The sequence below is a fragment of the Vicia villosa genome, linkage group LG5 (assembly GCF_029867415.1).
Source record: "Vicia villosa cultivar HV-30 ecotype Madison, WI linkage group LG5, Vvil1.0, whole genome shotgun sequence".
NCBI lineage: Eukaryota > Viridiplantae > Streptophyta > Magnoliopsida > Fabales > Fabaceae > Vicia > Vicia villosa.
In genome coordinates this window covers 104,763,744-104,835,832 of record NC_081184.1, presented here as the reverse complement: position 1 = coordinate 104,835,832, position 72,089 = coordinate 104,763,744, and the positions used below count along the sequence as shown (strand labels likewise).

General features: G+C 35.9%; 1 protein-coding gene and 1 long non-coding RNA gene across 4 annotated transcripts; both read left to right on the top strand.

The window, feature by feature from the left end:
- The first annotated feature begins 1,255 nt into the window (after positions 1 to 1,255).
- On the top strand, positions 1,256 to 4,600 carry LOC131606976 (uncharacterized). 3 transcript variants are annotated; one of them, XM_058879045.1, is made up of 7 exons: positions 1,256 to 1,504; positions 1,620 to 1,702; positions 1,891 to 1,986; positions 2,526 to 2,788; positions 3,073 to 3,190; positions 3,295 to 3,416; positions 3,618 to 4,600. In XM_058879045.1, exons 4-7 carry the CDS (start codon positions 2,544 to 2,546, stop codon positions 3,751 to 3,753), a joined length of 621 nt encoding a protein of 206 aa, XP_058735028.1. In that variant the 5' UTR covers positions 1,256 to 1,504; positions 1,620 to 1,702; positions 1,891 to 1,986; positions 2,526 to 2,543; the 3' UTR covers positions 3,754 to 4,600. The 3 variants fall into 3 exon arrangements, with proteins under 3 accessions (XP_058735028.1, XP_058735031.1, XP_058735029.1); XM_058879048.1 differs by having other exon boundaries at positions 1,256 to 1,702; XM_058879046.1 differs by lacking the exons at positions 1,256 to 1,504; positions 1,620 to 1,702; positions 1,891 to 1,986 and adding an exon at positions 2,021 to 2,206.
- A 23,358-nt stretch (positions 4,601 to 27,958) lies between these two features.
- On the top strand, positions 27,959 to 39,942 carry LOC131601934 (uncharacterized). The gene is made up of 2 exons (XR_009283891.1): positions 27,959 to 29,083; positions 29,799 to 39,942. It is a non-coding gene; the product is annotated as an uncharacterized LOC131601934 (long non-coding RNA).
- The last annotated feature ends 32,147 nt before the right edge of the window (positions 39,943 to 72,089 follow it).

The window sequence follows — 72,089 nt, the reverse complement described above, 5'->3', positions numbered from 1 at the left end:
CTTATATGGTATCTATAAGTGAATGCCCATTTTTCGTCAATGAGTGGAACACCCTTTGTTGGATTAGGCATATGAATTATGGCATTCTCATTGGGCCTTTGGACCTCCCTAATCAGGATGAACGAAGAGCAAGGATAAATCTTGTTGTTTAAGGAAGCAAGAAAACCCATAGTAAATAGTACAGAGTAAAGAGGGGTGATATTTGTTGAAGATATTTATAAGTAGGGTCCAAAGAGGTAGGTAGATTATTTGCTCGGGGAGTTTAGAAGAACTAGGTGTATCAGGTTGTTACCCTTTTACAGGTCGAGACGAGGTTTTGAATGACTCATTTTTTATTTTACGTCACAATGATAACCATTATTCACATGAAATAGTTACTAGTTACGTTGTACCATATCATGTCTCAAGGTTAGTCAATAATACAATAAATAAATACATTTACTTACACCTACAAATAATTAAAGTGTTAGCTAAAATAAGCAGACATGCGATTATAGTGTTAACATATTGTTCCTCAACCGATATTAAGTCAGACGAGTGTAGACACTGACGAACATGAGTCAACCAAATCTTTCTCAAGTCTATTAGAATATATCATGGTTGCCAAGACTCTAGACTCGGTCAAAACACATTAGGATTGGACAATTGTGCATTATTGATCATGCTTTGTGTTAATAACGTCATTAATCGAAAATTGCAAAGGTTGTAGATCCAACAAATTGATAAAACAGTGCACACTAGGATATAGTCAATGAAACACGGCAAAAAAATTAAAGACAATAAATAGATCATCAAGCATCACATATCTCGAAGTACATATAGCACTCACGAATTACTTGTGTAATAGTCGAGTGAAACAATATTCTCTTTATGTCACAATTCTATATCGAATAGAATAGTTTTCTTTACACGCATCACAACTTATAATCAATCAATTAAACTATTTTGTGTATTTTATCTTCTTTAATTTTCTTTATATTTATACTTTTTATACTAATAGTTTAACATTTTCATCTATCTATCTACTATCAAGCCTTTACTATTCAATTGGCCAAACATCCCAAAATGCCCTTTTCTCAACATTTTATTACACACACAAAAGGGCAAATTCGTAATTAACAAAATAGCATACCACTTTCAAAATACATACTCCAAGTGTTTCATTTTCATTGGTCCATATTAAAATACATTTTTTTCTCTAACCCAACCTTACACTACCTTCTTTTTTCTCATAACTTTCCTCTCTCTCCCGTAGACTCTCTTCTCCCTCATTTTCCCTTAAACCCTAAAATTCCACCACGATAACAACAAGCTTTCGCCATCGTTCATCCTTGAAACAACAAAAACTAAACTTCATCTTCACTCCCACACAACCATTAAACCGACCCCCTCGAATAAACACAACATAAGTTTTGTTCCTCCATCAACAAAGTTTCGTTCTCTCTCCGTCGTAGTTTTCATTTCCAAGTTCTCATCTCACAACTAACTCAGGGATTTATCAAAGGTATGACTTTTTCCCGGCTATTGCTTTATGTTTATGTCTTCATATTTTTTTCAGATTCCCTTCTCACAACAAATTCTAAGACTTTCTCAAGGTATGTTTCGATACCATTTTGCAGCTACATCGCTCTCAAAGTTCCCATTGTTTCAGAAAAAAATGAAGTTGACCGACATTCTCACGGAATGCTTCAGATCTGACCGTGTTTGTTTTTCGTTATTGCATCTCTTTCATGGTTTTTACTTTCTTTTAAATAATGATATCAAATTTTAAGAATGAAAAAAAAAATGGGTTTGTTAGCTAAAAGTAAGGAAGTTGAAGTAAATTTTTGATGCTATTTTTCTTTTAATCCAGATCTGTTAATTGTTTGTTTATTGTTGGTGTTTTTGCAGTGGAAGATAAAATGTCTTACGGAAATTTTGAGCATCCGAGACACGATTCTCTCGGCTTTCTCCCAAGGAAGCGAGCTGCTCCTCATCGCGAAAATGGTTTTTTGCACTTGATTCACACTATCTTTTCAATTATTTATTAGATCTGTATTTTCATATTTCAAATTTGTGTTCAAATAAATACATCTCTAACTTTCTTAATAGGAGTTTCAACAAAGCTTGCTTATAATGCATAACTACCTAACGTACATCCTTACAAATTTGTTAAAACCATACTGCTACTATTGGTGAACTCACTAAAGCAATATGGTTACTAGAGGTTAGTTCTTTTATATTGATGGAACACATGTTAGACTATTTTCTATAGATAGGTTTACATTGCATAATCATATGTCTAGCTGATAGTTATTCAAATTGGGGTTTTAATTCTCTGCAATGTGATTCTGATCCTTTCTTATCTTATCTTATGCTAATTATATTTCTCACACATTCAATTTTTTTACCTAATTTGTTTCTTCACATTTTTGGAAGCTCGATGTGTTATTGTTATCTTCTATTTTTGTTACGCGTGTTTTTATTGTTGAATTGTGTTTAATTTTTTTGTGAAATTTGTTAATATTGTGTGTTGATTGTTGTAGGTTTGAGGAGAAGTGTTAATGGCGTCCAAACAAGGAGTGAAATCAAAGCGATTTGGTTCGATTGGTACAGAAGCTACGAATTCGCCTTCTTCGACGACGTCATCTTCTAAACAGTTTCAGAAAACCTCTAATGATGCTCCGAGCTCGCCGGCGTCGTCATCGGTGATAAGTAAGTCGTGTCAGTTTTATCCAGAGACTGTGCCTATGGAGGCTCTGAAGACTAAAGAAAATGTTACTGTGACAGTTTGCTTTCGGCCTTTGAAGTGAGTATTTTGTTTTCTGAATGCTTTAGTAGTACTTTTACATGACAGTACCAGAAAATTAATAAAGTGGCAAATCATATATGATAACATAAACTACAAAGTGGCAATTGCAAATGATTTATTATTTATTTTATAGATACTTGCTTCTAAAGAATTAAAAGTATTCTTTTTCCCAGTTCCAAGATGAATAAGTATGACATATTGCAGTTAGATTTCAAAAATTACTTTCACAATAGTTTTCAAAAGCAAATGTTCTTTGTGCTGGTTGCATGTTCATTGTGCAGTGAAATAATGGGGCATGATATTTTAGATATCCATAAAGGTGAAAATTTCCCTCAAAGGATTGTCACCTGTGAGTTCTGTGAGTTTTCGTTGCCAGCAATTGATCTAGCAGAGCATCAGGTGCAGTGCAGTGGTCATAAAAACATATGAATTAAGAAGTTCACGTTAATCTATGCAGTATATACCGAGATTCTAATTTCATTTTGCTCTTTAATAACTTTCAGGAAGTATGTGGGAATCAAATAGGGATGTGTCACCTTTGTAACAAATATGTTAGACTACGGGAAAGATACATTCATGAAGTTAATTGCAACAGACTTGAAGGCAATGTTGCAGGGTCTTCAAGGTACAACTCAATATAAATATTTTATTTGTTTATTTTAATTTTGGTCCATCTTGTGCAAGTTTTAAATGCATTATTAGACTCTCTTGCTTTATTCCTGTTAGTGACAGAGTTAAACTTGATTAGATGAAATATGCTTCATATAACTCACTCCCTCTAAGAAAAATACCTCTTAAAGTTAGTTATTTTAATTTTTATGTGAAGGGATGAGAGGCCAGCTGAAAGAGATGCCGCTTATGCAATATATAACTTGAAATGCGGATTTTATTTTGCGGAGCGATCAAATGCTATGAGAGCACTAAAGAATAATGAAAGATATGAATTAGAAGTAACATTATAATTTGTGCAATATCTTCTTTTTAAAAGCTACGTAACTTTTGCATATATTGATTAGGGGTATTCTAAGTTTTCCGGCCGAATGTTAGAGTGTTCTCTAGCAAATCCACGAGCTAATCAGAAGGTTGTAGTATCAAATTACAGAATCAACGATTACTTCCAAGTTATCCACCACAGCTTGGTTATGGTCTGCATTTTATACTTATTATTAAACATAGCTAACCATTTTTTCTTTGTAGCCTGATTTTGTAGCACCAGGTGTTAACATTCTTGCTGCATGGACTAGAAATGACAGAAAAACTACCCTAAAGAGAAAAAACCTCTGTTGTATATATAACCTTGAATCAGGGACTTCCATGTCATGTCCACATGTTTCAGGCCTTGCAGGAAGCATTAAATCTAGAAATCCCACTTGGAGCGTCTCTCCAATCAGACCAGCCATCATGACTGGTTAGATTTTTCTTTTTGATATAATATGTAATTCTTGACATGATAATAACTTATCAACTAATATATTTTGAAAGCAGCAACTCAATTTATTAATTTGAAGAAGCAACTCATATATTTTGGTATACTCTTCAATTTTCTCACTCTTTGCAAATGCGTTGCAACCCGTCGGCGTCTCTCCTTGCATCATCAACACGAGATTGAAACATTTTAGTATGGATGTTGCATGGTGATGAATTTCTAGCGGATTGTGCAGTGTCAATCTAAAGTGTTAATTTACTGGCTTTTTGAAATGTTTAAAGTGTTAAGTTACTGACTTTTTGAAATGTACATGTTCGTTTCAGTTTGTGTTTTGGCTTTTGCAATGTAATGTGAATGGAATTGTTAGTATGTTTTCGTAGTTAGAGAAATAGTGAATCAGTTCTGGTAGTTTAGAGAAAATTAGTTGCCTTGAAGCAAGTAGTTAGCTTTTTGAACTTATGCACACAATATTAATCAAAATCGTAAACCAGTATAGTAATGGGTGATTTTAAATTTTTTTTTTGGTGTTAACCGACCGGTATCCGCGGGGGAAAGGGGCCCCACGTGACTAATCCGGACCCGGGCTCGGAGGCAACGGCACCGTGGCCCCAGGGCATTTTTGACTCCAGCCGGGATCGAACCCGGGTACTAGCCGATTCCGTCTCATTTTGGAGAAAGCTCATTTGCCAACTGAGCAACCTTTTGAGGTTAGTGATTTTAAATTTTTAATGATAATATAATCATTGTATATTTATTTCTCCTTTAAATAACTTATTTTATTTATATGGAATAGTGTACAAAGATATCTTTAATAAAGAAATCAATTAATACACCATTAATTATAATGATACATATTAATTATAGTAAATATTTTATCTTTCTTTTTGAATTGAAAATTTTATTTTATTATTGTAATTGTTCTATCATTTAGGTACATATATTAATGGTTATGCATTGTTAGTGTAAAAAATTTAACACTGTCAGTTTATCACAACCATTCATAATAATTAATTTATATATAATTAAAATAAAAGTAAAAATAACTTAAAATCTTACGATTAAGACGGTGTAATATATATATATATATATATATATATATATATATATATATATATATATATATATATATATATATATATATATATATATATGAAAAGAGAATTAAAAGAATCTATGTAAAAAGATTTACATCATAATATTTTATTTTTTAATGCAACTCATGTACATTTTATTACTAAAACTTGACACAACATATACATTCTGGGCATACATTTTTCATATCTTTATCAAAATAAATTTTAATAAAATTAATTATTTCACGGGTCACTTTCAACACTATTTATTTTAATTTAATTAATCATTATTTTTATTTAAGAGACAAATTTTTTATTTTTAAACATTATTTTATTTAATCATTATCTCATGTCTTTCTGGAATATTCACATGTGACTATACCTTTAATAGCATTTCTCAATTTTATTTACTCTTTAACCTATAGTGACCCATATCTTTTCTTTTAACTGTTGTTGGGCCGTCAATTATTTACTTCAATACTTGGCCGTCAATTATTTACTTCAATACTTGGCCCTACTTTGCTACTGTGTTCTTGACCTATTTTAAACATTTTTTGTGGATCATTATTTTAACTTAGAACTTAATTTTCATACTACTAATATCTTATTAGTAAAATGTTTTTTTAGATCGTTAATTTCCATTTTATATATGTAATTTGGTCAAAATTCTTTCCTTTCACATTTTTCGTATCATTTAAAAAATACTACACCATAAATAATGCACCCGGGCGGCAGCACGGGTCTCTGACTAGTATACTTATATAATGTATTTAACATTTTTTGAAACAATTAATAAACCCTTCAACTAAAAAAGTTAGTTCCTGAGTGCAATTACTTAAAAAGACAAAAATAATTATTAACAACTACAAGTCACTAACTTTATAGGTACTTTATTCCAATGATGGTGATATATTATATTATCCTAGTTGCAACTAAATGATTAGGTTTACTAAACAAAATCAAATTATTTAATTTTGCAAAAAAAAATCAAATTATTTAATGAGCCCCGGATATGGAAGATGGCGTGTCTCAACGGGGACATTAACATTACCCATAATGGAATCTTTCAAAGCGGAACGTGTTCACACTCTTGAGTTGACATGTATATTTGTATAAAATTTTATAATTACAAAAAATTGATAAATGTGAATTGGTTTAATAAGGTTCTATGAGATTTTCATTTTTAAAACTTACGTATTTTTAATAAGTTTATTAAAAATTAACTTTTTAAAAAAATATATAAACTTTATATATTAATAAAATAAGTTATAACATAATTGGTATGATCAATTTTAAATGACATTAAACGAAAATTGAATTTGTTAGATTTAACTAAGTAACGCATACGAACAAAAATCAAATAAAAGTGCTGGTTTTACGTCCACAGTAATCAGGAGTAGCATATACTTTGTTTGTATCAAATAGTATAAACAAAGGAAAAATTGTAATTAAAATATATTCAAAAATTGACTTCTTCTATCGTGTTATTATTTAATTATTGTTATTTAATTTATATTTTATTTTTTAAAATAATTTTTTGTTGGCTCAATGATTAACACTATTATTTAATTAAATATGTTAGGAGGGAACCAGATCCACTACAATCACTATTTAGTGCAATCACTACAGTCATCCATACATACACTATTGGATGGGCTCCTCAATGCATCATGGTCATTGATTTTTTTTTTTAAATTAATAAAAATATAAAGTGGAGAGAGATAGAGAGCAATGACTGCAGAGGATTAAATTCTGTTAGGAGGAAAAGTGTTGCGATCAGAGTTCTAACTAACTGTCGAGAGAGATGGTCATAGTTCAAATTCTAACCATCACATAGGTTGCCTCCACAACTAAACCAATAATTTATAACATTGAGTATATTTTTCTATATAATTTAATTTGTTTTAACAATTATGATATGTAAAGAGACTTTTCTTGATTACACGATAGAGATGAAATGTTATTTGAAGGTTAATTCCAATGATATTTTTTAATCCGAGCCGACAAAAAAATGATTGTAAATGTCATGACGTTCAAATTAATGATAACTGTAAATGTGAGGTTTGCAGGGTTAAAATAATGTGTATATGAAATTGACATGTAACCCTTCTTTCATAGTAGTGCTTAGGGGTTTTTAAGAACCTATAACCTTGCTTGTTACAACTTCATGAGAGGACATTTTAAAAGACCTGTGTCTCCTTGATTGTGTGCGTATAAAACTGATTATGCTTATCAGACGGTATATACTCAACACCGCGAAATGCATGTTATATACTAATAAGGTGCGATGGAATAAATGTAATATGCAATTGCTAAAACTTCAGTTTAATTTAACTAAATTAATTATAATAAGGTTATATGATTTTAGAAATAAAAGTTGGGAACAATCCATAAAATGAATTATAATAAGGAGTTATTCACCCAACCGATAATATTTGAGAATTGTATTAGATACAATTAAAATAAGTTCTTACCTAAATGACTAAGTGAAATATGGATCTCGATCCACTAGAAAATCTTCCAACGTAATTTGCCAAATCAAATGGTGAGGGTCATTTGGTTTGAGTAAAATTGTGGCAGCATATTAAATTAAAGGCCTAATTGAATATGTTCTAATGATACTTATGTTTTCCCATTTAATTAAAGATCCAATTGAATATGTTTCAATGAACTTATGTCAATAAACACCTTTAACAATATTTTACGATCAATCCTTAACGAGGAAAATTGCGTAGGACAAATTTTCTAGATTGACATTGAAACTTGAAGATTATCCTCAAACATGAGAAGAAACTGTATATCTTAGAGACACATGTTTTCTGAAGACGAACCTCTTAGTTATGCTTTTAAGACCTAAAAAGATGCTTATAAGAAGCATGTCGATGATGCCAATGAAACTCCTTGGCCTTATGCTGGCTACCATGAAGTCTAAATTGCAAAAGCAACATGAGAACATGACATCGTTCGATATGATCAGATACTTGAAAATGCTTTATCAAAAACAAGGTAGGCATGAGAGGCTTGAACTTTCCAAAACCCCTTTTCAAGACATGTTAGCTGAGGGAGAACCTGTAGGTAGGAGTGGCAAAACAGGCTCAGTCTGTCAGCCATGCCTGTTATTTTCGCATTCTTTAATATGCCCGTCCTGTTTTTTTGCAGGCGCGGACATTAACATGTAAATTTACAATTTTTAAGCTTAAAATGTGCAATGTCTATGAACCTGCTCAGTCCCGCACTCAATTTTTGCGGGACGGGGCAAAGTTTTAGGTCTGTTCCCTCAACAAAGTGTGCTCCGTCCTGCACCATTTTTTGTGGGTTTTTGCAGAGCGGACCTAAACAGGACGAACATGTCTGTTTGCCACCCCTACATATATATCTCCATGTACTCAAGATGATTAAGTATGTGGATAACCTTTATCAAATTGTTCTTTGCTTTAATCATATACTTTACCTGCCACAAATAGTTACCCTTTACCTTTTTAACAAATTAAATTATCATTGTCTCGTAGAAATGATCACAATTCACATGACGATAAATCTTTATAAATTATACTAGTAAAAGACCCGTGCGTTCGCACGGGTCGCGTAAAATCGATATAAATATTAAATAAATATTATATAGTAGTGATTTACGGGTCATATAAAATCGGTATAAATATTAAATAAATATTATATAGTAATGATTAAAAAATATATATTAATTTATACGAATTAATAGAAAAAAATTTCAATGTTGATTGTCGTACAAATATTAATTTAATTTATAAGCTATTGTAGTTGTCGGAAAAAATAGGTTTGGCCCGTCGGGCATGTCTATAATTTTAAAATTCTTTTGTATTATAAATTTATGGATTCTATTGATATTATATAATTTTATCATCTAATACAAAATAAATTTAAACACAGTTAAGTATTATAACAAATTTCGGACAAATCTTAGATAAATAACAATTGTTGAAAAACTTAAAAGAAAAAGTTTTTGAAAAATGGAATGTGCTATATAAATTGTAAAAAATATCATATGAATATAAAATTTATATATTATGAATTTACATATACAAAAATATAGTATAAATTTATCCATCTTTCTTATAAATATTTAATACATAATAAAATAAATTAAACAAAAATAATGACAAATTTGAATATTTTATAAGAAAATTGTGTTTTACATATATCATAGTTGTCTCATGTTTTTTGTTGAAACAAATATTATATCAATTTTTAGTATAAATGTTATTTCCTCTATTCTTTTTTAAGTCTAGTTTTAGAAGAATTTTTTTTGTTTCTATTTAAATGATGTTTTTATAGTTTAATATTATAATTTGTAAATTATATCCTTATATTGTCAATTAGAAATATTAATGCATTATATTTTAAACAGAAATTCAAGTTTTGGAACATAAAAAGACGATAGTAAATTAATAAGATATGATTTTAATAATTAGTACAATAGAATTTTACGCGTGTTAAATTAATTATTTTTTTCTGTTATAATATTTTTTCTTTATAGGTGGAATAAAATCTCATATAATTTTAAAAATTAAATGAATATATTATCATTATATATTAAATAAATGATATGTTTTAAATAATTCATAATGAATGTGAGAATGATTTAATTTAATTTTTTATTTTTTAATTAAAAAATATTTCAAAAGTAGTACACTTCACACATACACATATATAAAATTGATTATCCACCCGTGCGTTACCATATGTCGCGCAATATCGTTATAAATTGTAAATAAATATAGTATAATGATGATTAAGAAATGTATATAACAGATTATAAGATCGATACTTTACCATCATTCATAAATATGAATTTTAAAAAAATTATGGTAAGTGTCAAATATATTTTTAAAACTGAGTGAGGCATAAAAAATTTCTATTATAAAAAATTATCTATCTTTGCGAAAAAAATTAAATACATAATAAAATCTAATGATAGAAATTTACGCAATTCAAATGAATATTATAATTTAAAATAAAATTCGAAAAAAAAATGAATGAAATTTAGGTATTTAAAAGGATTATTATAATTAAAAAAAATTATTTAACATAATATTAAATAATCATTTCTCTTAGTTTTTTTACAAAAAAAATAGTTATTAGAATATCAAAAACTTTGTTTTTTTAGTCAAATTGAATTACATTATTTTCACCTTCTTAAATAAATACATTATTTTCACCATCTCATTTAAGAAATAGAATGTATGATAATAATTTGTGTTTCTCTGTATGGAGTCACTCATGTGATTTGCTGCACGGGAATAACAACTTTACTTTCAAGACAAAGGGATGATGAGAATACACCTGAAAGGGTTGGTAAGAATCATATTTTGCAGCATTTGGTATAATTCCTTTAGATCTGATGTCGTTGTTGTAGGTGTATATTTACTGCAGTCAGTTGTAAAAAACATTCATCTCTACAAACAGGTTTTGTTAGTCATTTGGATCTCAATAAGTGTTTTTATATATTTTAGGAGAATTTACTTTCTTCCGATGCAATTTTGAGATTTATGATTCATAAGGATTTATCTGACTTTCTTGAAGCTGTTTATTGTTATGGAACAATTTGTTAGAACAAGATTTGTTCTGATCAATATTCTTAGTTTTGATGATAACAATGTATATGAATTTTGTATGAGATAATGTGGTACTCTAATTCTATGCAATTTCCATTTCAGGAAATATATAAAGAGTATGCACAAAATCAGCGCAAGAAGCACTGACTCAGAAGGTTCAAGTATGCAACATTAGAACATGCTCTCGCAAGACATCAGAAGATGGTCAAGCAGAATCAGAACATGGTCTATTGAAGCATCAGAAGAACTTGAGATCAGAAGCAGAAGCACTGAAGTTCTCATGGTATCACGCTAGAAGCACTTCGAGGTCATAAGACAAGAAGATGCTCTGCATCAAGCTGTTTGACTCTGATGATATTCAAACGTTGTTTACACAAACATCAGATCAGAAGCAAGTACAAGATGGCAGGCTACGCTGACTGACAAAAGGAACGTTAGAAGCTATTAAAGGCAACGTCAGTAGACACAACAAAAGCAAGGCTTGAGGTAGTTGACAAAAGAGTGAAACATTAAATGCAATGCTGTACGGATCACGCAACGCATTAAATGCTCCCAACGGTCATCTTCTCAAACGCCTATAAATAGAAGTTCTGATGAGAAGCTGAAGATAACACTTTGCGCAAACTTACAGAAACGTTGTCAAATTCTAAAAGCTCTCAAACTTCATCTTCAACCTCACTTCATTACAGTTGTAATATCTTAGTGAGATTAAGCTTAAACTTAAGAGACAAATCACAGTTGTGATAATAGCTTATTAATAAGCATTGTAACTCTTATAAGAATTTGTTTACATTCATTTGTAAGAACTAGAGGAGATCAAGTTGCGATCGGATTCTCTAGAAAGTCTTAGAGGGTATCTAAGCATTGTGTTCCTAGAGTGATCAGGTTGTGATCAGAATACTCTAGAAGACTTAGAGGTTATCTAAGTGGAAGAACATTGTAATCTTGTGTGATTAGTGGATTAAATCCTCAGGTGAGGTAAAACACTCCAAGGGGGTGGACTGGAGTAGTTTAGTTAACAACGAACCAGGATAAAAATCATTGTGCAAATTGTTTTTCTTAAGAGTTTTAAAACTAGACTTATTCAAACCCCCCTTTCTAAGTGTTTTTCTATCCTTCAATTGGCATCAGAGTGCCAGTTCTAAGGTGCAAGCACTTAACCGTGTTTAGAAAAGATTCAAGAAGAGAAAAATGCTTAAGTCAAGATGGCTGGTGAAGATCCAACACCTACATCTACATCTGGCTCTGCTGAGCAATACAATGGAAATGGTAACAATGGTTACACTAGACCACCAGTATTCGATGGTGAAAACTTTGAATATTGGAAAGATAGACTTGAAAAGTTACTTTCTTGGTCTAGATGGTGACTTATGGGATCTTCTGGTGGATGGTTACAAACATCCAGTGAAAACTAGAGGAGTAAAGCTGACAAGACAAGAAATGAGTGATGATCAAAAGAAAGAATTCAAAAATCATCACAAGTGTAGGACTATTCTGCTGAATGCTATTTCTCATGCTGAGTATGAGAAGATATCAAACAGAGAAACTGCCTATGATATATATGAATCATTGAAAATGACTCATGAAGGAAATGCCCAAGTCAAGGAGACCAAAGCTCTTGCCTTGATCCAGAAATACGAAGCCTTCAAGATGGAGGATGATGAAAACATTGAGAAAATGTTCTCAAGATTTCAAATGCTAACTGCTGGATTAAGAGTTCTTGACAAGGGATACACCAAGGCTGATCATGTCAAGAAGATCATCAGAAGCTTGCCAAGAAGATGGGGTCCTATGGTGACTGCTTTCAAGATTGCCAAGAATCTGAATGAAGTCTCTCTTGAAGAATTGATCAGTGCCCTGAGGAGTCATGAAATTGAGCTGGATGCTAATGAACCTCAGAAGAAAGGTAAGTCTATTGCATTAAAATCTAATTATAAAAAATGCACTAACGCTTTTCAGGCTGAAGAAGAAGATTCTGAAGAATCAGAATCAGAAGAAGAAGATGAACTGTCCATGATCTCCAGAAGGGTAAACCAACTCTGGAAGAGCAAGCATAGGAAGTTCAAGAACTTCAAAAGTTCTAAGAAGCCTGAACGTGGAGAATCTTCTGGAAGCAGAAGATCTGGAAAGAAGAAGGTCACATGCTATGAATGCAATGAGTCTGGTCACTACAAGAATGAGTGTCCAAAACTTCAGAAGGAGAATCCCAATAAGAAGTTTCATAAGAAGAAAGGTCTTATGGCAACATGGGATGATTCAGATTCAGAATCAGAATCAGACTCTGAAGGCGAGCAGGTAAACATTGCACTTATGGTCACAGTTGATGATGGATCGGAATCTACATCAGAATCAGATTCTGAAGAGGTATTTCTGAACTATCTAGAGAAGAGTTAGTTTCCAGTTTAACAGAACTTCTGGAACTCAAAGCTCATCTTAGTATCAAATACAAAAAGCTGAAAAAGCTATTTGATTCTGAAACTAAGAAGCTGAAAGTGGAAAATTCTGAACTGAAGGAAAAAGTTTTAAAATTATCCAAAGATATTGGATCTCCTTCTGACTCAGACAAATTCATTCCAAGTCTCAATCATATTCTGAAAGAATATGACTCGAGCTTCAGAAATTTCTTATCTAGAAGTATTGGCAGAAGTCATCTTGCTTCTATGATATATGGTGTTTCTGGAAACAAAAGGATTGGCGTTGGCTATGAGGGTGATACCCCACACAAATTTGAACTTGTAGATGATATGAAAATCACATACAAGCCATTGTATGATCAGTTTAAATATGGCCACTCACATGATATTAGGCTCACTTCACATGCCAAAAGCTTCCATGCTACACACACTAAGAAGCATGTGACACAACCTAGAAAATATCATGCTGCTAAACCTAAAGAATATCATGTTGTACCTCCTGTTATTTATTATGCTAAACCCAAGTTCAATCAGAACTTGAGGAAAACTAACAAGAAAGGACCCAAGAAGTTATGGGTACCTAAGGAGAAGATAATTTCTGTTGCAGATATCCTTGGCAGCAAAGAAGACAAAGCACAACATGTCATGGTACCTGGACTCTGGGTGCTCGCGACACATGACGGGAAGAAGGTCTATGTTCCAAGATCTGGTGCTTAAGTCTGGTAGAGAAGTCAAGTTTGGAGGAGATCAGAAGGGCAAGATAATTGGCTCTGGAACCTGTCGCGGGCGAAAAACCGTTTTGTTCCTCTTTTTTTGTGGGATGAGACACCTGATGCCTTCTTTGGGCTCGAGTGCTCATAAAAAATGATTTTTCTTTTGTACCGACCAAACTTTTTATTGTTTCCAAAAGAGGAAAAGGAAAAAAGCTGCAATAACCTAAAAGTGGGGGGAGAGATCTTGGGTAAGAGGGTTGGTTATACGAAGGGAAGGTATTAGCACCCAACGTATCTATAGTACTCTATAGGTTTCTTTGCTTTGTTTTTCATTCCATGTTGTTGAGAGGTTCTGTTGTGAAATAGGTGGGACCTAAGGTGTTTGTTTGATTATGCTCGCAAAGATCATCGCGATCCTCTGCATACATATCCCTTAGAGGGAATCAGAGCATCTGTAGCTCGGGTCTACGGGTGCTAAGGTTTGAATGGTTTTTTTTGTTTTGTTTTGCTCGCCAAGGATCGACCTTGTGCCTACGTATTCTCAAAGGGATGTTGAGAAAGTCAGAGCAATCGTAGTTCCCACTTATGCTAGTGGAAGCAAAGGAAAATAGACAAATGTCGTCTAAATGCTAGATGTATCTAATCTATATCATCACATACATCTGTTTGTTTTTGTTTGAAAATCTTTTCATTATAAGCCCGGGGCCATGCCACTTAGGGTGCTTAGAATGATAAAGATGTTTTTGTTTAACCAGCCTTGTGGCAAAAGTTTCAATGAAGTCAGCCTTGTGACAAAAACTTTGATTAATCAGCCAGCCTTGTGGCAAAAGTTCCAATGAAGTCAGCCTTGTGACAAAAACTTTGATTAATCATCCAGTACGGTGGTAAAACAGTTTGATTGATTAGCCAGCCTTGTGGCAAAAAGTTTGATTTTTGATTGATTGATTGTTTGTGATGATATAGAAGAGATACTCCTAGCATAGAGATGATAAATGTCTAATCTCCTAGGGTTTTTGATTTGGATATTGGGGATGCTTATAAGAAGCCCGTGGGTCCTTGTACGAAGCCCAAGAGGAGGCTATCCGAGGGTCCTTGCATTGTAAGCCCAAGAGGAGGCTATGGGAGGGACAATCCAGGGTCCTTGCATTGTAAGCCCAAGAGGAGGCTATGGGAGGGTCACTCGTTTGTACAAAGCCCAAGGGGAGGCATGGTATAGTTGGTTTGAGCTCTTAGAGCGATTTCACCGGGAAACCATACTCTATGTCCTAACCTAAACTAGGGAGATTCTTTGCACGAAGCCCAATAGGAGGCTATGGGGAACCTAGTGTTGTACTAAGTTGAACAAGTATAATAACACAATCACACATATGAACAAGTACAAATAAATATGCACAAGTACATGAACAAGTATGAACAGTTATATGAACAGTTATATATGACAAAGTGTGTGTATATAATGGAGTTTATGAAGGAAATATACCTGTAAGCATGATCCATTTGTATACACGGGGGCTCGGGACTTATACTCGGGGAGAGGTCCACTTGGATTTATTCAAAGCTATGTAAACAGGTATTTACAAAGGGGCTTGGGACTTATACCTACATGGAGGCCCATGGTATATTTTTGGGAAGATTTAAAGAAAACCTTCACTTTTTTTGATTTGTTGTTTCAAAGTTAAAAAACAAACTGATCGAGGTATGTACAAAAAAGTGTATGTACAAAAAAGCGTACAATGAAATACCTAATTTCATGTACTGGAATGGGTATGTACAAAAGGGGCTTGGGGCTTATACCTACGTGGAGGCCCATGGTATATTTACAAAACATGGTTGATCGTTTTATTTACAAACGCGTCGTTTGTTGTTTTGAAAACAGTTTGAAAAGTATTGTTTTGAAAGAGTTTTCTGTACAAAGAAAAACTGTATAAAAGGAAAAAGGAGTGGGTCTTATACTCTCTAATATTCGAGAGGCCCCTGTTTTATTTTCATAAAACAGGGTGGATGGTTTTGAAAATGATTTGAATGATTTGAAGATTGTTTTGAAAAGATTTTGTTTTGAAGAATGTTTTGGAAAACTGTATAAAAAGAAAAGAAATGGGACTTACACTCTCTAATATTCGAGAGGCCCCACATCGTTTTGAAAATCAATTGATCAATTAAAAAGATTTAATCAAAAAGAAGTGGTTTATCATTTTGAAAAAGAATCGCGATCGCTCGTCTTAAAACGATTTGAATTTGACAAAAGTCAACTTAATTAAGTTAAAACAAGTTTTAATGCTTAATTAAGACCTAAATGATTAGGGTTTGATCACAAAAAATATTTACAAGTGATTAGGTCAAAAATTAAATGAAAAACAATATTTAAAGTATTTAAAAACACTTAAAAATGTATCATTTTAAACCTAATTAAAAACATATTAAATAAATTTTTTTTGTGATTTTTTTTGATATTTATGAAATATATGTGTTAAATAAAGAGTGTACAAAAAATGAATGAAAAATGAATTAATTTGATGTGTTAATTAATTAATTGAAGTTGTAAAAGAAAATGAAAGAAAATAGTGTTAAAAAAAAAGGTTTGGTCTCACAAGGGTTTGAACCCACGACCTGGAGGTTACCAACCAAAACACTTGCCAACTGAGCTGCGCGCGCAGCTTGTAAGTAACACGCTTCCATTTAATTATAATTTAAAACGAACCATTTGAATTTCTGAACAAAAAATGGCGCCAAGAACACATCCCTAACTTGATTTTGAATTTTCTGAAAACTGAGTTGTTTTGATCAATCAAAGGGTCTATCTCACTCGGTTTTTCACGAGGAACATGATGGTGTCCTCATAATTCATTTATTTTCACTCTAAGGCTATCAATTTTCTGATGAACACGAAGAACCCTAATTCTATGATTCAATCTGAAATCGTGTATGTGCAAGTTATGATGCAATTGATTGAGGGTTAATGATCCTCATGTGTGCAGAAATGAGATGGTATGTTCATATTTCATTTATGATGCGTGGAGAGTAGAGTTTGAAGTTCAAGAGCACTTACCTCAAAAATGACCAAACTGAGAATTGGATTTTGATCTGGAGGTGTTACAGATGCTTTGTATCAATCTGAATAGCTTCTATGATGATTATGGAAGGTGTCTGGATGTCTGGAACAAGTTGAATTCATCTGAGCATGGCCATGGCACCCGATCTGCAGTTGCTTCAAGTATGAATCGAATTTGAAGATGGAGATGTTTCAGATCATATGTGAGTGTTTGGATAGTTCATATGTGATATATATGAGGTGTTGGAAGTGTTAGTTTGGACAGAAATGATCTTGAATGGATTTTGGCATGATAAGGCCATGGTTATGCATATTTGAGAAGTGAGGTAGTGATTTTGAGCTTGAGGTGTTTTTGGGGTGTATGAGTGGTTCAAAAAAGTTTCAGATGATGTTTATGAGTTGTGGGAAGCATCACTTTGTTCAGAACTTGCAAGGTTTGGAGGTTGAGTTTTCTACCTCACTTTGAAACACATGACTTGTAATTCAAGAAAGAAGAGAGAAAACCTATAATTGTGAGGTTTTGGTGTCAATTGAAGAGTGATTTGCACCTCTATTTATAGGCCAAACATTCTGAACTCAGAGCTTTGCAACTTGCTTCTTCTTTGGTGATTTGGCACTTAAAGGATAGAAAGGAATCTTACCATTAAATGCATATGGTTAAAGTTACTAAACCATGGTTAAAATTGGCTATGCTTCTTATCTCTTTCCCATCTGTCTCAAATCAGAAAATATCTTCCAATTATTGCCTCTATGTATCATTACTTGGTCCATTTGGCAATTTGGCTCATAACTTTGGCAAAATGACTTGAAATTTCAAGTGAAAAGTTCACTAATGGCAAAATTCAAAACCATAGCTACACTTCAAATTTTTTCATGCTCTTGGACATTTTGGAAAGCTCATGTTACACACTTCAAAACCCTATTTGAAAGTTTCTTCAAGATCCTTAAGGAAGTGGGTGAAAAAGATCCATGAACTTTGAGAAAAATGAAGTTTTAAGTGAATTTTTCAAAAGATGCCAACTTTGAAGCCCCATATCTCTTAAATGGTTGATCTTATGGAAAAAAATTATATGTGACAAAGTTGTTCATTGGATCAAAACCTACAACTTTCATGTTGGAAGTTTTTTTCAGTTTGTAGGTGAAATTTTGAGAAATTCCCTTTCAAAGTTTGGAAAAAACCATGAAAAACACTTAGAAATTTTTCTAAGTATGGAAAGTCAAACTTTTGACTTTTTGATTCTTGATTAATTTTCTTGATTTTTCTTGATCAAATGACTTCATATATCATATATTGATGATTTAAAACTTCAAAAGTCATGGTTGACCAAATTTCCCCAAAAGTCAATGGTGATCTTGTACAGTTGACTTTTTCAGACGAATCGCGTTTCTGGAGATTTCAAATGAAACAGGCTATCCTCACCAAATGAATGGTATGAATGGATCATATTGAAGCATTAGAGGATATTGAGTCATGGTTTGAGTTGTGGCACCATGTCCTGATTAAAAAGTCAGTTATTCAGTGAATTAGGTCAAAACCCTAATTGTCGATCTGATGAAATTGATGACTGTGGACCTTGAATTGAGATGCAATTTCCATGGGATATTGTCATAGGGATTATTTGAGGATGATTGAAACCTTTGATTGACTTCCTGGGGGTTTTTAGGGTTTCCCAAATGTGATCCCTGATTTCAGTCCCTGATAGTTCAAAACCCTGATCTGAGGATTTGTCTGATCAATCTTTGTGTAGGAGATGTCTTGAGCTAATGGATTAGGTCAAAATGAGGTACTTGGGGTCTTGATATCATGTCCCAAGCCATTAGGTCAAATTCTGAGCAAAAGTCAGGAGTGTGTTGTCTTCAGTCAAAACCCTAATTCAGTCGATTCAGAGCCTTTGAGCTTGCTGAAATGAATCTCTGAGGACCAAATGTTGATTGTTGATGAAGATGATTCATTTGAGATGAAGGGAGAACAAAACCCTAATTGATTGTTACTTGTACTGATGAGTGATTTCTTGATTAAATCCCTGCTGAGTCACAAGTAGCAAACACAAACTATGCAATTTGTTAGAGATGCAAATGATGCATATGCAATGATATGAGGTGGTATCTTAGGTCAAAAATTGGGGTATGACAGATGCCCCTATTTAAGTTTCTTCAACCTGAGACATGAAGATTGAAAATCTTCGTTTTGATAGGGTGGAAGAGACTTAAATATCAGAAGACGCAAATTTTGGACCTAAGATACCAAAATTGCGAATGATGCAAGGATATCTTTACCGAGGGAATATCAAGACTGACTCCACTGGGGAAAAGAGATCGGGAAGGATGTCTCAATCCGTTCTAGGAAGAGAATCCGTTTTATCTTTTCGGGAAAGCAAGTGTATGCTTCACCGGGGAATGATAGCTTTGTAAGAAAAGCTTACCTATCGGCATTATCGACTATCAGCTCGGGGATAGACTTGTTTAATAATGCGAAGGTGAAAGGTGTGAAACTGTATTACCGACTATCAGCATGGTGATAGACTTGACAAGGTAAAAAGAGTTTCAAAGGTTCGGTTAATATTACCGACTATCAGCCTTGTGATAGACATGTTAATAATATAACCAGAACAAAAGGGTTACCGACTACCAGCCTCGTGATAGTGGTTTTGAAGACGTGATCAATTATCAGCCGAGTGATAAAATGATTCTGGAGACTTTGCTAGGGGAATTACTGGTTATTCAGCCTTGTGAACAGTAATAAGGCCCTGATTGTCAAATGGTCTTCATGATTGATTTCTTTGAGAGGAAGAATCTTTTGAAAGAAACATAAACTGCTCAGATGATGAGGCTATTGTTTATGGTTCTATTTTTCACGACTCTGTTTGGGGAATCGGAATTTGAATCTTTGGTAAAGACAGGGTTCTATCCAAGAATTAATTGGAAAGAAATAGTCAAACAAGACTTGGTACCCAATGAGGAATGAACTCGAATGGGTATTTTCTCCTTTGTTTTGAGAGGAGAAACTAAAACAACCTTCTTCCACGAGGAATGATCTCAGTGGGGAACTGGAGAAAGAAAAGATATTCTTTCTGCTTATGGGGGACAACCTACTGGAGAGATGACACGCCCATACTTGTTTCCTTCTTTTTTTGCTTTTCTTTTTTTCTTTTTTTTTTGGGATAGATATATCCTGAACAAATGATTTTAAGCAGACATTGAAAAATGCAATGATGCAAATATGTATGAATGATGAATGTCATGAATGTAACATGCATACTGACAATACTGACAGACAAAGAAGTATGTACTGGAGAAGGACCAATGTCGCAATACAACCAGATACTTGGCAAATGTTCTTCAACATGGTGTAGATAACACAGGTGATGAATGGTGTTGCGTGCTTTAAACTTCTCTGGGGAAGATGAGCATCTTTTCTTATTGAGATGGAAGAACCTCTTCACTGGAGATGGAAAATCTTCGTCACTGGGGATAAAAGAGCTTCTTCAATGGGGATAGAAGAGCTTCTTTACCTCGAGGGATAATTGCTTCAAGAATTCTTTTCTGGGACAAGAATACCGTTGTCTCAACAATTTTTTTTCCAGGGAGAATCCTTTTGTTCATCCTATGGAGACGACTGCTGATGTTCCTTCCGTTGTTCACCACTCAAAGGAAAGTTTCGCTTTTATTTTGAAAAAGAAAAGTGAAGTAAATTCATTTAAAACTTTTTTTTTGTTTCAAAGGTGAATAACACAATTAAAGCGTCATTTTGCAAGCTGAAAAAAAATTAAAGATTGCAAACAAATGTGCACAAGGCTCAAATTTATTTAATAGGATGGTAATCAGCTAAAGGCGTGATTCCATGGAGTATTTACAAAAGTTAGAAATGGTAATTATGCGGAAAAGGCTACATTGAAAGCAATAACCACTATTCCCTTAACAACTTTGAGTTACAACTGTGCTTGTCGCTTCAGATTTGGCGATAATTTGATTGAAGATCCTTTGATGAGAAAGACTCCTCAGGTGACGAAGTATGGACTGATGCAGTTACTTTGTCATAAATCCTTAATTTTTGCCTAGATTGCCCTTTCAGGTTTTCAATCTACCAGGATGCATTTTCTTTCTGTTTATTGTCTCTAATTTTTGCCTGGACCGCCCTTTCGGGTTTTCAGTCCACCGAGACGCTCATTTTTGCCTAAGTCGCCCTTTGCGGGTTTTCAACTTACCGAGCTGTTCTTTTGTAATTTTTTAGACAAAGTATTTCTTGACTGCATCAGCATTCACAGGATATGGGAGTTCATCACCATCCATGGTTGCAAGAGTCATGGCGCCGCCAGAAAATGTTCTTTTGACAACATACGGGCCTTCGTAATTAGGAGACCATTTGCCCCTAGAATCTGGTTGAAAAGACAAGATCTTTTTAAGCACGAGGTCGCCTTCTTGAAATTCACGAGGTCGAACCTTTTTGTTGAAAGCTTGTTTCATCCTTGCTTGGTATAACTGTCCATGGCATAGAGCAGTCATACGTTTTTCTTCGATTAAGTTCAACTGATCGTATCTGCTTTGACACCATTCAGCCTCTGATAACTTAGTTTCCATGAGGACTCTCATTGATGGGATTTCAACTTCTACGGGGAGCACAGCTTCCATGCCGTATACTAGAGAAAAGGGAGTTGCCCCTGTTGAAGTACGCACCGAAGTACGGTACCCATGTAAAGCAAATGGCAGCATTTCATGCCAGTCTTTGTAAGTGACGACCATTTTCTGGACGATCTTCTTAATGTTCTTGTTGGCGGCTTCGACGGCGCCGTTCATTTTTGGCCTGTAAGGAGAAGAGTTATGATGCTCAATCTTGAATTCCTCACATAATTCTTTCATCATCTTGTTGTTCAGGTTTGAACCATTGTCAGTAATGATCTTGCTGGGAATACCATATCGGCAAATGATGTTATTCTTGATAAACCTCACAACCACTTGTCTTGTAACATTGGCATAAGATGCTGCTTCGACCCATTTGGTGAAGTAATCAATTGCCACTAAGATGAAACGATGACCGTTTGAAGCTTTCGGTTCGATCATTCCAATCATGTCGATACCCCACATGGAGAAAGGCCATGGAGACGAGAGAACGTTGAGTAGAGTCGGTGGCACATGGATCTTATCTGCGTAGATCTGGCACTTGTGACATCTCTTCACGTGTTTGTAACAGTCAGATTCCATTGTCAACCAATAGTATCCTGCTCTTAAGATCTTTTTGGACATTGCATGCCCATTTGAATAAGTTCCAAAGGACCCTTCATGCACTTCATGCATTAACATGTCTGCTTCGTGTCTATCCACGCATCTGAGCAAAACCATGTCGAAATTTCTTTTGTATAGCACATCTCCGTTCAGGAAGAAACTGCCAGAAAGCCTCCTTAGAGTTTTCTTATCTTTGTTTAATGCCCCAAGCGGGTACTCTTGAGTTTGAAGGAAGCGTTTGATGTCGTGGAACCACGGTTTATCATCGATGACTGCTTCAGTTGCAAACACATAGGCGGGCCTTTCAAGGCGCGTGATTCTGACTTTAGGCACATCATTCCAGTGACTGACTTTGAACATGGAAGATAGAGTAGCCAAGGCGTCTGCCATTCGATTCTGATCTCGAGGTATATGATGCAATTCAACCTTGTTGAAGAAAGTCAAAAGACGTCTTGCATAATCTCTGTAAGGAATCAAACCAGGGTGGTAAGTTTCCCACTTGTCTTTGATTTGGTTGATCACGAGGGCTGAATCTCCATATATGTCGAGGATCTTGATCCTTAAGTCAATGGCTTCTTCGAGACCCATGATACAAGCTTCATATTCTGCGATGTTGTTGGTACAATCAAATAGCAATCTGGCAGAGAATGAGATATGAGTACCCTTGGGAGTGATGATGATTGCCCCAATTCCATTGCCAAAAGCGTTTACTGCTCCATCAAAAATTAGGCCCCATCTTGATCCAGGCTCAGGACCTTCTTCAGGTAACGGTTCGTCACAATCTTTCATCTTCAAGTATAAGACATCTTCATCAGGAAAGTCAAACTTGAGAGATTGATATTCATTAATTGGTTGATGCGCCAAATGATCGGCGAGAATGCTTCCTTTAACCGCTTTTTGAGCACGGTATTCAATGTCATATTCGGATAACAGCATTTGCCATCGGGCGATCCTTCCTGTTAATGCAGGCTTTTCAAAGACATACTTGATCGGATCCATTTTGGAGATTAACCAAGTAGTAGTGTTGATCATGTATTGGCGGAGACGTTTTGAAGCCCAGGCCAAAGCACAACACGTTTTTTCGAGCATGGAGTAACGAGACTCACAATCTGTGAATTTCTTACTCAAGTAATAGATGGCATGCTCCTTCTTACCGGTTTCATCTTGTTGTCCAAGCATACAACCCATGGATTCTTCCAACACGGTAAGGTACATGATTAATGGTCTCCCTTCAACTGGAGGAATCAATATTGGTGGTTCTAACAGGTACTCTTTGATACTGTCGAACGCTTTCTGGCAATCCTCAGTCCATACAACCCCTTGATCTTTGCGGAGAAGCTTGAAAATTGGCCCACAAGTAGCAGTCATTTGAGAGATAAATCTGGAGATATAGTTCAATCGTCCGAGAAATCCTCTAACTTGCTTTTCAGTCTTTGGTGCAGGCATCTCTTGAATAGCTCTGACTTTGTCGGGATCTACTTCAATACCTCTTTGGCTGACAATGAAACCCAAGAGTTTTCCAGATCTAACCCCAAAAGTACATTTGTTAGGATTCAAGCGAAGCTGATATTTCCTTAGTCGTTGAAACAACTTCAAAAGGTATTCAATATGTTCTTCTTCTGTGCTGGACTTAGCTATCATGTCGTCTACATAAACTTCAATTTCTTTATGCATCATGTCATGAAAGAGAGTAGTCATTGCCCTTTGGTAAGTCGCGCCTGCATTCTTCAATCCAAACGGCATCACTTTGTAGCAAAAAGTACCCCATGGGGTGATGAAAGATGTCTTCTCCATGTCTTCAGGAGCCATCTTGATCTGATTATAACCGGAGAACCCGTCCATGAAGGAAAAGACGTTGAACTTAGCGGTGTTATCAACCATCATGTCAATATGTGGTAATGGAAAGTCATCTTTTGGACTGGCTTTGTTCAAGTCACGGTAGTCAACACACATTCGGACTTTGCCATCTTTTTTCGGAACTGGCACTATGTTGGCCAACCATTGAGGATACTCTGAGGTGACTAGAAAACCTGCGTCGAGCTGCTTTTGAACTTCCACTTTGATCTTGTTAGCCATGTCAGGGTGAGTCCTTCGCAATTTCTGCTTGACTGGCGAACATTCTGGCTTCAATGGCAAGTAATGCTGAACAATATTGGTATCCAACCCAGGCATGTCTTGGTAGGACCAGGCAAACACGTCAACATATTCTTTGAGAAGGTCTGTCAACTTACTCTTGATATCAGCATCAAGCAGCGCTCCAATGGTCACTTCTTTTTTGTCTTCTTCAGAACCCAAGTTAATCTTTTCTAAAGGCTCTTTGTGAGGCAGAATGGCTCTTTCCTCGTGCTTAAGTAATCGAGAGATCTCGTCCGGGATCTCCTCTTCTTCCTCTTCTTCGGCTTCGAACACAGGAAACTCAAAGTTGGGAGAGGGCATAGGGTTATTGCATTCAATGGGTTTATCAATAGTAAATTTGCACATGTGATTTATATCTATTTCAGAAAATTTATGAATGCAAGAGTGTATGCAGATTTTTTTTGAAAAGTTTTTTTTTTTTTTATTTTGGTTTTTTAGGATTACCATTTCCAGAAAAAGCAAAAATAAAACATATAATGTAGGGAATTCAAAATGACGCTTTATTTATGATTCATCTTTGAAACAAAGCCCTAAACACAAACTCATTTGCCTTGGGCAGGACAAAGAGGGAAACTTTTAAAACAAAGCCCTATACACAAAGTTATTTGGGCGGAATATTTAAAAAGCAAAGCCCTATAAAACATCTCTCTGCTTTGGGCAAGGCAGGAGGTCAAAATAACAGCGAGGTGATTACTTTGAGCGGCGAACAACGTTCGGAACGTCGACAGCTTTCCAGTAGCAATGAACTCCTCTGTGCATTATGTATTCAGGAAAATTCTCCCCAGAATTATCTTCAGTATTGACATTGACCGCTGGTCGGGCAGGATTTGAAGGTCCTGGTTTGTCAACCTTGTTCTTTGTAGAGTTGAAATGGTCTTCTTCTACTTCTTGAAGAGCATAAGATGAGTCACAATCCTCAGAATTTTCAGGATGTATTTCCCAGTCTTCAGGATGAAGAGATTCATTGTCAGCGACACTTTCTGAGTCAGCTGCGGGATCATCTTCCCCTTCATCTTCAAAAATGGCATTTATGTGATAATAACCATCTTCAGGATTATGAACCTTGGCAGATGCATTGAATCCGAAATCTCCAGTAATTTCAGGCTGCTGAGAAAATTGACAGGGCTGATAAACCTCTTCTGGTTGACTATCATATTCAAAGGAATCTCCCCATCCAGTTGGTTGGATATCTTCAATCGCAATCTTGTAACTTTCAGGTGCAGTGTATTTCACCATATAATCAAATTTTCCACTTGGTTGTCCTAAGGTATCCCAAATTTCTGCAGGAATAGGCTCAGTTTCTTTGCCTTTGGATTTCTGTGACGGAGGATATGGTTCTTCCTGAGATATGTATCCCGAGTCATTGAGATAACATTTCCATTCTTCTTCAGGATCAGGTAGACCTTCTTCGATGCATTCTTCGATAAGGACATTAACCTCTTGAGGAATTGGGTTAAGGAATCCTCCACTAATAAATGTTTCTTTGATCGGTCGAAGGGTTTCGTCCTTCTTGGTGCAGTTTGAGAATGTTGGTGAACATCCGAGTCCTGCTCTAGTTTCATTCTTGGTCGGGATCACAACTTGCCCCCAGCCAGTGGCAGTTCCATCTTTCACTACTTTCACCGCCTCTTTGTAAGAAGAGATTGATGCTTTCTTTTTGGAAGATTCGTCTTCTAAAGAGAGACCTTGGAACTGAGTTCCTTCCACATCATCGGCACTAATGAAAGAGAAATTGGACAAATGGCTCACCATCAAGGCTTGTTCTCCACTTATTGTCACCAATTTTCCATTTGTTACAAATTTTAACTTTTGATGGAGCGTAGAAGTTACTGCCCCTGCTTCATGGATCCATGGTCGTCCTAACAGACAGCTATAAGCAGCTTGAATGTCCATGACCTGGAAAGTGATTTGAAATGTATGTGGGCCAATTGTCATGGGAAGATTGACTTCGCCGATAACAGATTTTCGCGATCCATCAAATGCTTTGACTACCACACCACTGAACTTCATAGGCATTCCTTGGTAAGACAAGCGAGCAAGAGTCGTCTTTGGCATCACATTCAAGGAAGATCCGGTGTCTACCAACACATTGGACAAAGAGTCTGACTGACAGTTCATAGAAATGTGCAAAGCAAGATTGTGATTTTTACCCTCCTCGGGGAGTTCTTCATCACAAAAGCTTAAATTGTTACAAGCTGTTATATTGGCTATTATCCCATCAAAGTGATCAACTGTCACATCATGATCTACAAAAGCCTGATCCAAAACTTTCATTAGGGCTTCCCTGTGGGCTTCTGAGTTTAAAAGCAATGAAAGTATTGAGATCTTCGAAGGAGTCTGCATAAGCTGATCCACAATCTTGTATTCACTTCTTTTGATAAGTTTCAAAATTTCATCAAAATCAGGATTCACATTGGTTCCACTGGATTGACCAATATCAGTGTTTGTATTACTGACAGGAGTTTCCACAGGATTCCCTACTGGTGTATTCACAGGATTTTGTCCGGCTGCAGGAGCAACAGGCTGCTTTGGAGGTAGTGGAGTATACACACGTCCACTTCTTGTTACTCGACTCACATCGGCAATGTTTACGACAGATGAAAGAGTAGGTAAAGGAACTTCTTGTCCATCCTTTATCATTGTGGCATTGTAGTTGTATGGAACTGCCTTGTCAGAGTCATAAGGAACAGGTCCAGGTAGACAAATGATCAAAGGAGCAATAGGAACCTTCGGCTTGTTGTAAGTAACTTCTATGCGCTCAGGCATGTTGAAATGAGGAACGATGACGTTAACTGTAGGCATTTCCGAGTTGATATCTGAGACTAAAAGCTCATGCGGATAACATCCTATCATGTTAACTTCATTTTCATCCCTATTTCTGTAGATCTCAATAGTACCATTATCTAGCAAAACTTGGAGATCTCTTCTCACAATTGAACACCCGTGAGGATCCACACAACATATTCTACAGGAACCGTATTGATGCTGGCGAAAATTCGGCCCCCGACAAAGAGTGGCGTGCATTTGTACCAAATCTGCTCTTGAGAAGTTGATATTATAGACTCGGTATTGGCCAGGACATCCATATACCATGTTTACAACATGCCCTCCATGATTGGGCAGCGGATTTGCTTGCACATTAGGATTCAAATTTCTGAAAGAGAGGAGATTAGATCTAACCAACCTCTGAACTTCATATTTCAAAGCTATGCAATGCTCAAGATCATGGCCAGGTGCTCCTTGATGATAAGGTGTCATACCCCAAAATTTGCCCTCATATATTTACAAACGCCATTTTATTTCGAATAAATGAATTGGCACAGTTGGTAAGGATTTGAGTATGAATGGTACAATAGCGCGAGGTCCCGTGTTTGAGTCCCACTACTAACAATTTTTTATGTTATTTGTTACTAACTTAATTTTCGTTTTAAATTACTTTTTCTAAAAATCACAAAAAATTGTTTTTTTTATTTGCAATTGATTTTCATAGTTTTTTTTTACTTTTTCCATAAAAAATAGAAAGAGTTTAAATTCTACACCCTTTTTTACATTTTAGGTTAGTTTTTTAATTGGTTAAATATAATCATAAAAACTCAATGAGAATAATTCCTTCTATTTGGGCTTTTAGTTATTTTTAATTAATTTTGGTCCATCAAGTTTAACCTAATTTTGTATATTATAAATAGGACAACCTTTACACAACTGAAAAAAGAGGAACGAACCCTTATTTTTCCAAATCTCACGAACAAAAAGAACACAGTCTGTACATATTTTCTCACATACTAACATACACGTATTGTTGTTAACCCTTGATTTGAACCTTTCATCATCCTCACTAACCTCTGTTCATAGAATACAAACCAACTCCACCTATTCTCTACACAATAAAAAAGCAAGAGATATCCACATTCTTTTTTTTCTAATTTCTAACAAACATTACTGATTTCAGTTCTATCATTAACCTTTTTATTATGAATTTCTCTTCATTACTAACACCTTAATACTTTGAATTTTAGTTTGTTCCCTTTTTGCAGATTAAAGATGGTACGCATACAGAGAACAACATTGTTTTGTTCATCACCGCACAACCGAGTCGCTGGAGCGCCGCCCATCATCACTGCTGTCGAAATCATTTGTTGCGGCTGAAGCAACCACCGCCAAACTATCATCTTCATCACTATATTTTTTATCACTAACAACTTACCAATCCACTTTTCAGGCATAGTATTTTTTGCAGGAGAATAGTCATTGTATTTGGATCCAAAAGATCAACAAAATTGCAAGCAGAGTGAAAGAGGAAATCAAATCATATGAGCGTCGTTGTTTCCCAATACCGGATGCCGAGGTTACGACCATCTCCGCTCTGATAACGGCCAGCCTTCACCGGAGATAATCTCAGCCATCGGAATCCTACGACGAAGCTTCTCCGTCGAAGCTGCACCAGCCACGCACTCCGATTCAGATCTCGGCCGCCTCCGCGACCACGCTCAGGCCGCAACCACCTCCGACCACGCAAGACCTCCGCTCCGACGAGAAAGCGCTGCGCCGGGAAGCAAACCGTCGACGTATCTCCACCACGCCATCCGCACCGCTCAGCCGCACCTCCTCCAACAACCTCAAATCACCGCTTGCGAAGTATAACGGAGGAACACGCTTCACGACCGCCACAGGTTTTCTTACCTTTTTCTCTTTTATATTTTTCATTGTTGTGATAATTTGTGCTTTCTGTTTGGTCTTAAGTTGAAACTACCATGGTTGTTGTTATTTGTTGAAATAAAAGTGAGTTGAGAGGAATTTGACTTTGTGTTTCTTTCCTATGTTATAAACGTGTGGGAGAGAAAGAGTCTTAGGCCTCAATGTGTGAGTGTATGCTAATTATTTTCAACTATTTTATTTTATTTTATTCTTAAATCATGTGCCACGTGTTTCGATTCGATTGGCTACAGCATGGGTTGAAAAGTCAAAAATATGGAAAAGAGGGATGTACCGCCTCTGGTGGTTTCTAATGTCATGTTTCATTATTTCTATTCATTATTTGGTAATTTACTTATTAAAACATTAAAAAATATATATCTAAAATACTAAAAAATCAAATATAATAAACTAACCAGAAAACTAACGTATTAGTTTTTCTCCTAAATTTACTTAATAAACTTTAATTTAGTTAAGACATTTAATTTAGTTATCACTTAATCATAATAAAAATATGAAAATTAGGATTTAGGATTTAGTTAATTAATTTTGATATAGTTCTTTAACAACCTTAATTAGAATTTAATTTTTTAGGTTTAGTAATTAACCTTAACTCAAAAAACCTTAAGGTAGGTGTTTCCCATTAACCATAGGTCTAGGTTTACCTTTCTCTTCTTCATTCTTAATTTTCAGGGTTACTCTTCAAATACACTCCGACATTCCGACTATGCGTCACGCCCTTCCCGAAGCTAAGTACCCTATTTATTTTTAAAAGTCTATTTTGTTTCCTTTTGATTTTAGGGTTTGCCCTTAACCTTTCTTGAACTGTGCATACATTCACCTATTACTTTGCCTTTGCCATTTTCAGGGTTAACCCCGAGGCTTACCGCCAACCATGTCAGATCAAATTCAAAGCTAAGTACTTATATGTTATTGATTTTGAATTTCTTTACCTTTTCATTTTTAGGGTTATCAATGTTTGCCTCCGAACCGATAATGCACTCACCCTATTTTGCTTTCTGTTTTTTCACTTTTTTCAGGGTTTGCCAATTGTCAAAGCTTCGAATACCGGTAACCCTAAAACTTTACTCTAATTATTACTTATGTCAAACCCTATTAAGGGATCCGCTGGTTACAATTTCCCTCCCCCTTTATTGCTTTATATACTGTGTGGTTAGTAATTTAGGGAGTGCAAATTTAAACTGGATTAGAGTCACTAATTACAAGATAAATAACTGAATTGAACCACATGAATGATTGATGCACACACGCACTCTTTTGGGGTAACCTCTCTGTTGCCTTGTTGCCTGTTGCCTTTGTGTTTTTTTGCAGAATAAGCCATGTCCCTCGAATACGAGGATACCTCAGCCATGCTGCCTCGATAAATAAAGGTCATGCGACCCTAAATGATGCTGCCTTCGATACACAAATATGACCTCGACCCTCGGAAGTTGCCTACGGAAAGGCTGAGGTATCCTCTGGTTGCCTACGAATAAGGCTTATTCTGATCCTTACCTTAGACTACCTGCCCTTCTATGGCATGGGACAGTCTTATGGCAAAGGATGTTTCGACGACCCTTTAACATCCAAACGAAAGGCTTCCTGCCCTCTTATGGCAAGGACTGATCCTTTCAACCTGAAAGGCTAAAAAGAGACCTATCATCTGAGTTTAAGGTAATTGCCCCTAATTGCCTTGCCATGCTCTATTTTCTATATTCTTTCTCAAAATTCTTCAAAAACTGGCTACGCTCATTTACGAGCTAAAGTCCATTTTTTCCTCTTTCATCTATATTTTCTGAAAACGAGCAAGCAAAGCAATTAAGAGCCCATGGAAAACCATGGATGCAAAGGGTGCCTTACACCTTCCATTTGCATAAATTACCCCCCGAACTTAGATTTCTTTAAAAGGTTTTTTTCTGTTTCTTTTAGCCTTTCTGAATTTGTTTGGATAAAATAAAAGTCGGTGGCGACTCTTGCTTTACCGCACATTTCGATTATAAAAGTCAGTTCACCGTATTACAGAACTGGCGACTCTGATGGGGATATTTTTCTTATAAAAGAAGGGTTACCTTAAAAGTTTAGGATTCATTTTAAATGTTTTCTATTGTTTGCTTTGTTTGTTTTATTTTTCAGGGGCGTTTTGGGAATTAACTGAAGGACGAATCCTATTCCCGGATTCAAGTACATCTAAGATAGGAAGTGGCATAGTCATGGCGACCTCCCTTGTGTATGCTTGGGATTGGTCAATATGAGAGTTCACGCTTAAGTTAGGCCTCCATGGGTGTTTGCATGCTTCTCTTGTATGAGGGAGGTTCGTGCCGATGTCTGTGGGTGAGTCGGAGCTTAAGGACCTTTAGTTACCTTTAACCCATCCTGACTTTTAGGAACGTAGTGGGGGGACTACTCTTGATGTATGTTGAGAGCATAGTCGCTACCCGATACTACAACTCAGATAGGTTCTTTCTCAAAGTATCATTGCATGGTATGTATGTATCATGTTCGAGGGTGCTTTAGGAGGGCTGACAATTCTGAGTCACTTGGTAGAACCCGTTGCTGAAATCTCCTTATCCATAGAAATATCCTTGGGAAGGACACCCGATCAGACTCCATGCAAGCCTTAAGCCAAAAATTGTGTGACTTGTGTGACTTGTTCGTGTTTACTACTAACCTTCATTTCCTCGCAGGTTTTATTGAAAGGACTTGTTCGTCCTTACTATCTCACACCATGACTAATGAACTGCATTTGCATAACATCATGACATCATAAGCATAAGATGATCAACTAACCCTTTCAAGGATCTTAGGAATTTAGGGCGCACAATTTCAGGTGCTCTTATCAAAGACCGAATTCCTATCTAGGAGCAAGAGGATTTATTTTCCTCTGGTCACACACCTTCCAATTCAAAGACTCGGTATCTTGCAAGGGGCAAGAGGATTTACTTTCCTCTGGCCATGTATCTTCAAATTCAGAAGCATCCCGAATCAGAAACGATGACCCACTCGATATGGTGAGCTTAATTCTCAAAGAAGGATGTTCAAAGACAAGAGTCAGAATTCTTCAAACAAATATGCGACCAAATCACTTTCCAATGTTGCTAACTAAATTCCTTCAAGATCCTTGAAAACATTTCATTTGCATTCATGACATTGCATATTTCTAACTTCGTTTTCAGGTTCCGCCTTGACAATCATTCCTCTCAGATATAATCGAGCTGGAGATTCATTCTGACAAGCCTTTTTACATTCCAAAACTTCGACAAATAACTCATCGACTCTAACGAACAAACATTCTCTATCAGATATGGTCTAATATACGACCCGTTCCGGTATTCTTAATCAGATATGGTCTAATATACGACCCGTTCCGGTATTCTTAATCAGATATGGTCTAATATACGACCCGTTCCGGTATTCTCAATCAGATATGGTCTAATATACGACCCGTTCCGGTATTTTTAGTCAGATATGGTCTAAATGTATGACTCGTTCTGGCATTATCCATCAGATATGGTCTAATATACGACCCGTTCCGGTATTTTTAGTCAGATATGGTCTAAATGTATGACTCGTTCTGGCATTATCCATCAGATATGGTTTAATGTATGACTCATTCTGGTATTCTCCTTCAGATATGGTTTAATGAATAACTCGTTCTGATATCCTTCCTCAGATATGGTCCAATGTATGACTCATTCTGACACCCTCCAACAGATATGGTCTAATGTACGACTCGTTCTACTAATTCCAACAGATATGGTCTAATGTACGACTCGTTCTGCTATTCCTCAACAGATATGGTCTAATGTATGGCTCGTTCTGACATTCCTCTGCAGATATGGTCTAATGTATGGCTCGTTCTGACATTCCTCTGCAGATATGGTCCAATGTATGACTCGTTCTGACATTCCTCTGCAGATATGGTCTAATGAATAACTCGTTCTGACATCCTTCAACAGACAAGGTCTAAATGTATGACCCGTTTCCCTAATCACGAACAATGTTGTGCACAATCTGAAAGGTCGAACCGAACACAACCAAACTGTGGGGACAATTCTGATCTCTACAATGGTTCCACAACAAAGACGCAAGTCAGATGCACCTAAGCGTCGATTCACCCAGATCAATATGTCACTGGCTCAAGCATTATAACACCTACTGAGGACGGAGTTGATCACCTTAAAGGATCCCCCTAAGAACCTTAGTACTTCTGCTCGTAGCTATGATCCTAATGTGAGGTGTGCATACCACTCTGATAGTCCTGGTCATGATACAAATAGCCGCTGGTCAGTGAAGAACAAGATTCAAGACATGATCGATGCTGGAGAAGTTGAATTCAACCATCCGAGAACTCCTGTGGTGATCACCGCTCCTATGCCTAGTCACGACAAGACTGATTAATGTCTAAGTGGATGAACTTTTAATCATTAGATTTACTTTCATGCGCAAATTTTATTCTGTTTGTTTAAACATTCGAATCATGATAGACATTATCTGTTTTAATAATTATCATCAGTGCATTGCATATGTTTGTCTTGAATACATTATTTCGTTATCACTCATTTTAAATTGCGTATTTACTTTGCATATGTTTTGTGCTTATTCAACTCCTGCTAAGCTGTATACCTTTTAAGGGAGGATGACGAAAACGATACCGCAACCTCATACAGTATGCTTTTGAGCGGACTATGCTGACGATGTACAGGCATTGTTTCAATTTCTAAACAGTGGAGATATAAGGATGTTAATCCCTCGTTAACCCCTTTGAGCCTAAGAAGTAGAAGTTTTCTTTCTTGTACTAATTAAAACCCTTGATCATAACCTGGGGCAGGGTAGTTCTCAGTTAATTTGGCTGTGCATTCTATTTTAAGAGAATCATTCAGTACACCTTTCAACAAAGGTTTCAATCATAAACGTTCAACCATACACATCAAAGAAGTGTTGGAGATGTCAATCAAAAGACAATGATGGTTCATCAATCATTAAGCAACGCAGTCAATATCTTTCAAAAGAAAAAAAAATGAAAAAACATATATACAAAGAAAAGCCTGCTAAGTCAAAAATCAAAAGACGACTTAGGCAAAATCAAGGCATCCCGCTGACTGTAATCTCAGAAATAAACAGTTCAGGCAAAAGTTAGGGATATCAAAAAGATGAAAAAAGAGAAGTCAATATACAACACAATGTTGTGACTACCAAAGGAAGAAGCGACTGCCATCTCAAAAGCTTTCCTTGCTTGTGAACCATCATCATTATCAAAGGTGCAAATCCAAAAGTCTCTTGGAACCTGAATGCACAAGTTGAATTAACTGAGCTTAGGATCGAAGATCATCACGAAGAGGGGTGGGTACAATCAATTTTTGAGCCTTTATCCTTCGTTTCTTAAACCGTGAACCAAGCCACGTTATAACCCTTAAAAGTCCTAACTGAAGCATGGTTAGTTCGAAAGCATACTGTCACAAAAAAGGTATCCTGACTCCTTAAGGTTTACCACAAATGCTGAGTTGACACTTCGTTTTTTACAAACATCACGTTTTTATAAACATCATGCTTTTACATATCCAATTTTAATGTTTTTCAACAAACTCAGGACAGACATATGCATTGCATCTCATGAATTCATTATTAAACATATTCTGCTACATAATTTCAAATGTTAGCATCAGAAAGAACTTGCACATGATACAACTAATGACTGAAAGTTATCCCGACAAACAAAATCACTCCAAGAAGCCATGTCTCTTACGTATACAAGGGGCATGACATGTTTTGCCCAACCAATCTGAGGCAATCAAGTCAAGATTCCAAGAATCTCTCAAATGACAAACAGTCAAAGGCATATATCCCAAGTGGGTTTCATACTATTTCCCGATCAATCTGGGTCAATCAAGTCAAGATTCCGAGAATCTCTCATGGATGCTCGAACAATCAGGGGCATGCATCCAAGTATATCTAAAGCTACTCCCCAATCAACGTGAGACATTGTCATGAGCCTATGATTACTGGGGGCATATCGCCCATAGTGAACATCTCATAAAGTCCTCGCGAGGCGAATCTTTCCAAAGTTCCCGCTAACTAGGGCAAATCTATGCAAGTCCAGTTCAACATCTTGATCAACACTCAGTGGCGTGTCTTGAATCGAGTAGTAAGTTACTATGATACTGGGGGCAACTTTCAAGACGTCCACATCTCCCCACAGAGTCAGGTTCATAAGATCATATCCCCACAAAGTAATCATTAAGATGATATCTTCAAAAGTTCTCGTCCCGACACAGATATGGATCCCCAACAGAGTTGACATCTTCAACACCACCGACACTTTGTTCCTCTCCAACATGGCCTACTAATATCTTTCATCCCCAGTCAGGATCCATCAAATTACTATTCATCCCCAAGCAGAAGTCATAAATCCCCAGCTAAACATCTTCAAGACGAAATCAAACATCAAAATCACAAAGACCTGGGAATTTATTTTCTCGACTAAATCATATTTGCATATCATATGACACAAACATATTCATACATCATATACATCACTGCATAACAAATCCATAACATACAAAGTTTCTCATTTATTTTGAGATACTCATTACATAAACACATGCATCACAACATAAGAGAACTAACCTCTACTTTTCAGGATACCACTATCTCCATTTACAAGAGTTAAGTCGACACCTCTGACGGTTCCTTAACAATCTATTTTCAAGTATTAAGTCGATACCTTTGACGGTTCCTTAATATATCAAGAGTTAAGTCGACACCTTTGACGGTTCCTTAACGACACACTTCAGATATAAGTCGACACCTTTGACGGGTCCTTATACAATCTATCTACATATCTGAGTCGATACCTTTGACGGTGCCTCAATGATATGCTTCAGAGTTAAGTCGATACCTTTGACGGTTCCTTAACAACCCGCATCAAGAGTTAAGTCGACACCTTTGACGGTTCCTTAACGACATACTTCAGATATAAGTCGACACCTTTGACGGTTCCTTATACAATCTATCTACATATCTGAGTCGATACCTTTGACGGTGCCTCAACAATATGCTTCGAATTTAAGTCGATACCTTTGACGGTTCCTTAAATAACCCAACACAGATTTGAGTCGATACCTTTGACGGTTCCTCAACATTCAAAAGAGGGAAGACAGCAAAAGCAGAAATTGCGTAACAATCTATACTCCAACAGCTATCAGATGGCATCTTCAAGCCCATCTCCATCATAGATCTTCTCCAAACACCTGGATGGCATCTTCAAGCCCATCTCCGACAAAAGTCCCTCCTTCAGCTAGGGCAAATTTCTTAGTATTCTAGTGTTCAATCATCTTCCACCTTCAGATACCGACTGGCATACAAACCACTCTACATCTTCAGGTTTAAGATAATTGAACAGGGGCAGCTGTCATACCCCAAAATTTGCCCTCATATATTTACAAACGCCATTTTATTTCGAATAAATGAATTGGCACAGTTGGTAAGGATTTGAGTATGAATGGTACAATAGCGCGAGGTCCCGTGTTTGAGTCCCACTACTAACAATTTTTTATGTTATTTGTTACTAACTTAATTTTCGTTTTAAATTACTTTTTCTAAAAATCACAAAAAATTGTTTTTTTTATTTGCAATTGATTTTCATAGTTTTTTTTACTTTTTCCATAAAAAATAGAAAGATTTTAAATTCTACACCCTTTTTTACATTTTAGGTTAGTTTTTTAATTGGTTAAATATAATCATAAAAACTCAATGAGAATAATTCCTTCTATTTGGGCTTTTAGTTATTTTTAATTAATTTTGGTCCATCAAGTTTAACCTAATTTTGTATATTATAAATAGGACAACCTTTACACAACTGAAAAAAGAGGAACGAACCCTTATTTTTCCAAATCTCACGAACAAAAAGAACACAGTCTGTACATATTTTCTCACATACTAACATACACGTATTGTTGTTAACCCTTGATTTGAACCTTTCATCATCCTCACTAACCTCTGTTCATAGAATACAAACCAACTCCACCTATTCTCTACACAATAAAAAAGCAAGAGATATCCACATTCTTTTTTTTCTAATTTCTAACAAACATTACTGATTTCAGTTCTATCATTAACCTTTTTATTATGAATTTCTCTTCATTACTAACACCTTAATACTTTGAATTTTAGTTTGTTCCCTTTTTGCAGATTAAAGATGGTACGCATACAGAGAACAACATTGTTTTGTTCATCACCGCACAACCGAGTCGCTGGAGCGCCGCCCATCATCACTGCTGTCGAAATCATTTGTTGCGGCTGAAGCAACCACCGCCAAACTATCATCTTCATCACTATATTTTTTATCACTAACAACTTACCAATCCACTTTTCAGGCATAGTATTTTTTGCAGGAGAATAGTCATTGTATTTGGATCCAAAAGATCAACAAAATTGCAAGCAGAGTGAAAGAGGAAATCAAATCATATGAGCGTCGTTGTTTCCCAATACCGGATGCCGAGGTTACGACCATCTCCGCTCTGATAACGGCCAGCCTTCACCGGAGATAATCTCAGCCATCGGAATCCTACGACGAAGCTTCTCCGTCGAAGCTGCACCAGCCACGCACTCCGATTCAGATCTCGGCCGCCTCCGCGACCACGCTCAGGCCGCAACCACCTCCGACCACGCAAGACCTCCGCTCCGACGAGAAAGCGCTGCGCCGGGAAGCAAACCGTCGACGTATCTCCACCACGCCATCCGCACCGCTCAGCCGCACCTCCTCCAACAACCTCAAATCACCGCTTGCGAAGTATAACGGAGGAACACGCTTCACGACCGCCACAGGTTTTCTTACCTTTTTCTCTTTTATATTTTTCATTGTTGTGATAATTTGTGCTTTCTGTTTGGTCTTAAGTTGAAACTACCATGGTTGTTGTTATTTGTTGAAATAAAAGTGAGTTGAGAGGAATTTGACTTTGTGTTTCTTTCCTATGTTATAAACGTGTGGGAGAGAAAGAGTCTTAGGCCTCAATGTGTGAGTGTATGCTAATTATTTTCAACTATTTTATTTTATTTTATTCTTAAATCATGTGCCACGTGTTTCGATTCGATTGGCTACAGCATGGGTTGAAAAGTCAAAAATATGGAAAAGAGGGATGTACCGCCTCTGGTGGTTTCTAATGTCATGTTTCATTATTTCTATTCATTATTTGGTAATTTACTTATTAAAACATTAAAAAATATATATCTAAAATACTAAAAAATCAAATATAATAAACTAACCAGAAAACTAACGTATTAGTTTTTCTCCTAAATTTACTTAATAAACTTTAATTTAGTTAAGACATTTAATTTAGTTATCACTTAATCATAATAAAAATATGAAAATTAGGATTTAGGATTTAGTTAATTAATTTTGATATAGTTCTTTAACAACCTTAATTAGAATTTAATTTTTTAGGTTTAGTAATTAACCTTAACTCAAAAAACCTTAAGGTAGGTGTTTCCCATTAACCATAGGTCTAGGTTTACCTTTCTCTTCTTCATTCTTAATTTTCAGGGTTACTCTTCAAATACACTCCGACATTCCGACTATGCGTCACGCCCTTCCCGAAGCTAAGTACCCTATTTATTTTTAAAAGTCTATTTTGTTTCCTTTTGATTTTAGGGTTTGCCCTTAACCTTTCTTGAACTGTGCATACATTCACCTATTACTTTGCCTTTGCCATTTTCAGGGTTAACCCCGAGGCTTACCGCCAACCATGTCAGATCAAATTCAAAGCTAAGTACTTATATGTTATTGATTTTGAATTTCTTTACCTTTTCATTTTTAGGGTTATCAATGTTTGCCTCCGAACCGATAATGCACTCACCCTATTTTGCTTTCTGTTTTTTCACTTTTTTCAGGGTTTGCCAATTGTCAAAGCTTCGAATACCGGTAACCCTAAAACTTTACTCTAATTATTACTTATGTCAAACCCTATTAAGGGATCCGCTGGTTACAATTTCCCTCCCCCTTTATTGCTTTATATACTGTGTGGTTAGTAATTTAGGGAGTGCAAATTTAAACTGGATTAGAGTCACTAATTACAAGATAAATAACTGAATTGAACCACATGAATGATTGATGCACACACGCACTCTTTTGGGGTAACCTCTCTGTTGCCTTGTTGCCTGTTGCCTTTGTGTTTTTTTGCAGAATAAGCCATGTCCCTCGAATACGAGGATACCTCAGCCATGCTGCCTCGATAAATAAAGGTCATGCGACCCTAAATGATGCTGCCTTCGATACACAAATATGACCTCGACCCTCGGAAGTTGCCTACGGAAAGGCTGAGGTATCCTCTGGTTGCCTACGAATAAGGCTTATTCTGATCCTTACCTTAGACTACCTGCCCTTCTATGGCATGGGACAGTCTTATGGCAAAGGATGTTTCGACGACCCTTTAACATCCAAACGAAAGGCTTCCTGCCCTCTTATGGCAAGGACTGATCCTTTCAACCTGAAAGGCTAAAAAGAGACCTATCATCTGAGTTTAAGGTAATTGCCCCTAATTGCCTTGCCATGCTCTATTTTCTATATTCTTTCTCAAAATTCTTCAAAAACTGGCTACGCTCATTTACGAGCTAAAGTCCATTTTTTCCTCTTTCATCTATATTTTCTGAAAACGAGCAAGCAAAGCAATTAAGAGCCCATGGAAAACCATGGATGCAAAGGGTGCCTTACACCTTCCATTTGCATAAATTACCCCCCGAACTTAGATTTCTTTAAAAGGTTTTTTTCTGTTTCTTTTAGCCTTTCTGAATTTGTTTGGATAAAATAAAAGTCGGTGGCGACTCTTGCTTTACCGCACATTTCGATTATAAAAGTCAGTTCACCGTATTACATAAGGGCATGAGACCTCAGCTTTGTACCACCATGGGAGTTTCTTAGGTACGGGTGGTGGCGCTTTAGTTTGAACAAGACCTCTTTCAATCAAAGCAGGGTACAATTCTGTGTAGGTCATTGGAATCGGATCAAACTGTGGAACTCTTTGTACACGATTCTGATTATTGTTAAACTGTTGAGCCTGTGGTCGAGGCTGTTGTTGTTGAAACTGCGGAGTAAACCCCGGATTCGGTGCTGTATTAACGGCTGGTGCAATAGCAGCTACCTGTTGTTGACGATTGACATTTCCTCTTGGCCTCCCTTGGGATACCATGTCAACACTTTGTTCCTTCTTCTTTGGGAAACCACTTCCGAACTTTTTGGTTCCGCTTGAAGATCCACCTTCTTTAGTCAGACGTCCGGTTCGGACTCTTTCTTCTAGACGCATCCCCATGTTTACCATTTCGGTGAAATCACTTGGAGCACTAGCAATCATGCGTTCATAATAAAACGGACTGAGAGTATTCAAGAAGATCTTTGTCATCTCTTTTTCTTTTAACGGTGGATTAATCTGAGCAGCAGTTTCTCTCCATCGTTGGGCATACTCTTTGAAAGCTTCATGGTCTTTCTGAGCCATGGATCGAAGCTGATCTCTGTCTGGAGCCATATCCGAGTTATACTTGTATTGTCGGACAAAGGCCTCACCTAGGTCATTGAATGTTCGAATATTAGTGCTATCCAAGCCCGTGTACCACTTCAGTGCGGCACCAGTCAAACTGTCTTGAAAGTAATGGATAAGCAACTGATGATTATCTGCATAAGTTGACATCTTTCTGGCATACATCACAAGATGACTTTGTGGACAAGAACTTCCTTTGTACTTCTCGAAGTCAGGGACCTTGAACTTAGCCGGTATTTGTACACTGGGAACCAAACATAGCTCCTGGGCATTCTTTCCAAACAAATCTTTGCCACGAATAGCTTTGACTTCCAGCTGCATCTTGTTAAACTCCTCTTGGAGATCTCCCACAAGACTTCGCTGATTTGTGCTATCACCCTGATCATGATAAATCTCATTGTCTCCGTAAGGAACAGTGTGAACCATAGGAGTCGGAACCGTCATAGTGGGTTGAGAAAGTGCCATAGTGATTTGGGAAAAAGCTACCCCTGAATGTGGAATAAACGCCGAACCCTGTGCAGCAGGTGCTTCTGTTGTAGCTGTTTGAACCCCAGAGACATTATGGCGGAAACCTGTACCAAAACTGAAAGGCGTGCCCCAACCTTCTGGCATGGAGAAAGATGGAATACCGAATGCAACTGTAGAAACTGGAGTAGTGACTTCAGATGTTACTGTTGTTTGACTGTTTGGTGGCGGCGGCTGATTCTGTGCGGCCATTAAGGAGTCAACCAGAGTAGTGAGACTTTCCAACTTTTCCTGAAGGGTGGTCACTGTACCACGAAGCTCAATATTCTCTTGTTCAGAGTGTTCCATTACTCTTCTTCTGCTTGAACGAGTATTGTATCTGTGATCTGATTGCGAGCGCGGTCGAGAAACTTTGAGACGCGACAGCTTGACGATCTATTGGAGAAAGATCCAAAAGATGAGACTCGATACAACAGACTCGATATGCAGAATGATGTATGCAAAGAGAAAATTTATGATTTTTCCAAACATTTTAAAGATTATTTTCTTGCAAACATTTGAACACAAACAAATCTTTTATTCATTCATTTTTTTTTGCAATAATGGAAAATGTTACAACATTGGAGCGTAGCTCCTTACAAAAGTAAATGATAAACAAAAAAGCTAAACAAATCCTAAGCATCTTCATCAGACGAAGAACCAAATGCATTGTGCAGCTTGAGCTTCATGATTTCTTTCCCATAGTGAGCTTTCAATTCGGCCTTTTCAGCTCTCAGCTTGTTAACAATATTCTTCCAATCATCAGGAGTCGGAGCGTTGCTTGTCGAGCCTTCAAGATTTTTCTTGCTTTCTTTGATGTACCTCTTGATTGCAGCGTCTTTCTGACGAATCTTCTCATCTTTGCTCATGAGCCATCCATCTTGATAATAGAGAGTTTCTTCGTGATCTTTCACTCTTTTCTTCAACTTTCTATTTTCCACCTCAGTGCTACGAAACTTTTCTTCCCAAGCATCTTTTTCTGTCCTCATCTTGGCTAAAGTGTCTTGGTATTCCTCCATAGCTGGAATGTTGGGTCGTCGAGACACTGCAGGAAACATGGGTTTTTCATAAGCATAAGGCATTTGGAACTCTTTTGCTCTTTTCTTTACCCAGCAGGTGGAGGCGTCCATGGCAATGCAATTTCTTTCCTCACCTTTTTCTTTCCATCGGACGTCGTACCAAGCTCTCATCATTCTTGCTTTCAACTTTTTAGGATTATCCCCTTCTCGGTAAAAGTAACCTTCTACTGAGGGACCAACAGGTTTAACTGAATTTGCATACCCGAGTTGTCGTCGGGCTAGGACCGGATTATAGTTAATTCCTCCTTGTGTACCAATGAGGGGTACGTTGGCGAACTCTCCACAACTTTCAATGGTTTCTGTACCACAACGAGCCAAGGTATACCAACGAATATCATTATTAGTAAGAGACATAAGTCTTCGAGGCCAACGCAAACCTTCTCGGTTTTCTATGAAAATAGGAGACTCAGGTAAGTGTGAAACAATCCATTTGAACAACAAAGGTGCACAACATACAATGATTCCACCGCATTGGCGATTCCTATGATGGACAGAAAAATACATGTCACCAAGCAAAGTCGGAACAGGATTTCCAATCAGAAAGATCTTTATGGCATTGATATCAACGAAGTTATCGACATTGGGAAACAGAACCAACCCATAGATGAGCAAGGCTAGTACAGCTTCAAAAGCTATCATGCTACCAGTTTCGATGAAATCAAAGGCTTTCTTTATCAGGAAGTGTGAGGTTAATCCCGGGAGGTTTCCTTTGGTAGTCCAATTACTCTCTACTTCAGACTTTTTCATGTGGATACTTGATGCAATGACGTGTGACTTAGGAATGGCTTCCAAACCATTGAAGGGTATTTTGTCAGACACAGGAATACCCAAAAGATTGGCATATTCTTCCAAGGTCGGTACCAACTGGTAGTCTGGAAAGGTGAAACAATGGTAGACAGGATCATAGAACTGAACCAGAGTCTTGAGAAGTCCTTCATCAACATGAGTGTTCAAAATAGGCAAAAGCTTTCCATAACTTTTCCTAAAATTACAAGGATCTTGTACAGAAGATGCTAACTCTCTCAGTTTTTCCACATCAGGCGTTTTGAAACCGTACTTTTTGGTATACCTTTTTTCCATAACTTAATCCTATAATGTTTGCAAAGAAAATTCTCTAAATTTTTTTGGAAAAATCATGTTTTTTTATGGAAAAAGATGGGTTTTTTAATGAATGTATGAATGCATGGATGTGTGGATGCCACATATTCAAACATGGTGAAACAAACATGGTAACGCAAACAGGGTAACGCGAACATGGTAACGCATACATGGTAACACAAACATGGTAACGCATAGGTTCAAAGGTCCAAAGTCACGAGCATGAGGTCAAAGAACCAAAAATGGGATAGATCTAGTTAATCACCTGCATGACATGTTCTACTGATACGTCAGAGTCTACATTTTTCTTTCGGATATTACCGGCTTTCCACAATTAAACTCATGAGCCAGTAATATTCTCAAGAAAAACTCGTCTGAGTGTGGTTCTCCGCATGACAACTAATCCAAGTCTTCACCTGAATAGTTTCTGCACCACAACCTAATAAGGCCAGGATGGGTTGGGGTTCTACGGTCTCTCAGCTTCTACAGTTCAATGAAAGTAATAATGTCTTCGCTACGAAACATGCTAAACATATATTACCAACAAGGAACCTCCACTGAGCGGAAGGATTCTCACGTGCGCCTGCACATGACTATACCCTCCACCTAATTTCTTATGTGTACTTAATCCGGGTTAGGATTTGTCCATAATGTATCACTTGTAACAGAACCACGCATGTAACAGAACCAGAACCACACATATAACAAAAAATGAAATGAAAAATAAAGCAAATAGAATTAACCCTTCCTTTGGAAACAATAAAAAGATGGTCCCCAGTGAAGTCGCCATTTTTCTGTCGCGGGCGAAAAACCGTTTTGTTCCTCTTTTTTTGTGGGATGAGACACCTGATGCCTTCTTTGGGCTCGAGTGCTCATAAAAAATGATTTTTCTTTTGTACCGACCAAACTTTTTATTGTTTCCAAAAGAGGAAAAGGAAAAAAGCTGCAATAACCTAAAAGTGGGGGGAGAGATCTTGGGTAAGAGGGTTGGTTATACGAAGGGAAGGTATTAGCACCCAACGTATCTATAGTACTCTATAGGTTTCTTTGCTTTGTTTTTCATTCCATGTTGTTGAGAGGTTCTGTTGTGAAATAGGTGGGACCTAAGGTGTTTGTTTGATTATGCTCGCAAAGATCATCGCGATCCTCTGCATACATATCCCTTAGAGGGAATCAGAGCATCTGTAGCTCGGGTCTACGGGTGCTAAGGTTTGAATGGTTTTTTTTGTTTTGTTTTGCTCGCCAAGGATCGACCTTGTGCCTACGTATTCTCAAAGGGATGTTGAGAAAGTCAGAGCAATCGTAGTTCCCACTTATGCTAGTGGAAGCAAAGGAAAATAGACAAATGTCGTCTAAATGCTAGATGTATCTAATCTATATCATCACATATATCTGTTTGTTTTTGTTTGAAAATCTTTTCATTATAAGCCCGGGGCCATGCCACTTAGGGTGCTTAGAATGATAAAGATGTTTTTGTTTAACCAGCCTTGTGGCAAAAGTTTCAATGAAGTCAGCCTTGTGACAAAAACTTTGATTAATCAGCCAGCCTTGTGGCAAAAGTTCCAATGAAGTCAGCCTTGTGACAAAAACTTTGATTAATCATCCAGTACGGTGGTAAAACAGTTTGATTGATTAGCCAGCCTTGTGGCAAAAAGTTTGATTTTTGATTGATTGATTGTTTGTGATGATATAGAAGAGATACTCCTAGCATAGAGATGATAAATGTCTAATCTCCTAGGGTTTTTGATTTGGATATTGGGGATGCTTATAAGAAGCCCGTGGGTCCTTGTACGAAGCCCAAGAGGAGGCTATCCGAGGGTCTTTGCATTGTAAGCCCAAGAGGAGGCTATGGGAGGGACAATCCAGGGTCCTTGCATTGTAAGCCCAAGAGGAGGCTATGGGAGGGTCACTCGTTTGTACAAAGCCCAAGGGGAGGCATGGTATAGTTGGTTTGAGCTCTTAGAGCGATTTCACCGGGAAACCATACTCTATGTCCTAACCTAAACTAGGGAGATTCTTTGCACGAAGCCCAATAGGAGGCTATGGGGAACCTAGTGTTGTACTAAGTTGAACAAGTATAATAACACAATCACACATATGAACAAGTACAAATAAATATGCACAAGTACATGAACAAGTATGAACAGTTATATGAACAGTTATATATGACAAAGTGTGTGTATATAATGGAGTTTATGAAGGAAATATACCTGTAAGCATGATCCATTTGTATACACGGGGGCTCGGGACTTATACTCGGGGAGAGGTCCACTTGGATTTATTCAAAGCTATGTAAACAGGTATTTACAAAGGGGCTTGGGACTTATACCTACATGGAGGCCCATGGTATATTTTTGGGAAGATTTAAAGAAAACCTTCACTTTTTTTGATTTGTTGTTTCAAAGTTAAAAAACAAACTGATCGAGGTATGTACAAAAAAGTGTATGTACAAAAAAGCGTACAATGAAATACCTAATTTCATGTACTGGAATGGGTATGTACAAAAGGGTCTTGGGGCTTATACCTACGTGGAGGCCCATGGTATATTTACAAAACATGGTTGATCGTTTTATTTACAAACGCGTCGTTTGTTGTTTTGAAAACAGTTTGAAAAGTATTGTTTTGAAAGAGTTTTCTGTACAAAGAAAAACTGTATAAAAGGAAAAAGGAGTGGGTCTTATACTCTCTAATATTCGAGAGGCCCCTGTTTTATTTTCATAAAACAGGGTGGATGGTTTTGAAAATGATTTGAATGATTTGAAGATTGTTTTGAAAAGATTTTGTTTTGAAGAATGTTTTGGAAAACTGTATAAAAAGAAAAGAAATGGGACTTACACTCTCTAATATTCGAGAGGCCCCACATCGTTTTGAAAATCAATTGATCAATTAAAAAGATTTAATCAAAAAGAAGTGGTTTATCATTTTGAAAAAGAATCGCGATCGCTCGTCTTAAAACGATTTGAATTTGACAAAAGTCAACTTAATTAAGTTAAAACAAGTTTTAATGCTTAATTAAGACCTAAATGATTAGGGTTTGATCACAAAAAATATTTACAAGTGATTAGGTCAAAAATTAAATGAAAAACAATATTTAAAGTATTTAAAAACACTTAAAAATGTATCATTTTAAACCTAATTAAAAACATATTAAATAAATCTTTTTTTGTGATTTTTTTTGATATTTATGAAATATATGTGTTAAATAAAGAGTGTACAAAAAATGAATGAAAAATGAATTAATTTGATGTGTTAATTAATTAATTGAAGTTGTAAAAGAAAATGAAAGAAAATAGTGTTAAAAAAAAGGTTTGGTCTCACAAGGGTTTGAACCCACGACCTGGAGGTTACCAACCAAAACACTTGCCAACTGAGCTGCGCGCGCAGCTTGTAAGTAACACGCTTCCATTTAATTATAATTTAAAACGAACCATTTGAATTTCTGAACAAAAAATGGCGCCAAGAACACATCCCTAACTTGATTTTGAATTTTCTGAAAACTGAGTTGTTTTGATCAATCAAAGGGTCTATCTCACTCGGTTTTTCACGAGGAACATGATGGTGTCCTCATAATTCATTTATTTTCACTCTAAGGCTATCAATTTTCTGATGAACACGAAGAACCCTAATTCTATGATTCAATCTGAAATCGTGTATGTGCAAGTTATGATGCAATTGATTGAGGGTTAATGATCCTCATGTGTGCAGAAATGAGATGGTATGTTCATATTTCATTTATGATGCGTGGAGAGTAGAGTTTGAAGTTCAAGAGCACTTACCTCAAAAACGACCAAACTGAGAATTGGATTTTGATCTGGAGGTGTTACAGATGCTTTGTATCAATCTGAATAGCTTCTATGATGATTATGGAAGGTGTCTGGATGTCTGGAACAAGTTGAATTCATCTGAGCATGGCCATGGCACCCGATCTGCAGTTGCTTCAAGTATGAATCGAATTTGAAGATGGAGATGTTTCAGATCATATGTGAGTGTTTGGATAGTTCATATGTGATATATATGAGGTGTTGGAAGTGTTAGTTTGGACAGAAATGATCTTGAATGGATTTTGGCATGATAAGGCCATGGTTATGCATATTTGAGAAGTGAGGTAGTGATTTTGAGCTTGAGGTGTTTTTGGGGTGTATGAGTGGTTCAAACAAGTTTCAGATGATGTTTATGAGTTGTGGGAAGCATCACTTTGTTCAGAACTTGCAAGGTTTGGAGGTTGAGTTTTCTACCTCACTTTGAAACACATGACTTGTAATTCAAGAAAGAAGAGAGAAAACCTATAATTGTGAGGTTTTGGTGTCAATTGAAGAGTGATTTGCACCTCTATTTATAGGCCAAACATTCTGAACTCAGAGCTTTGCAACTTGCTTCTTCTTTGGTGATTTGGCACTTAAAGGATAGAAAGGAATCTTACCATTAAATGCATATGGTTAAAGTTACTAAACCATGGTTAAAATTGGCTATGCTTCTTATCTCTTTCCCATCTGTCTCAAATCAGAAAATATCTTCCAATTATTGCCTCTATGTATCATTACTTGGTCCATTTGGCAATTTGGCTCATAACTTTGGCAAAATGACTTGAAATTTCAAGTGAAAAGTTCACTAATGGCAAAATTCAAAACCATAGCTACACTTCAAATTTTTTCATGCTCTTGGACATTTTGGAAAGCTCATGTTACACACTTCAAAACCCTATTTGAAAGTTTCTTCAAGATCCTTAAGGAAGTGGGTGAAAAAGATCCATGAACTTTGAGAAAAATGAAGTTTTAAGTGAATTTTTCAAAAGATGCCAACTTTGAAGCCCCATATCTCTTAAATGGTTGATCTTATGGAAAAAAATTATATGTGACAAAGTTGTTCATTGGATCAAAACCTACAACTTTCATGTTGGAAGTTTTTTTCAGTTTGTAGGTGAAATTTTGAGAAATTCCCTTTCAAAGTTTGGAAAAAACCATGAAAAACACTTAGAAATTTTTCTAAGTATGGAAAGTCAAACTTTTGACTTTTTGATTCTTGATTAATTTTCTTGATTTTTCTTGATCAAATGACTTCATATATCATATATTGATGATTTAAAACTTCAAAAGTCATGGTTGACCAAATTTCCCCAAAAGTCAATGGTGATCTTGTACAGTTGACTTTTTCAGACGAATCGCGTTTCTGGAGATTTCAAATGAAACAGGCTATCCTCACCAAATGAATGGTATGAATGGATCATATTGAAGCATTAGAGGATATTGAGTCATGGTTTGAGTTGTGGCACCATGTCCTGATTAAAAAGTCAGTTATTCAGTGAATTAGGTCAAAACCCTAATTGTCGATCTGATGAAATTGATGACTGTGGACCTTGAATTGAGATGCAATTTCCATGGGATATTGTCATAGGGATTATTTGAGGATGATTGAAACCTTTGATTGACTTCCTGGGGGTTTTTAGGGTTTCCCAAATGTGATCCCTGATTTCAGTCCCTGATAGTTCAAAACCCTGATCTGAGGATTTGTCTGATCAATCTTTGTGTAGGAGATGTCTTGAGCTAATGGATTAGGTAAAAATGAGGTACTTGGGGTCTTGATATCATGTCCCAAGCCATTAGGTCAAATTCTGAGCAAAAGTCAGGAGTGTGCTGTCTTCAGTCAAAACCCTAATTCAGTCGATTCAGAGCCTTTGAGCTTGCTGAAATGAATCTCTGAGGACCAAATGTTGATTGTTGATGAAGATGATTCATTTGAGATGAAGGGAGAACAAAACCCTAATTGATTGTTACTTGTACTGATGAGTGATTTCTTGATTAAATCCCTGCTGTGTCACAAGTAGCAAACACAAACTATGCAATTTGTTAGAGATGCAAATGATGCATATGCAATGATATGAGGTGGTATCTTAGGTCAAAAATTGGGGTATGACAGAACCATAAGTACAGGTAACTCTCCTTCCATATCTAATGTACTTCTTGTAGAAGGATTAGCGCATAACTTATTGTCCATAAGTCAATTAAGTGACAATGGTTATGACATAATCTTCAATCAAAAGTCTTGCAAGGCTGTAAGTCAGAAGGATGGTTCAATCTTATTTACAGGCAAGAGAAAGAACAACATTTATAAGATTGATCTTTCTGATCTTGAGAAGCAGAAGGTGACTTGTCTTATGTCTGTTTCCGAAGAGCAATGGGTCTGGCACAGAAGATTAGGACATGCTAGTTTGAGAAAGATTTCTCAGATTAACAAACTAAATCTGGTCAGATGACTCCCTAATCTGAAATACAAATCAGATGCTCTTTGCGAAGCATGTCAGAAGAGCAAGCTCTCCAGACCTGCATTCAAGTCTAAGAATGTTGTTTCTTCCTCTAGGCCGCTAGAACTCCTGCACATTGATCTGTTTGGCCCAGTCAAAACAGCATCTGTCAGAGGGAAGAAATATGGATTAGTCATCGTAGATGATTATAGCCGCTGGACATGGGTAAAGTTCTTAAAACACAAGGATGAGTCTCATTCAGTGTTCTTTGAATTCTGCACTCAGATCCAGTCTGAGAAGGAGTGTAAAATCATAAAGGTCAAAAGTGATCATGGTGGTGAATTTGAGAACAGATTCTTTGAGGAGTTCTTCAAAGAAAATGGTATTGCCCATGATTTCTCTTATCCTAGAACTCCACAACAAAATGGAGTTGTAGAACGAAAGAATAGGACTCTACAAGAAATGGCCAGAACCATGATCAATGAAACCAATATGGCTAAGCACTTCTGGGCAGAAGCAATAAATACTGCATGTTATATTCAGAATAGAATCTCTATAAGACCTATTCTAAATAAGACTCCTTATGAATTGTGGAAGAACAGAAAGCCCAACATTTCATATTTTCATCCTTTTGGATGTGTTTGTTTCATTCTGAATACTAAAGATCATCTTGGTAAGTTTGATTCTAAGGCACAGAAATGTTTCCTTCTTGGATATTCTGAACGCTCTAAAGGCTACAGAGTATACAATACTGAAACATCGGTTGTAGAAGAATCAATCAATATTAGATTTGATGATAAGCTTGGTCTTGAAAAGCCAAAGCAGTTTGAGAATTTTGCAGATATAGATATCGATATATCAGAAGCTAAAGAACCAAGAAGCAAAGTTTCAGAAGCTGAAAATCTTAGAAGCAAAGGATCAGAAGATCAAGTTGCTGCGTCTTTAGAGAATCTCAGAATTTCTGAAGAGCCAACAGTCAGAAGATCTTCTAGACTCACCTCTGCTCACTCAGAAGATGTCATTCTTGGAAAGAAGGATGATCCTATCAGAACAAGAGCATTCCTTAAGAACAATGCAGAATGTCAATTAGGTCTTGTTTCTTTGATCGAGCCAACTTCTATTGATCAAGCTCTAGAAGATGCAGACTGGATAATTGCCATGCAAGAGGAACTAAATCAGTTTACAAGGAATGATGTATGGGATCTTGTTCCTAGACCAAAAGGATTTAACATCATTGGTACAAAGTGAGTTTTCAGAAACAAACTAAGCGAGAAGGGAGAAGTGGTAAGAAACAAAGCCAGACTGGTGGCTCAGGGTTATAGTCAGCAAGAAGGTATTGACTATACAGAAACTTTTGCACCAGTGGCCAGGTTAGAATCTATTCGTTTATTGATTTCTTTTGCCACTCAACCCAACATCACTCTATATCAGATGGATGTTAAGAGTGCCTTCTTAAATGGTTACATAGATGAGGAAGTCTATGTCCACCAACCTCCTGGTTTTGAAGACTCTAAGTCTCCAAAACATGTTTTCAAATTAAAGAAATCATTGTATGGATTGAAGCAAGCTCTTAGAGCTTGGTATGAAAGATTAAGTTCTTTCCTTCTGAATAATGGTTTCACTAGAGGACAAGTGGATACTACTCTCTTCTGTAAAACATTTAAGAAAGATATTTTAATTTGTCAAATTTATGTTGATGATATTATCTTTGGAACATCTAATGCTACACTTGGAAAGGAGTTTGCTAAGTCTATGCAGGCTGAGTTCGAGATGAGTATGATGGGAGAACTCAAGTACTTCCTTGGGATTCAAATCAATCAAACTTCTGATGGAACATATGTTCATCAAACGAAGTATGTGAAAGAACTTCTGAAGAAGTTTAATCTTTCTGAAAGCAAATAAGCCAAAACTCCTATGCATCCAACGTGTGTTCTAGGTAAGGATGAGGTAAGTAAGAAGGTAGATCAGAAGTTGTACAGAGGTATGATTGGATCTCTTCTATATTTAACTGCTTCTAGACCTGATATTTTATTCAGTGTTTGTTTGTGTGCAAGATTCCAATCAGATCCTAGAGAATCTCACTTAACAGCTGTTAAGAGAATTCTGAGGTATCTGAAAGGTACTACTAATGTTGGTTTAGTCTACAGAAGATCTAAAGAGTACAACTTAGTAGGATTTTGTGATGCTGACTATGCTGGAGATAGAGTTGAAAGGAAAAGCACTTCTGGAAGTTGTCAATTTCTTGGAAGTCACCTGATCTCCTGGTACAGCAAGAAGCAAGCTACCATTGCCCTCTCAACAATAGAAGCAGAATATGTTGCTGCTGCTGGTTGTAGCACACAGATGCTCTGGATGAAAAGTCAGTTGGAAGATTATCAGATATATGAGAGTAACATTCCCATCTTCTGTGATAATACTTCTGCTATATGTTTATCTAAGAATCCTATCTTACATTCCAGAGCTAAACATATTGAGATTAAACATCATTTCATTAGGGACTATGTTCAGAAGGGTGTTCTTTCTTTAAACTTTGTGGATAGAGACCATCAATGGGCTGATATCTTTACAAAACCCCTTGCTGAAGATAGGTTTAAGTTCAGTCTGAAGAATATCAGTATGGATTTATGCCCAGAATGAGAAGATGAGAAGATCTAATGTATGGATTAGTTCTGAAATAACCTTGTGATTATCTTCTTATAAGAAGTTCTGATGGTGATCAATTAGAAGTTCTGATTTAGTCATCTCTGACGTTTCATTATCTAAGTTGATTCAGAAGTTCCTTTAAAGCAAAACAGCTGTCACCAGCTTTCTAGAAAATGAACACGTGTTCACTCTTTTTGGACAAGCATGCGTACAGTTGAGGAGACGCCGCCCTAGGTAACTGTGCAAATCATTTCATTTTTCACTTTATCTCTCCTAACGTCATTTCTCATTAAATTCATTTGATTCCATGTTTTCTGTAATCATATTCATTCAAACACATACTGCATTTCATTTCAAATCCGTCCCTTTATATACTCATCTCAGATTCATTTCAGTCTTTTTACATTCTCTCTCTTCATTCATCTCTCTCTTTCTATTTTTCTTTCTTTTTCTGCATAAACCCTAGTTTGTAACCGAATCTTTAATATATCTCCATGCTTTCTTCATCAAGTTCCTCAAGTAAAGAAGAAATGTCTTCTGCTCATCTTGTTCTTCGCAAGTATGGTTATGCTCCATTGAAGACATGTTCCATTCTTTCGACTGAACTGGAAGTTCTGTGTGAATCTTCGGTAGATTTTGAAAATCTAAGATTACATGGTTTCAACACTGATGCTGAGACAATGGCACAAGGCTGGTCAAACTACCTTGATAGATTGGTTGGACCAATTTATCCTGCACCAGTAAAAGATTCCTGGGTTCATGCAACGGTTACCCCAACTGTAATCATCTCCTTCGTGTTAGGGCATGAAGTTGTGATAACTGAGAAATTAATCAGAAAGTTATACAATCTGGATGACGAAGAAGGAAGTACAGGTGCTCTTCCTGGTAGAGTTTGTTGGATAACAGTTGAGAGATAAATATCTAATGCTTCTGGTATTGCATCTCATCAAACTGGTCTGTTGAAGCCGTTATACAAAGTTTGGGCTGAGATTATTCTAGGATCTCTCTATCATAGAAAGAGATCTTTTACCTCAACATATATCAATCCGGATCATAAGTATGCTCTTTTCTGCATTGGAAGAGGGATTGAAGTTAACATCTCATACATTCTATTTCAGAATTTGAAAGCAAGTATTGAAGAATCACGAGATGAAGAACGCAAGAAGTTTCCAAACTTCAAGAAGAATGCTATTCCCTTCGCCAGAATGATTTCAGACATTCTGATAGAAAGTGACTTGTTGGATCCTCTAAGAACTATTGGAACGTCCAGGTTCTTTGGTGTCATTCAAGGACATGTTATGAATGGATTTGATCTGCAAAGGATGCGTCTTATTGAGAAGGTAACTTCTGTTCCAAGAATATTTCCAAATATTCTGACCAGAAGGGTTCCTGTTGAAGTCTTCGCTTCCTTGTTCAAAGAAGAGCTTAACAAGGCTGTTAAACGGTATTTGAAAAATTCTGTAATAGCTCAATCTTCTGTTGATCCTGCATGGATTCGAGGAAGAGTGCTTCCTTCTCTGGCTGAGCTGTAGCAGAAGGAACAGAAGAAGAAAGAAGCAAGATTGAATAGAAAAGCTTTAGAAAAAGAAGCTAAGCAAGCTAAGAAGCAGAAGATTACATATGATCCTCTCAAAGTAAATTCCAAGGAATATCGAGAGAAGCGCATCAGGGATACTTTCCGTGCTTTAAGAGCTGGCAGTTCCTCTAAGCCAAAGCCTCCTTCTCCTGAACCTCAAAATACACTCACCATCCCAGATATTATCCAACCACCTCTTTCTCTTGTTATTCTTAATCCCCAACCACTAAATGTTTGTCCCCCAACACCTTCTGATATCCCCTCTTCATCTACCCTCACCACAGAATCTCCACCTTTTTTAACCCTTTCCTTACCTGACAGAGAATCCAACCCCCACTCTCTTTTTTACCCTGACTACTGCTTCACTTTTAACCCTCCTGAACCTACCATTCCCATTGATCTTGCTCTATTCAACATAAAGTTCAGCAAGAAAATGGAAGTTCTGAGAGCTGCTTATGACTCCAAGTTGGATCATGTTGTTAGAACAAGATTTGTTCTTATCAATTATCTTAGTTTTGATGATAACAATAATATGAATTTTGCTTAAGATAATATGGTACTCTAATCCAATGCAATTTCCCTTTCAGGAAATATATATAAAGAGTACGCGTAATTCAGCGCTCAGAAGTTGTATCTCAAATGGTTCAGCATGCAACATCAGAACATGGTCTGGCAAGACATCAGAAGATGGTCGAAGCAAAATCAGAACATGGGTCTATGGAAGCATCAGAAGAACAAGAGATCAGAAGCACTGAAGCTCAGAAGATGGTATCACGCTCAGAAGCACTTCAAGGTCAGAAGATCAGAAGATGCTATGCACCAAGCTGTTTTGACTCTGATGATATTCAAACGTCGTATTCACAAACATCAGATCAGAAGGAAGTACAGGTGGCAGACTACGCTGACTGACAAAAGGAACGTTAAAAGCTACTAAAGGCTACGTCAGTAGACACAGCGTGAACAAGGCTCGAGGTAGTTGACAAAAGCGTATAACATTAAATGCAATGCTGTACGGAACACGCAAAGCATTAAATGAATTCAACGGTCATCTTCTCAACGCCTATAAATATGAAGTTCTGATGAGAAGCAAGGTTAACGATTCTGCACCAAAACAACTTATATCAAACTTGCTGAAACGCTGTTCAAATCAAAGCTCAGAATCTTCATCAACTCACTACATTGCTGTTGTAATATTTTAGTGAGATTAAGCTTAAACGTTAAGAGAAATATCACAGTTGTGATTATCGCTTTTAAGAAGCATTTGTAAACTCTTGAATAGATTACATTAAGTTGTAAGGAACTAGAGTGATCGTGTGATCAGTATACTCTAGGAAGTCTTAGCAGTTGGCTGAGCAGTTTGTAACTAGAGTGATCGTGTTGATCAGAATACTCTAGGGAAGTCTTAGGAGTGAACTAAGCCTAGAGTGATCGTGTTGATCAGTAGACTCTAGAAAAGTCTTAGAGGGTATCTAAGCAGTTGTTCCTGGAGTGATCAGTGTGTGATCAGAAGACTCTGGAAGACTTAGTTGCGGACTAAGTGGAAAACCATTGTAGTCCGTGCGATTAGTGGATTAAATCCTCAGGTTGAGGTAAATCATCTCTGCGGGGGTGGACTGGAGTAGCTTCGTTAACAGCGAACCAGGATAAAAATAATTGTGCAATTTATTTTTATCGTCCAAAATTTAAAGTCACACTTATTCAATCCCCCCCTTTCTAAGTGTTTTTCTATCCTTCAATTGGCATCAGAGCGCCGGTTCTAAGGTGCAAGCACTTAACCGTGTTTAGAAAAGATTCAGGAAGAGAAAAACGCTTCATTTAAAAGATGGTTGATGAAAGTGAAAAGTCTACATCTACACCTGCATCTACATCTGGCTCTGCTGAGCAATACAACGGTAACAATGGTTATACTAGACCGCCGGTATTTGATGGTGAAAACTTTGAATACTGGAAAGATAGACTGGAAAGTTACTTTCTGGGTCTAGATGGTGATCTATGGGATCTTCTAATGGATGGTTACAAACATCCAGTAAATGCCAGTGGCGTGAAGCTGTCAAGGCAAGAAATGAATGATGATCAAAAGAAGCTTTTCAGGAATCATCATAAGTGTAGAACTGTTTTGTTGAATGCTATCTCTCATGCCGAGTATGAGAAGATATCTAACAGGGAAACGGCCTATGACATATATGAGTCCTTGAAAATGACTCATGAAGGAAATGCTCAAGTCAAGGAGACTAAAGCTCTAGCCTTAATCCAGAAGTATGAAGCCTTCAAGATGGAGGATGATGAAGACATTGAAAAGATGTTTTCAAGATTTCAAACTCTTACTGCTGGATTGAGAGTTCTTGACAAGGGATACACCAAGGCTGATCACGTAAAGAAGATCATCAGAAGCTTACCCAGAAGATGGGGTCCTATGGTGACTGCATTCAAGATTGCAAAGAATCTGAATGAAGTTTCTCTGGAAGAGCTTATCAGCGCCTTGAGAAGTCATGAAATAGAGCTGGACGCAAATGAGCCTCAAAAGAAAGGTAAGTCTATTGCATTAAAATCAAATATCAAGAAATGCACTAACGCTTTTCAGGCCAGAGAAGAAGATCCTGAAGAATCAGAATCTGAAGAAGAAGATGAACTGTCCCTGATCTCCAGAAGGCTAAATCAACTCTGGAAGACCAAGCAAAGGAAGTTCAGAGGCTTCAGAAGTTCAAGGAAATTTGAACGTGGAGAATCTTCTGATGAAAGAAGATTTGACAAGAAGAAGGTCATGTGCTATGAATGCAATGAGCCTGGACACTACAAGAATGAATGTCCAAATCTTCAGAAGGAAAGTCCCAAGAAAAAGTTTCATAAGAAGAAAGGTCTTATGGCAACCTGGGATGAGTCAGAAGATGATTCAGAAGATGAGCAGGCCAACTGTGCGCTGATGGCGACAGAAGATGACGGATCAGAATCTACATCAGAATCAGATTCTGAAGAGGTATTTTCTGAACTTACTAGAGATGAGTTAGTTTCCGGTCTAACTGAACTTCTGGAACTCAAGTCTCAGATTAGTCTCAAATACAAAAAGCTGAAAAAGCAATTTGAATTTGAAACAAAGAAGCTTGAGTTGGAGAATTCTGAATTAAAAGAAAAACTTTTAAAATTATCCAATAATGTTGGATCTCCTTCTGATTCAGAAAAATCCACTCCTAGTCTAAACCATATTCTGAAAGAATATGATTTAAGTTTCAGGAAGTTCTTATCTAGAAGTATTGGCAGAAGTCAGCTAGCTTCTATGATATATGCCGTATCTGGAAACAAAAGAGTTGGCATTAGTTTTGAGGGTGAAACCCCATACAAACTTGAACCTGTTGATGAAATGAAAATTACATACAAGCCATTGTATGATCAGTTCAAGTATGGCCACTCTCATGATATTAGGCACACTTCACATGCTCAAAGTTTTCACATAACACACACCAAGAAGCATGTGACACAACCTAGGAAATATCATGAAACTCACATTAAAAATTATCATGCTGTTCCTCCTATTGCTTATAATGTTAAACCCAAGTTCAATCAGAACTTGAGAAAATCTAACAAGAAAGGACCCAAGAAAATGTGGGTACCTAAGGATAAGATTATTCCTATTGCAGATATCCTTGGCTGCAAGAAGGACAAAGCACAACATGTCATGGTACCTGGACTCTGGATGCTCACGACACATGACAGGAAGAAGGTCTATGTTCCAAGACCTGGTGCTTAAGTCTGGAGGAGAAGTCAAGTTTGGAGGAGATCAGAAGGGCAAGATAATTGGCTCTGGAACTATAAAGTCTGGTAACTCTCCTTTCATTTCTAATGTACTTCTTGTTGAAGGATTAACTCATAACCTCTTATCTATCAGTCAATTGAGTGACAATGGTTATGATATAATCTTTAATCAAAAGTCTTGCAAAGCTGTAAATCAGAAGGATGGCTCAATCCTATTTACAGGCAAGAGGAAGAACAACATTTATAAGACAGATCTGCAAAATCTTATGAGTCAGAAGGTGACCTGTCTTATGTCTGTTTCTGAAGAGCAGTGGGTCTGGCACAGAAGATTAGGTCATGCTAGTTTGAGAAAGATTTCTCAGATTAACAAACTGAATCTGGTCAGAGGACTCCCTAATCTGAAATTCAAATCAGATGCTCTTTGTGAAGCATGTCAGAAGGGCAAGTTCTCCAAACCTGCATTCAAGTCTAAGAATGTTGTTTCTACCTCAAGGCCATTAGAACTCTTGCACATTGATCTGTTTGGACCAGTCAAAACAGCATCTGTCAGAGGAAAGAAATATGGATTAGTCATCGTAGATGATTATAGCCGCTGGACTTGGGTAAAATTCTTAAAACACAAGGATGAGACTCATTCAGTGTTCTTTGATTTCTGCATTCAGATTCAATCTGAAAAAGAGTGTAAAATCATAAAGGTCAGAAGTGATCATGGTGGTGAATTTGAGAACGGATCCTTTGAAGAATTCTTCAAAGAGAATGGTATTGCCCATGATTTCTCTTGTCCTAGAACTCCACAGCAAAATGGGGTTGTAGAACGAAAGAATAGGACTCTGCAAGAAATGGCCAGAACCATGATCAATGAAACCAATATGGCCAAGCATTTCTGGGAAGAAGCAATAAACACTGCATGCTATATTCAGAATAGAATCTCTATCAGACCTATTCTAAATAAGACTCCTTATGAATTGTGGAAGAATAGAAAGCCCAACATTTCATATTTCCATCCTTTTGGATGTGTATGCTTTATTCTGAACACTAAAGATCATCTTGGTAAGTTTGATTCCAAAGCTCAAAAGTGTTTCCTTCTTGGATATTCTGAACGCTCAAAAGGCTACAGAGTATACAATACTGAAACATTGGTTGTAGAAGAATCAACCAATATCAGGTTTGATGATAAGCTTGGTTCTGAAAAACCAAAGCAGTTTGATAATTTTGCAGATTGTGATATTGATATATCAGAAGTTGTTGAGCCAAGAAGCAACGCATCAGAAGCAGAGCTCCTCAGAAGCAAAGAACCAGAAGATCAAGTATCAGCTTCTCTGGAGGATCTAAGTATTTCTGAAGAACCATCTGTCAGAAGATCATCCAGACTCATCTCTGGTCATTCAGAAGATGTCATTCTTGGAAAGAAGGATGATCCAATCAGAACAAGAGCATTCCTTAAGAACAATGCAGACTGTCAATTAGGTCTTGTATCTTTGATCGAGCCAACTTCTGTTGATCATGCTCTAGAAGATCCAGACTGGATAATTGCTATGCAAGATGAACTGAATCAGTTTACAAGGAATGATGTTTGGGATCTTGTTCCTAGACCAGATGGATTCAATATAATTGGTACAAAATGGGTCTTCAGAAACAAGCTCAGAATGAGAAGATGAGAAATTCTTACATATGAGTATCCTTTGATATGAAATTTTTTTTAAGAAGTTCTGATAGAAATCAATTAGAAACTGTGATTCAGTTATTACTAACGTTTCAGTGTCTAAGTTGATTCAGAATCTCTCTAAAAGCAAAACAGCTGTAACTGGCTATCCAGATGGTAAACACGTGTTCACTATTCCTGGACAAGCGTGCGTGCAGTTGAGGGGACGTCTACTTAGGTAACTGTGCAAATCACGTCTTTTGTCATTATTATCTCTCCTCATGTCACGTAACACTAAATGCTTTTCATCATTTACTCTCTTTCAGTTTTTTTTTTATATACTCTTCAAACGTTTCTTTTCCCTCTCATATTTCTCTCTCTCTGCATTCGGTTTCTTTTTCATCTCTCTCTTTTCATATCATAAACCCTAGCAGTTTCCAATATCTGAAAATTCATCATGAATCCATCGTCAAGCTCTGGGAATCAAGACAATGATAGGAAACAAAAGAGAAAGGCATCTGCTGAACCAGAAACCAAACCTAAAAGAGTTAGGATCTCCTATGACCCTCTCAAAGTATATCAACCCTTTGACGGTTCCCGTCAATCTCCTCCCTCTTCAAAGACCTCCACCACCTCTTCCTCCTCATTCATCCTCTCGGAACCACCTTCTTCACCATCTGATATCTCCTCTCCTTTAACCCCTCCATCAGACATTTCTTCATCCCTCTCATACCCTTTTCCCACCAGAACACCTAATCCCTATAGTGTTGTTCTTCCCGACTCAAGGTTCACTGTCAACCCTCCAACCCTTACCACTCAAACATATCTGGAGCTTTTACATGCTGATGTAAATGGCTGGTTGGAGATTCTAGGTGCTGCTCACCTTAATCATCTGGATGAGTATGCCACAAACAACCTCTGGAATACCTTTCGTCAGGATTTTCTAGATAAGGCTACAGACACTCAGAGAAGGATTATGTCTAAAGCTCCTGGTGTTCGTGGTCTCCGGTTGGAAGTTGGTGAGAGCAGCCACCACTGTCTCATCAGGAACAGAAGCGTTCTTGAAGAGAAGATACCTGCAGATGGGTTGGAAGAAGAAAATCTCTGCAGAGATATCGTGGTGTGGAAACCCCGGTCTTCTGTGCTCTGGTTTCCTGTGCTGACTGGAGACTTTCAGTGGCTGTTCAACTGGTTCAGAATGAACCCTTCTGAAAAAGCACCTCTCATGGTCTTTCCAGTAGTGGTTTATCGTGCTGAAGTTGCTAGTCCTACTCCTCCAACAAACCTAGCAGCTATTCTTCAAGCATTGGAAGATGGAACTTCTGAGCTGCCTGAACCAGAATATGCCAAGGCTCCTTCTGAGTCAGACTCAGATGAGGAAATGGGAGATGCACAAGCTGAAGATCTTCCAGAAGATCACCCTGCTGAGATTGCTGTCCCTCTGGGCAGAAATACTGGTGCTTCTTCTTCTGGTGAAACCTCAGCTCTGATGGAGACCTTGGAAACTCTTCATCAGAATCAAGCTATGCTGGCTTCTCGTTTGGACGCGCAAGAAGCAGCCAATGCTGAGTTTCGTTCTTTCATGACAAGGCAAGCTACAAGCACTGACGGGATTCATGATGTTCTGGCGCGGATTTTGCGTAGGCTAGGATCTTAGGATTTGGTCTTTGTAGTTTCCTTTTCTTGTTGCATCTGTTTTCCTGCATTCCTGTCTTGTAAACCTTTTTGATTATCAATGAAAAAGTTTCTTTGATTTACATTCCAGTAAATGTTTTATTTGTCGTTTTATGCATCTGAATTTTTTTTTAAATATTCTTTTTGATGTTATGACAAAAAGGGGGAGAAGATAAATGGTAAATGATTTGATTAATCTATCAGTTGCTGGGTAAAGGCTCCCACACATTCACTAACAAGAACTGCAAGTTCTATATGGTTTAAGTGTTTTGCAGGTACAGAGAAGTGAAGTGAATCTTCAGAAGCAAACACAAGAAGCAAAACCATGGAAACTGAAGCAAGCTGAGTGCTGTCAAGCTTCAGAGATCAGAAGCAAGAAAGAAGAATGAATCAGAAGCACTGATAATAGAATTTGAATATCATTGTCTATCCTGTTCTGACAAAATTCTATTTGCTCTGATACATATAATGTTATGGCTCTGATACATTATTTGCTCTGATACATTATTTCAGCCTATATGGCTCTGATACATATAATGTGTTCAAACATACATTTTATGTTCTAACTCGTTCATGCTGACTTTTGTCGTTTAGTTTTTGTTCTGTAACATTTCAGGATGTAGAGATGCTCTGATGATGCTCTGGTACATTCAATAATGTTCTGATACAAATCTAGCATGAAGTGATGTTGGTAAACATTCAAAGTTCTGAAGCTATCCGAGGGAAGCAGAAATCAGAAGATGTGAATGTTCTAAAAGATCCAGAAAATTCAAGTTCTGAAGCTGTCCTGAATGGAAGCAGAAGTCAGAAGCTGTGAATGTTCTGAAGATCAAAGAAATTCAAGTTCTGAAGCTGTCCACGATGGAAGCAGGAATCAGAAGCTGTGAGTGTTCTAAAGATCTAAAGAAATTCAAGTTCTGAAGCTGTCCAATGGAAGCAGAAGCCAGAAGCTATGAATTCTCTGAAGGCAGAAGCTTATATGATCGTCTCTACCGAAATAATCAGGGAAGTCTTTTATCAAAGTTCTTCGAGTATTTATTTCAGGGGGAGATTATTTATCTCAGGGGGAGATTGTTAATCTCAGGGGGAGACATATTCATATGCTTATGCTATAGCTGTGTAATTTGTCTTTTGCCGTCTACTCTTCCTGATCGCAAATTCATATCATTTATATATGTTTTTGTCATCATCAAAAAGGGGGAGATTGTTAGAACAAGATTTGTTCTTATCAATTATCTTAGTTTTGATGATAACAATAATATGAATTTTGCTTAAGATAATATGGTACTCTAATCCAATGCAATTTCCCTTTCAGGAAATATATATAAAGAGTACGTGTAATTCAGCGCTCAGAAGTTGTATCTCAAATGGTTCAGCATGCAACATCAGAACATGGTCTGGCAAGACATCAGAAGATGGTCGAAGCAGAATCAGAACATGGGTCTATGGAAGCATCAGAAGAACAAGAGATCAGAAGCACTGAAGCTCAAAAGATGGTATCACGCTCAGAAGCACTTCAAGGTCAGAAGATCAGAAGATGCTATGCACCAAGCTGTTTTGACTCTGATGATATTCAAACGTCGTATTCACAAACATCAGATCAGAAGGAAGTACAGGTGGCAGACTACGCTGACTGACAAAAGGAACGTTAAAAGCTACTAAAGGCTACGTCAGTAGACACAGCGTGAACAAGGCTCGAGGTAGTTGACAAAAGCGTATAACATTAAATGCAATGCTGTACGGAACACGCAAAGCATTAAATGAATTCAACGGTCATCTTCTCAACGCCTATAAATATGAAGTTCTGATGAGAAGCAAGGTTAACGATTCTGCACCAAAACAACTTATATCAAACTTGCTGAAACGCTGTTCAAATCAAAGCTCAGAATCTTCATCAACTCACTACATTGCTGTTGTAATATTTTAGTGAGATTAAGCTTAAACGTTAAGAGAAATATCACAGTTGTGATTATCGCTTTTAAGAAGCATTTGTAAACTCTTGAATAGATTACATTAAGTTGTAAGGAACTAGAGTGATCGTGTGATCAGTATACTCTAGGAAGTCTTAGCAGTTGGCTGAGCAGTTTGTAACTAGAGTGATCGTGTTGATCAGAATACTCTAGGGAAGTCTTAGGAGTGAACTAAGCCTAGAGTGATCGTGTTGATCAGTAGACTCTAGAAAAGTCTTAGAGGGTATCTAAGCAGTTGTTCCTGGAGTGATCAGTGTGTGATCAGAAGACTCTGGAAGACTTAGTTGCGGACTAAGTGGAAAACCATTGTAATCCGTGCGATTAGTGGATTAAATCCTCAGGTTGAGGTAAATCATCTCTGCGGGGGTGGACTGGAGTAGCTTCGTTAACAGCGAACCAGGATAAAAATAATTGTGCAATTTATTTTTATCGTCCAAAATTTAAAGTCACACTTATTCAATCCCCCCCTTTCTAAGTGTTTTTCTATCCTTCACATGTTTCTACTCGAAGGCTATGGAATCGTTTCAGAAGGGATTTTTGGAATGATGCACTGAACATCCAGAGGAGATGTGTTGCTGAAGCATCTGGATCTTCTGGTTACTATTTGGATCTTGATGATGGCAAGTACTATCATCAAATCAGAAACAGGAAACCTCTTGAGGAGAAGAAGTTCACTGATGAATTGGAAGATGAACCATGTCTGACTATGGTTGTTTGGAAGCCTCATTATCCGGTTCTAACTGGAGACTTCAAATGGTTATTCAACTGGTTAAGGATGAATCCTTCTGAGGAAGCACCAAATATGGTTATTCCTGAAGTTGTCTACCCTTCAGAAGTTGCTGCTCCCATTCCTCCAAAGAATCTGGCTGAGATTCTTCAAGCTTTGGAGAATGAAGATTCTGAGATCCCTGATCCAGAATATGCTGAAGTTGTTTCTGAGTCAGACTCAGATGTTGAGATGGAAGATGCTGAGAATCACCCTGCTGAAAATGATATTCTCACTTTAGATGTCGTTGCTAGTAATGCTATCCTTCTGAATGATAGTAGTACATCTTCTTCTGCTGAACCCTCTACTCTAGTGAACGCTATCAAGGCTCTTTAACAGAATCAAGAAGTTCTTGCTTCTCGCTTGGATAAGCATGATGTAGCACATGAAGAGTTCAGAGACTTCATGAAGAAGCAGAATGAAAGCACTGCTGGGATTCATGACATGTTGGCCAAGATTATGTCTAAGCTAGGCTAGTCGTAGTCTTTTTGTGTCTTAGTAGTCTCCTTGTTCTTGCATCTGTCTTCTTGCATCTCCTTTTGTATCTTCTGATAATTCTTCTGATTAAATCAATGAAAATTATCTTCTTTTCTCTCATATTGTTTGTTTTTCATCTGAATCTTTTTTGCTTTTTGATGTTATGACAAAAAGGGGGAGAAAATGTGATAAATGATCTGATTTATATTATCAGTTGCTGGGAGTAAGTCACAACATTTCTAACAGAATTTGCAAGTTCTATGTCTTTGAGTGTTTTGCAGGATTGAAGACATTCTAAAAAGCTCAACATGAGAAGCAAAGACATGAGGAAAAGCAATTCTATATAGAAACTAGCTCATGGAAATTGAAGCAAGCTGAGTGCTGTGAAGCTTCAAGATCAGAAGCAAGAAGGAAGAATGTTCTGATATTCTTGTGATAGAATATGCTCTAACACATTCTTACTCCTTATATGTTCTGATACATTTTTTATATGCTCTGATACATATTTTATGTTCTGATGCATTTTATGTGTTCTGATACAATTTGTTTTGTGCTCTAACACATACTATATGCTCTGATACATATTTTATGTTCTGATTCATTCATGCTCTGACTTTTGTCGTCTAGTTTGTTCTGAAACATTTCAGGATGTAGAGATGCTCTGATGATGCTCTGGTACATTCAACAATGTTCTGATACAAGCTAGCATGCAATGATTCAAGAAGAAATTCAAAGCTCTGAAGCTGTCCTATGGAAGCAAGAAGCAGAAGCTCTGAATGTTCTGAAGTTCTAAGCATATGTGATCGTCTCAACTTAAATGGAAAATACTCAGGGAAGTCCTTTATTTATAAATTTCTTCCGGTATTTATTTCAGGGGGGATTATTTATCTCAGGGGGAGATTGTTAATCTCAGGAGGAGACATATTCACACATTATGTTTATATGCTTATGCTATAACTGTGTAATTGTCCTTAGCCGTCTGATATTCTGATTGCAAATTCATATCATTTATATATGTTTTTGTCATCATCAAAAAGGGGGAGATTGTTAGAACAAGATTTGTTCTGATCAATATTCTTAGTTTTGATGATAACAATGTATATAAATTTTGTATGAGATAATGTGGTACTCTAATTCTATGCAATTTCCATTTCAAGAAATATATAAAGAGTATGCACAAAATCAGCGCAAGAAGCACTGACTCAGAAGGTTCAAGTATGCAACATCAGAACATGCTCTCGCAAGACATCAGAAGATGGTCAAGTAGAATCAGAACATGGTCTATTGAAGCATCAGAAGAACTTGAGATCAGAAGCAGAAGCACTGAAGTTCTCATGGTATCACGCTAGAAGCACTTCGAGGTCAGAAGACAAGAAGATGCTCTGCATCAAGCTGTTTGACTCTGATGATATTCAAACGTTGTTTACACAAACATCAGATCAGAAGCAAGTACAAGATGGCAGGCTACGCTGACTGACAAAAGGAACGTTGGAAGCTATTAAAGGCAACGTCAGTAGACACAGCAAAAGCAAGGCTCGAGGTAGTTGACAAAAGAGTGAAACATTAAATGCAATGCTGTACGGATCACGCAATGCATTAAATGCTCCAAACGGTCATCTTCTCAAACGCCTATAAATAGAAGTTCTGATGAGAAGCTGAAGATAACACTTTGCGCAAACTTACAGAAACGCTGTCAAATTCTAAAAGCTCTCAAACTTTATCTTCAACCTCACTCCATTATATGTGTAATATCTTAGTTAGATTAAGCTTAAACTTAAGAGAAAAATCACAGTTGTGATAATAGCTTATTAAGAAGCATTGTAACTCTTATAAGAATTTGTTTACATTCATTTGTAAGAACTAGAGGAGATCAAGTTGTGATCGGATTCTCTAGAAAGTCTTAAAGGGTATCTAAGCATTGTGTTCCTAGAGTGATCAGGTTGTGATCAGAATACTCTATAAGACTTAGAAGTTATCTAAGTGGAAAACCATTGTAATCTTGTGTGATTAGTGGATTAAATCCTAAGGTGAGGTAAATCACTCCAAGGGGGTGGACTGGAGTAGTTTAGTTAACAACGAACCTGGATAAAAATAATTATGCAAATTGTTTTTATCTTAAGAGTTTTAAAACTACACTTATTCAAACCCCCCTTTATAAGTGTTTTTCTATCCTTCACAATTTCCTATCCATCACAACGAGTTAATTATATGTGTTCACAAATACTTTATGTTTATTGTCATATGTAAAAGTTACTACAATTTTGTCATGAATTGAGTTTTAAGGATAAACTGAGTTCTAAGAAATGATATTTGATTATCTATTTATAAACATTTTTGTTTTACAATTGTGTGTATATTCCTACTGAAACTTGGATACAATTGTGTCTATCTTCGTACTGCAACATTTTTTTGGTGCTACAATATATTAAAAACTCCTATTAAAATTATAGTTTGTTTTAGATAAATTAGAAACTCCAATCCCTTCTAAATTGACAAAAATTTGTAGAATGTCGATGTTGGTTTGTGATTGGAGTCAATTCTTGCAGGGAATAGCCGACGACACTTTTGGATGCCAATGTTCGTAATTGAGTGATATTCAGCTTTTGGGTTCTGTTTCTTTTCATGGAGAAGAAGATGAAATCAGAGAGAGATGTGTTTCTTTATAATAAAATTGCTTTGTTTCTTTACAGTTTTGTCTTCTGTTCAATTTTATCTTATCATGTTTTTTGACGTGAGAATAACCTTAATGTTGATGCATTATAATTATAGCAGTTCTTTCTTTTTTTGATAGAAATTATAGGATTGCATTGATCACCTATTACAGATGGATCGATTTGCTTCATAGCAGTTCAATTATAATTAGTCTCCTTTTATAATTAATGGATATAATTATAGAATAAATTTATGCCATAATTATAATTAATCTCTTTTTATTTTTTATTTTTGTAATATGTGTATACTTTTTTAATCAAGATTTATTTCTTAATATCTAAATGCATTGTAATATATTTATATATTTTGTATTCTAAATTTATAAGCAAATTATTTAATTTTCTTATATTATCAAAGGTTTATAATTAGACCTTCGCTTGATTGATGTTTATATTAGCACATCTATACAATACTTATTTTATTTTAAATATTTTTTCAAAATCCTTATTTTTATATGTTAAAACTTTTTTTTTCTCAAAATGATATATTTTATCTACCTTTAATTTTTCCTTTATTTATTATATAACATTTTTGAAACAATAAAAATGGAAATCTATTTTAACTATAAAACTCAAATTTTACTGCTTAATGCAATTAATTTGAAAGGTTTTACGGGAGATGAAAAGTGAAAACCCAAATTTTTTAGTTTTCCATTCAAATTTTTAATTTTCTTAAATCTTAAAGGTAGTTAAATGATAATTACAATAATAATGCTCCAGTTATCATTTAATGTAGACTTTAAGAAATTTTATTATTGAATGTAATTATTATTACTAAATTAAAAATTAAATAATTCCTCTTAAATGATAATTACAATAATAATGGTCAAGTTATTATTTAATGTAATGTAATTATTATTACTAAATTAAAAATTAAATAATTTCTCATAATTATTCTCTCTATTTTTTATTATATGTCGCTTTAGTCTTTTTATACATACCAAGAAAATCTTTAACTTTTGCTAATTTTGTTAATATATTATACGAATCATTATGATTTGATAATGAAGTATTTAAACTGCACTTATTTCATCCAAAAAAAATAAAATGTACGTGTCTTTCCACTGATCCCACTAATAAAATAAATTCTTATTATAAAATGAAAATAAAATAAAATAAACTTTTATTATTATTTTTTGTTACAAAGAGGGCCAAGGGCCCAGGGAGAGAAAGACTAAGGGGGGAGAGAGCTAGCAGAGGACACCCCACGAGTATCCTCAATTAACAACCTGGAGATACAGTCAGGAGGAGAATCATAAATCAAAAACTCCGAGTTATGATCACAACCAATGGAAGCAAGAGTATCAGCACATCTATTAGTTTCTCTAACCGAATGTCTAATAGAGACACCTTCTAGCTTGTCCATAAGACTTTTGATCTTGTCAAGGATCCCCACACAACCAATATGCATAGATCTACCATTCTCAATCGCTTCCACCACCATAGTAGAGTCCACATTAATCTCCACTTTAAGATGTCCAAGCGCTATAGAAAGTTTTAAACCTTCAAAAACTCCCCATAATTCTGCCATAAAAGGAGTGCACGTTCCCAACTTCTTCGAAAAACCACCCAACCAAACTCCAAGATGATTGCGAATTAAACCGCCACACCCAGCCACCTTGGTATCTCTACAAGCTCCATCTGAATTCATCTTAACCCAATACTTACACGGAGGACACCAAGAAGTATTCCGATCACTCTTCAAGTTCACAATCCCATACTTCACCATCACACTAGCCTGTTCATACTCGTTTACCTTCTGATTTATGAAATTCCCCGGATCAAAAGGACGATTTCCATCACCACCATGAACTTCAAGATTCCTCCACAACCATATGAAATAGCAACCCGTAGCAAAAATCTGACTCCAATTCTGCTCCTTCTTCCGAAACAACTTAATATTACCTTCAAACCATGCTGTGAAATCCTGCTGGTTAAAGAATTCTTTGAAGTATCCCGTAGGATTTAACATATACCAGACCTTTCGCGCTTTCTCGCAATCCCTCAAAACATGCATATTATTCTCAAGCACATGACCACAAATATTACAAGAAGCTGTGCCTAAACCCCTCTTGCTTTTGTTCATATTAGTCATTAGTTTTCCATGGTAAACTAACCATAAAAAGCACCTGATTCTTTCCGGGACACGCAGCTCTCTTGAAACTATACCATTTTTTATAGTGATTCCTTATTTTTCTCACTGAAACACTAAACCACTTTAAAAAATTGTTAATTTTTTATACTAAATTAATCGTAATTTGATAATAAAAATATACTGTGTTTTTTAATTTACCACCATAAATAAAAAACTTCTTATTTTAAAATTAAAAAAATAAAATTCACATTATTATTTTCTTTCTCTTGAATAAAGTCATTATACTATTAGCAAAATTAAGATATGCATTATACGTGACAAATTTATATGTTTTATATTATGAAAATAGTATTCAAAATTTTAATTTAATGTTCAAACATATAATTTTTAGTATTCAAAATTTACGTGGTTGTTGTTATTAAATTTATTTTTCTTTTTAAAATTTTAGTAATATATTAACTATAAATAAAACTATTATGAAAAATTATTTTGTAATTATTTAGATTCTTATTTGAGATAAAATTTATTTTGAAATTATTTAGACTTTTATAGAAAGGTTCATAAAACAAAACAAAATTAATTGAGATTTTGTAATTTTTTAAAACTTATGCAATAACTAAAAATTTTCAGAATTTTTTCAAATTAACTTCATAATTGCAATCATGTTAAAAATATGTTAATGAGTAGTCATAAAAATTTAATGATAAATGATATCATAAAAAATAATGATAAAAGATAAAAATTTATTAATATAGTCAATTTTATAAATTGAATAAACTATGATTGTTTTTATAGACGGGAATAAGTTACAAAGCATTTTAAATTTGAGATTTTATATTTATTACACTATTCAATGGAGACTACTTAATGTGATTATTTTAAATATATGAGAATAAGTATATATTATTTACCATACATTGGTTTTAAATTTCTATTTTTTTTATAATTGTACATAGATCTAATTACTCTATTAAAATATTCATATTTTTTATTATTTGTTTAATTTTTAAATATTTTAAGTATACATCAAACATATAAACTTTTAATATTTGAGGGGAGATGTCATACCTTTTAGGTTTGAAAAAAATGAGCTAATATCTCAAATAGGTTTAATAAATTTTATTCTCTAACTATGTTTAATTTCTTAATTAAAATTATATTTTTTAAACTTATAAAATTATATATTTTTTATATTATAATAATATACATTAAACGTAGAAACTCTTAAGCATTTAACGAGAGTTGTTATACATTTTACGTTTGGGAAAATGGGCTAATATCTCAAATAGGTTTAATAAATTTTTAGAATTAACTCATTTGGATTCAACTGACATTTCTTAACTCATCTGAATTGACGGGTAAATGTGAATGTATCTATGAGATATCAGTGATTGACGGATCATTTTAATGTCTATCTTTTAACTATTTCTTTTGTTACTGTTTTATATATTTGAAGTTATAAAATTAATTGACGGGTAGATGTGAATATATCTATGAGATATCAGTTATTGATTGAAATTACGTGAATATTTATGAACTGCAAAATAAGTTATATTATGTTTGATATTCCAAACACATCAATTAAATTTTGATAAATTATAAGTTATAAATATATTAATGAAATCTGAAAATATGATGTCATATTTAGTAATTTAGTCATTGATACGTGTAATATGAATCCATGTGTTTATTGTTTTTACTTAAAGAGCTGTATTATTAGCTCTTTCATTGTTAACTATTATGTTTTTGGGATTAACATTGACTAAAATTTATTTGCATTTTGGTTAAATATATATGGTGGATTTATATAAAAGAACTTTACAAGTGATATTTGGATACATGTAATGTGAAATCTCGACCAGACCCGTGCGATAGCACGGGTTTCCTACTAGTTGGAATACGTAAAATGTTTTTTTATTGCAAACAAACTTATTATAAAAGCTTGGAATATGTAAAAAAATTTAGAATAATAATGAGGATTGAATTAATTAAATAATAAAATAATTATTTAGTTGAAATTACGTTTAAGGGTACAAAATAAGGTTGTTAAACTGTTTTAATTAGGCTAATTAGGTACTTTTGTCAGTATATTAATTTCTTATATTAGTATTAGTATTAGACTATTTTCTCTGTTTCTATTCATAAAAAAAGTTTGCATTTTAAATACATTGAATAACCAATGTATCCACAATATATAAATCAAGAGCATTGCTATGTTTACACTGAAATTTCTACACCATGTACATACACCATAAAAAATACACCAAAGCATGTGTTGTTTTGTGTTGGAAAAAGTGAAGATTGATTATAAAAATAATAAAAAAAACCAAACCGTATAATTATACGGTGTAGGTGTAACTTCTGGGTGTAGGAATATCATTCCTCATAAATCAAATACATTAGTTATTCAAACCAAGTAATTGAGCTCGGACGGTAAACGATCTCTTGTTCAGAAACGAAGGTTCGGAGAATACCGAATTTGATTTAGTTATTCAATAAATTTAAAAAGTAAATTTTTTCTTATAAGTTAGACAAGAGACAAAATTACATAACGATCTTTTGGTTAAAGATATCATTCAAAGTCATTAGTTAGATCCAACAGTCAATTTATTAGGTCGTTTGACGAACATTGCATAGTAATAGCGTAATATAAATTGAAACTTAGACCAAATTTAAAATAAATTATATAGTATTTTAATTAATTTTAAAATATTAAGTATAACTAAATATTTTTTGTAATACATAATTATATTTATTTTGCTTATATACAAAATCCAGATAATCATGAGTCATGATTCTTTAGGTTATCATTAATTATTTGAAAGATAAATTTATATTAAAAAATAGTAATTTCTAAGGTTCTAGAAAATTGAATCCCAAAAAAATATTAAACAGATCATTTTTAAGATAATATTTTTAATATTTAAAATAATAACATTTAAAAAATAATACCTAATAAAGTTGGCATTTATCAATAATTAATTAATGGTTTTAAAAATAAAAATGACGGTGTATGCACGACTTTCTTTTCCGAAATCTATTCTACAATATTATAGTCAACAACGGGGCTATGTCATAACTCATCACGCAACAAAACCCGTTTTCACGCATCTAAAAAACTCACGACCTTTCAGAATAGTATTTTTTTATTCCATTATTTCCCATTTTTCTCCGTCGCTCATTCGTCATTCACGAAACCTACCTCACCTACCCAACGATCAACCACACAGTGAATTTAG

Excerpts from the sequence above, each read along its gene's own strand:
- LOC131606976 (XM_058879045.1), top strand. The coding sequence starts at position 2,544 with ATGGCGTCCAAACAAGGAGTGAAATCAAAGCGATTTGGTTCGATTGGT. Across the intron at positions 2,789-3,072 it reads GTTTGCTTTCGGCCTTTGAA|TGAAATAATGGGGCATGATA; the intron begins GTGAGTATTTTG and ends TTCATTGTGCAG. Across the intron at positions 3,191-3,294 it reads TTGATCTAGCAGAGCATCAG|GAAGTATGTGGGAATCAAAT; the intron begins GTGCAGTGCAGT and ends AATAACTTTCAG.